Source organism: Bemisia tabaci, chromosome 8 (genome assembly GCF_918797505.1).
Source record: "Bemisia tabaci chromosome 8, PGI_BMITA_v3".
Taxonomy (NCBI): Eukaryota; Metazoa; Arthropoda; class Insecta; order Hemiptera; family Aleyrodidae; genus Bemisia; species Bemisia tabaci.
This window is the reverse complement of record NC_092800.1, coordinates 31,047,783-31,118,534: the sequence shown is the minus strand read 5'-3', so window position 1 is coordinate 31,118,534 and position 70,752 is coordinate 31,047,783. Positions and strand designations below refer to the sequence as shown.

Genomic DNA, 70,752 nt, shown 5'->3' with positions numbered 1-70,752 from the left:
CATCGACCCACAGGAAGGGAAGGGTGTCATTTTCTTGCAGGGCCGGATTTACCTACTTGCCGCCCATGGGCCGCCTGTTTTTTGCCGCCCCCTTCTCATTCGTTTTGAAACATCAATAAAAACCATCAAGTGAACGTGCCAGCGGGGGTGGGGTGTATAAGATGCGTTTACTCGTGTTGTAAACATTTTTTGGGAAAGCCCTGCCAACACAACTAGCAAAAATTCACCGAACTTTGCGTGAACGTTAAGTTTCGTAAACCTATCTCTGCGTGGAGAAGGCCTTCCATTCATAAGAAATGAACGAAAAAATTATGAAAGAACAAACATAAATGTGGTTTAATGATTTTAACTTCCGCCGCCGCGCCGCGCAGACCGCACCGTGTTTGGAGCAATGCGTGAAGTATTCCGACAGTTTTGTAGGCGCCATGAGTTTCACGCCGACGACCGCTGCTGAACGCACTGTGTTTGACGCAATGCGTGAAGTATTCACGCAGTCTTATAGGCGCTATCCGTTTCACACTGACCGCAGTGACCGCACTGGGTTTGATGCAACGCGTGAAGTATTCGTGCAGTCTTGTAGGAATGTATGCGCTAATATGTGTTACATGCCGACCGCCGCGCCGAGGGCTTCTCCTTTTCATCTCAAGTCCTCGTCATCATTTCTCTCTCAATCGCGCCGTTCCTGGCCAAATTGCGTGTTTGGTCTCTCTCTTAACTCGATTAATTAAGGGTGCTGTCTCTTGTATCATCGGAAGACGACAAAATTAGAAATTACTATGCTCTCAGGAAATGAGAGATTTTGTTTGTAATTTTTTTCTAAATCCGATTTTTTTTATACCTACATTTAAAAAAATTTCAAAATTTGCCGCCTTTTAGATTTGCCGCCATGGGCCGCGGCCCATGTGGCCACCCCCTTAATCCGACCCTGCAGCCATTTCATTTTTTTTACAGAGAAATTATTCAACGAAACTATCCGACAATTTTGCTGTATTTTTTTCGTGGTGTCGATAAAATTCAGCGAAATTTTCAAACAGATTCGATCAACAATTTCTCTGTAAAAGAATAGAATGGCGGCAGAAATTTTGAAACGTCGCAGGCGATTGCGATACTTTGGCCGAGGGGTGACGATATAACGCAGAGGGTTCATCGAGGGTCCTGTCTGTGCAAAGACCGATCTTGTCCGCAGGGAATCTGGTTACGGAGTCTCGAAAGCAGTACGTAGATAATGCCATCCGAGGACCAAGTTGTTCGCCACAATTAAGCTCAAAGAGAAGGGAGGTGTTTGCGTAAATGTGTCTACGCGGATCCATTAAAGCTGGCACTAGTTACGTATTTACTGACTGAAAGTTAAGATAAAGTTTTCAGCAAACTTAACAAAAGGGAATGAATGAGAATGGTGGTCGGTTGCCATGGCGACGAAGTGAGGGGGCGGGGCCTCGGCTCTCATACTTGCTCTAATAACACTCGGGTTCCCTCGACGCTAATTAGAGCTCCGGCCCCAGTAATTGGGTTTTATTCCGTTGTTGCCGGATTAGGTTCCCTAAATCCTCAATTTTATAAAAAAAAAACTTCTTACGCTGCATGATACAATTTGTTTTGCGCCCTTTGGAAAAACAAAAAGATTTTATATGGAGTAAGTTTTTTAATGGGTTTTCTGATTGCTTGATGTCATCACCTTCCAAATCACAAGGATCATGCGACGTTTCAAAATTTTCGCCGCCATTTTATTTTTTTTTACCGAGAAATTGATCAACGAGGATTTCCGAAAATTTCACTGAATTCTCTTTGTGCTGCCGATAAAATTCAGTGAAATTTTCGAACAGATTCAACCATTACAATTTCTCTGTAAAAACATAAAATGGCGGCGGAAATTTTGAAACGTCGTATGGCGCTTGTGATACTTGGGCCGGAAGGTGGCGATGTGTCGATTACTTGTGTTTTCCAGTCTTAAACTGCTCGGAAAAATGAAGTTACACGCAGAAATTTGTTTGATTAAAACCGGGTATTGTTGCTATGATGAAATCAATGTTGGTGTAACTACTTATCCGACATCAATTATACCAATGACATCATCAAGTAAAGTGACAGACCATGGTCTTGGGCAGGAGCAAAATTTCAGTCCAATTCAAGTATTATAGAGGGACGTACTTGTTTGGAAGGGTAAACATTTCGGCTGATAGAATTTTGAAGAATCAAAGTTACTACAGAAAAATTGCCTGAAAAAGGTCAAATTTTCAAAGTAGGAAATCGGGCTTCCCTCTGTCCCCCTCTTCCCTCAAATGACGTCCTGATTAGTAGAGTAATTGATGAAAAAAATTACTTTATCATAGAGGTCTATGTTCGCTTTTTTCAGCATCATAAGTTTCGGTCATTTCATTAATGATTTTGTGTTGAAAATGTGTGTTTATCATAAATACAAGCACGATTTAAGACACTTTGAATTCTTCGAGGTCGTATACATTATGACATCCAATGATGCAGTAATTTTTTCCGTTATTCTTTGGAGTAGATTATTGACTGGGTATAATTTTATGATTGAAGATAGTTGATTTTGTATTCTATCTCAAAATAATACGGATCGACCACCAACTTATTTTTTGTCTATCTCAAAATAATATGAATCAACCACCGACAGTCTGATCTGTCGACTTACAGTTCGAACGCAAACTCAACTTGACTTAGCACGATTTTTGATCAATTTTTCAGGATGTTACAACTATAAATGCAAGCCGATGCCCTCTCCGTATTCCTCCAACAATTCAATTCGAAGAGAAGAAAACCCACTGATATCAATTAATTGAAAGCGCCTTCATTTGTACGAAATAGGCAAATTGCACACCAGTAGGGAGAGTAGTTTTTAGTGAGTGGATACTTCACTGGTCATCCTTGGTACATCCTATTTTTCCAGTTGACTATACTTTAGTGGATGAAACCAAATTGAGACAGTATGTTCGTCACTAAGCTTTTTGTTAAAAACGTATAGAGGCTCTATACTGTGGAAAATATTGAATAATGGGATTGTTTAACGGAACAAAAATTATGTTTGCAAATAATTAAGACAATCTTTTCAGGATTCAACGTTGGAAAATAAGTGACTTGATTTAGGCAGAAATACCATTGAATTTTCAGCCGAGAAGATTTCCTTTTCAGTTGACGGGAAAAGACTTACGTCAATAGAGAAATATGCTAAAGATGAAAGTTCCTCATATCAAGCAGAAACCTGCTTGATTTAAGTAGTTTTATTCTTGATTCAAGGGGAAACCTTTTTGACCGCAAATCGGAGAGCATATCGGCTTCAATCGAGGCACTTTTTCTCCAGTAAAGAGTTTTTAATTTCGGGGGATCTGAGTGATTGCAGAGGATTAAGAAGAGCTTAAACTTACTGCGGCTTTGACAATTTATTGAAAAATTGAAATAATCTGACAACAGCGCCCCCTTGACATCTTTTGTTTCCGTGATAAAAACTAATTCCATTTAATTCCAACGCTCATCCTGGGTTAGATTTGTCCTAATGTTTCCTTTGCTCTTGAATTTCTGGAAGATGAAGGATGAAGTGGGTCTCGCTTCTCATCAAAACGGGATTATTGTTCTTTGCCTCCCTTTCCCTCTATTCCTTTTGCATCCCTTTATCGCCCATTTTCGCAGCCCCTCGTCTCTATTCCTCTCCTTTTGCCTTTATTACTTAATTCTGGACGGTAAATTACCCCAATATGTATTTCAATTTCTCTTCGGACTTGAGTTCAGTTGAGGTTGTCATATTTTCATACCGGAAAGACTGCCACGGTAACTTTTAGTGTGCGTTACTTAACTCAAGTGGTGATTGAATTCTGTATGGGCTAGTGGCGTGGCGTGCTTTGCAATAGATTGTTGATCTGCCTTTTAAATCTATGGAAAAGGATCGATGAGTAGGGTGTTTGCAACGAATACCTTTTAATAATCGATTTTTTACCATAGCTTCGAATGGGGAAGATATGGATAATCGATCATTCACGCCTCACCATCGCTGTGAGCGGGCGGAAATTGAATTTATCTGGGTATCGAAAAAAGTTAATCATTATCAATGTCGAGAGTTATGTACTTTTGGTAAATTCGTTTCTTACCTGAAATTTTATGGAAAAATATAAATCATTCTGCTTGAATCCGCACCTCGTCCAGCACTGCCGTGATAGCAAAGAAAGTAGTAAGTGTCAAATTTTTGAAATCGAGTTTCCCTCAAAATTTGTCTAATCTCTTTTAGAAAAAATCACTGAAATAGCTAAAACAACAAAATTCATCTATAAATTGTGTAAAAATGAGGCCTATGTGAAAGCCGTAAGTGCGCAAACAAATCACGTAGTTTCAGGCAAGACAAAAGTAAGTGACATTACTCCTCCAGAGACCAATGAAAACAGTGCTTCCGAGTAAAGTGCCGCCTTCTCCTGCCAATTTCTGGCCTGAAAATGGGTTTGTTGTGCGTGCAAAACACAATCACGAACGCATGCAGAAGATAGCACTTACGGCTGTCTTGCCTAACAATAGCCCAGCATGAATATGAAAAATACCATTTTTATGTGGTCATTAATATTAAATTGGTCGATTAGGTATTAATCATCCAAACGATTTCTAGGAGTCTTTCGGATGTTTAGTGGCAATTTGACAAAGACCGGAGGCTTCTTTTCACAAAATTTTCCGGTCAGACGCAGGGCCGGATTAAGGGAGTGGCCACATGGGCCGCGGCCCATGGCGGCAAATCTAGAGGGTGGCAAATTGCAATTTTTTTAAATGTAGGTATAAAAAAATATCGGATTTAGAAAAAAAAATTACAAACGAGAAAAGGCGACAAAATCTCTCATTTCCTGAGAGTATAGTAATTTTTAATTTTGTCGTCTTTCAGTGATACAAGAGACAGCACCTTTAAGTAGTCGAGTTAAGAGAGAAATCAAACACGCAATTTGGCTTGGAACGGCGCGGCGCAGAGAGCAACGATGACGAGGACTTGAGATGAAAAGGAGAAGCTCTCAGCGCGGCGATCGGCATTTAACACATCTTAGCGCCTACAAGACTGCACGAATACTTCACGCATTGCATCAAACACAAAGCGGTCATCGCGGTCAGCGTGAAACGGATAGTGCCTACAAGAATGCATGAATACTTCACGCATTGCGCCAAACACAGTGCGGTCAGCGTGAAGCACATGGCGCCTACAAGACTGCGTGAATACTTCACGCATTGCGCCAAACACGGGCGGTCTGCGCGGCGCGGCGGCGGAAGTTAGAATCATCAAACCACATTCATGTTTGTTCTTTCATAATTTTTTTGTTCATTTCTTATGAATGAAAGGCCTTGTCCACACAGAGATAGGTTTACGACACCTAACTTTTGGTAGTAGTGTTGACAGGGCATTCCCAAAACATGTGTTCAACACGAGTAAACGCGTCTTATGCACCCCTCCCCTGCTGGCACGTTCACTTGATGGTTTTTATTGATGTTTCAATACGAATGAGAAGGAGGCGGCAAAATACAGGTGGCCCATGGGCGGCAAGTAGGTAACTCCGGCCCTGGTCAGACGCTTTTGAGTCCGTTTTCTCGAAACTTCATTTTTGCACTTACTGCTCTCTTCGCTGTATCACGGTAGAGCAGACCATCACATGCGAGCTTAGAATATCGACAACGTAAGTTCGCAATCACATATCTCGTTTGCAGTGTCTGGAAATCCCCGCCTCTGTGTTATTTTTTTTAAAGGAGAACAAATTGACATCATTCCTTCTATAGAAGTTAATGCAAAATTTCTTCACACAGAGTAGAAAAATCACGGCAGTTTTAAGTAATTGCCGCTGAGCAGTTTTCCGTTTAAAAACAAAGTATGACAGGAAGTCTGCGACGTCCCAAACCGAGTTATGTGATCGCCGACTCACACCGTCGTTATGTTCAGTGAGGATTAATGCAACTAACGATACCCGAAACATTTACCAATGAAGGGATAGGAGCAGATACAACACGCCAAAACTGCAGAGTACCTCCTTCCCCGAAACAGAGAAATAAAAGAAGATGCGCTCGTTGCAGCTTGCGGGTCACAACTTACACCCGAGACATGCTTACCTACTGAAGAATGATATAAAATGGATAAAACGACTACACTTAGACGGGGGGCCGGGGCGAGGGAGGCCATAGAGGAGGAGTCAAAAGCCAGAAGGAGGGGGCGGGGAGAGGGGCTCATTTTAAATTCTAACAATGCGGTTGGTCGTAACTCAGGATTCCACGTCTAAGGGATTGTTTCTTATCGATCTCGGGAGTTTTTGATCGCCCCCTCCCCAAAACCACTTATCCTAAGTGACTAAATCCCCTCAGCCTGCCTCTTAGCGCCCGCCCCCCTCCCCCGCGGAAGCTCCGCTATCGTAGTTTTGCTGATATTACAAGCTCATAAGAATTTCAAATCGCTCTCGCCCTGTTTTACAGCTTAAATCAAGCATCAATTTCTCTGGGGGAGTCCCTGACGCCCCCGGCCCTCCGAGGGTCTCTCCTTTTACGCTCCTCTGCGTTTTTCCCTCTTGGAGCTCCTTCTTACTTTTCTCCTCTTGCTCTTGTCGTCGCTATATCTTAGGGTGGTTTCACGATAACTGGAATGGTTTTGTCGCCGTAACAGATGACACATTTTTCGGTCGTATTACATTTCAACGCCCAAACCTGCGTGGATCCATAGAGAAAAAAAAGGAGGTGTTTGCATTTCGGGCATCATGGATTTTTTGATGATTTGATGACGTAGGTCGGTACAGCGACGTTTTTATCCTGTCGATTTTCTTGGAAATGGTGTAATTTAAGGAAAAAAGTCATTCCATAAAAAGTGCTTGAAATTATATAATGAGTTAATTTAAGTAAAAAAATCGGACATTATGGTCCGTTTTTCATATTTCGAATTCCGGATTTCGCTGGCCAGGTTGTGACGACCCACGTCACAGGGTAAACAAACCTCAAGATGCAAACACCTCCTTTTTTGTCTCTATGGTGTGGATCATAAATGAATCAGTGAGTACGCAAACACACCAACTCGAGAAAATGAAAATAATCAAGACACACGCAAAACTACACGGTAGCTGAAAAAGTTTGCACAAGAAAAAGATCTTTGGTGCCGAAAGACAAGTATTTAAGGACACGTTAAAGGTCCAAGTTGGAATAGATGCGTTAACTTCAATGAAACTGACTCTCATACATGAAAATTGAGTATTTTTGAGATACCGAGTTGATGTGTTTTCGTTCTCACTGATTCACATTTCGAAAAGCCTAGAAATCACTAGATCTAAAGAACTTAAAATCACATAAGTAAAAAAATGCCAAATTAACTAGTCTGATATTATTATTTATACCGTTTTTAAGTGCTGTACTAATAAAACAGCACTAAAATATATTAAATTGATAAATGTAAGGAAAATATTTAACAATCAATAGTAATAGAGAAGAAGAGATAGAATAATATAGGGTCTAGGTCACTCGAATATTTTCGAATTAATATTCAAAGAGTTACGTACGAGGGGCGTTCAATAAGTAAGTATCCCCCCTCTGTAAAATCCATAAGAATGGGCCAATTTTAAAAAACTTGGGCTCAAAATCTTCCTTAGGATATTTTGAGTTCAACAAAACAAACCGCAACAAAATCGGACTATGTGCGGCCGAACGCGAGCCGTTTGAACGCGCCGAGGTGCTCGACGCTCCCGCCGAATCTGCGAGGATTTGAAGTCCGCTACAGGAGAAGAGCTTCTCTGCCAAAGCCTCAGTCGTTCATCACTGACGAAAAATCAAAGAAATTTTTGTAGAATAAGGGGTTTACCTCACTTCTCCACATAACCAGCTCGATCCAAGCAAGTCTGATACTGAGACTAAGACTAAGAGAACAGCTTTTGGATGCCTCGTGCGTGGAAGTCTTTCAGCTGACCGCGGATGAAAGAGTGGACGGCTTGTTTGACCTCTTCCACTGATTCAAAATTAACTCCTCCAAGTTCAGATTTCAGGAACGGGAATAAATGGTGGTCAGGTTTGCCATCTATTATCGTATCTGAAATCTGAACTCGGAGGAGTTAATTTTGAATCAGTGGAAGAGGTCAAACAAGCCGTCCACTCTTTCATCCGCGGTCAGCTGAAAGACTTCCACGCACGAGGCATCCAAAAGCTGTTCTCTTAGTCTTAGTCTCAGTATCAGACTTGCTTGGATCGAGCTGGTTATGTGGAGAAGTGAGGTAAACCCCTTATTCTACAAAAATTTCCTTGATTTTTCGTCAGTGATGAACGACTGAGGCTTTGGCAGAGAAGCTCTTCTCCTGTAGCGGACTTCAAATCCTCGCGGATTCGATGGGAGCGTCGAGCACCTCGGCGCGTTCAAACGGCTCGCGTTCGGCCGCACATAGTCCGATTTTGTTGCGGTTTGTTTTGTTGAACTCAAAATATCCTAAGGAAGATTTTGAGCCCAAGTTTTTTTAAAATTGGCCCACTCTTATGGATTTTAGAGAGGGGGGATACGTACTTATTGAACGCCCCTCGTATTATAACGCTTTCTAATGATTAATTGCTCTACCTCTCAATTAATATTATGTAAATTCCGAAAATGTGCTGTCTGTTATGCGGTTAAAAGTCAGCGTAACAGACAGTTTTCGGCCATTTATTTAAATTGAAAAGTAGAGCGATAAATCTTTGAAAAGCGCTATGACAGACGTAACTCTGTGTAGGATAATGCAAAAAAATTCGAGTGATCATCATTGCTACTAAAAATATGACCGAAAAATGTATTGTCTGTTACGGCGACAAAACTATTCCAGTTATCGTGAAACCACCCCATACACTGAGTGTTGTCGTTCCTTCGGTTTTGGTAACGAAGTCGGGGGAAAATGTCTGTGGACGAGGAGAAAACTGCCGTCCAAAATAAAGATGCCTTATCTCCAGTCGACACTTTTTTCAATTTTTTGCTGAAAAATGCTGTTAGAAAAAAAAAAAAAAAAAAAAAAAAAAAAACCCTAACAAATATTCATCCTTCATCTTTTCGATAAACAGTAAAAACGTATTATCTCCATTCGACTCTTTCAATTTTTTCCTGAAAAAAGCTGTTTAAAAAAAAATTCATTTTGAAACATCAATAAAAACCATCAAGTGAACGTGCCGGAGGGAGAAGGGTGTATAAGACGCGTTCACTCGTGTTGGACACATTTTTTGCGTAAGCCCTGTCAACAATACTAGCAAAAGTTCACGGAACTTCGCGCGAAAGTTCAGTTCCGTAAACCTATCTCTGTGGGGACAAGGTCTTTCATTTGTAAGCATTGAACGAAAAAATTAAGAAAGAACAAACATAAATGTGGTTTAATAATTTTAACTTCCGCCGCTGCGCGCCGTGCCGCGCTGACCACACTGTGTTTGACGCAATGCGTGAAGTATTCATGCAGTCTCGTAGGCGCTAATATGTGTTACATGCCGACCGCCGCGTCGAGGGCTTCTCCTTTTCATCTCAAGTCCTCGTCATCATTTCTCTTTGCGCCGCGCCGCTCCAGGCCAAATTACGTGTTTGGTTTCTCTCTTAACTCGACTACTTAAAGGTGCTGTCTCTTGTATCACTGAAATACGACAAAATTAGAAATTAATGAACTCTCAGGAAATGAGAGATTTTGTCACCTTTTCTTGTTTGTAATTTTTTTCTGAATCCGATTTTTTTGTACCTGCATTTGAAAAAATTGCAAAATTTGCCGCTTTCTAATTTTCCGCCATGGACCGCGGCCCATGTGGCCACCCCCTTAATCCGGCCCTACCTCCAGTTTTGCTACATAGGTAACAAACGTTCCGGCGAGCACGTTTTGTCATCTGTTCGAGAATTGCACTCCATAATCTCGCCCAGACTTTGCTAAACCTATAAACTATACATTTACCTACTGAGAGGCATAGTCCACTTGAGATTCGCCTTCAATTTTACCTCGTCGGCAACGAACAAACCGGAGAGTGCGAATAATTATCTATTCGAATAAAAAACACGTTTCTTTCGCTCCTTAAGCTTCGACTGAACCGATAAATGAAGTTGTTGTAAACCGTATGGTAGGCATATCGGCCGCCTGAAGTTTGACAAGAATAATTATTTATCCGGCGAATTCAAACTCTGCTATAAATTAATAGATGAAAACCTATTGAGAGATGTCATGCTACTTGAGGCTCGCCTTCAATTTCGCCGCATAGGCAAAAAGTATACCGCGGATCCATTCGAGGAGCACACAATGATATCTGCCATGATTTTTGATTGAACCGATGAATAATGTTGTGAATCCATCGGTGTATATCATCCTTGACGCCCTTAATGGTAAAAATGTCCCTTACTATTACTGGGTTTGACTTCAGTTAAATAAGAACTCGTGTGAAATACCATTTACATGGTGATTTTATGTCAGGTATTGTTTTTTCTTATTGCAGCAGCTACTGTCCGATTCATGACGAAACAGTGTTAAAGCCAAATATCTTGTGACATCATTTGCTTGTTCAAACGATGACTTTTCAACCTAAGTTACAACGCATAGCCCAACGTAGTGATGTTAGGTTACAAGCCATAAGTTTCTACCAGCGATTCTGGCCCCCCTCTTTTCAGTTTCAGTGAAAGTTTCATTTCAGCATGAGGCATGACAAGGATGAAGCAAACAGAAGGAGAAAAAATACGTTTTGTGGCATACCCCAAAATTTGAAGGCGAAATATTAATGTGCGTTTCTTCCATATGTCTCCATACCTCTCGTCGATGCTTCCTATTCCTCTCTCTTAGTCATTTAAATCTACTGAACTCTGAAACTTTATTAAATAGTGGGCTCGTTTAGCTCGCTCCAAATTCCACATGTATAGATGTTGGTCTATAGCCTAAGTATCTTTTCCGTCCCAATTTTTAATCGCCATTTTGAAAGAAAATCGGTAATTTTAAAACATGAAATCAGATTTTTTTTCTCATGGTATACCCCCGGATACAAAGTTCAATGCAAAATCGGTAAACGTTCAAAATGCTTATCTCCCGCCATTCTGAAAGAAATTGGCTTTGTGAAAAAACTTCTGCCAGTTAAATATATTTTTTTCGTTTCAACCCCCCCCCCTCCCTCCCTCGACCAAATACTGAGTTTCCAGCAAATCCATCGGCAAATAGACTATGCCAATTTCATGCCTATGAAGAAAATTTAGATGGCAGCCTGCTACTTGCGCAAAAAATGTTGGCTGCTTTTTAAAAAAAAAAAAAAAAAAAAAAAAAAAAAAAAGGCGCCCTCCCCTTCAGGTAGGAGTATCCCTCAAAAATTCAAAAAGTAGTCCTCTGTGACCCAGAAGCATTTCTAGAGTTTCGTCTCAAAAGCTAACTTTATAGACGCGTTTTGCTAGTTGCGGTAAAGTGGTACAGTCCCCGCTTTTTCAAATTTTCCGGCGATAATTCGTATTTCCCGGCTTTTAGTTCCCTCCAATTCAACCGCCAATCCAGGACAAGGCACAGTTACACGAAAAACAGCAAGTAGTTTGCTCTTCCACCGCGAGAGAGCTGCACCTATTACCTTGGTTGTTTAGTTTACATAAGCGGCATTCATTCGGCATTGAAATTTTAAGGTTATCTCGTTTGCATCTTCAAAAACTCTATGCTTCAAAATTACTCAGACGAAGAATATCATTGATGATTCACACTATTATCAGTTTCAATATTGCGGGTGTGAACAGTCTATTTCGCTAATGAAGGAGTTGAACCTGTATCGTTAAGTGGCAAGGCGGATAAAGAATGGTGGTCGCATCTCGTACCCTCTTGACGTCACGATTGTAAACAAACCCAACTGCGGAGGGTTTGAGGTTTACGCTGCAATCTGACGCTACAAGGTATTGGTATTGTATAGTCACTTGTTCATTGTAAGTATTTCTGGCGTTGATAGCCCGAATTTAAAGTGAAATTACTGCGGTGTATTTTATTTTGCTATCTTTATCAGTAAATAATTTAAAAACCGTGAGAGATTTTATTTTATTTTTATTTTATTTTATTTTTTTTTATTTTTTTTTATTTTTTTTTTAATATTTCTTATTTTCTCCATGGATACCTGATTATCAATATAATTTTTCGGGGGATCCCCCGAACCTCCTTATCTGGGGGGAGTCCTCCCCTTGTTTGTCAGAAATCCCCGACCCCCTTTCCGTTTTTCCAATTTTCACACTTGTCTCCCAAATTTCCGAAAGTACAAATTTCTCCTTGAAGCATCAAAAAGAAGAACGATTGGACGTTATTTCCAAATTTTTAAGGAAAAACTACCGCATTACAGCTCTCAAAAATCCGAAATATACTAAGTCCAAAATGATAGGTCCAGTTTCTTCAGAAAGTTGCACATGTGCGTGAAGGAACGAGAACATCGGGTACATTTCTTTAAACACAAATTTCAGCCAGAAATATTAAACATTAGAATGATTGTAACTTCCTTGCAAATTCTCAGTAAAAATTTTAACTCAGACTACGATCTGAAAGCGTTTCATTAGGAAGGAAAACTCATAATTCCGTTTGGAAGTTGTATGAGCCTCGCGCCGCGGCATCGCATCGGGTACACTTCGGGTACATTTCAAATCTCGCGGTAAAAGCCCGTACCCTCTGCACGTCACACATGTTCAAGATGGCAGCCAAAATCGAAATGCGACCACCATTCTTTATCCGCCTTGGTTAAGGTGATTCCAAGTGATCTAGGGACAGCTCGTATCCGCGCAGAGAGCGCCACTAGTCGTTTTTCTGAAGCGACCAGTAAATCGTCTATTACTTCAAATTCCCTGCGAAGATTTCCCAAATCGGATCCATAACTTATAGCTAATTTTTTGTATTATTTTTTGATGTATTTTTCATCGAGATTGATTCAGTTTACGAGGTGAAAGTACGGTAACAGATTTTGAGGTGAGGAAAAGCGGCCGTGAGAAAAGTGACCGCCATGATTGTTGTTGTTTTGTTTACCTAACTTTAGGTTATGTCTTCTGTTTATCTGCACAATATACAATGTTCAAATTGTTTATCTGATAAAGACTCTACCGCCTTTACGTATAAGGAATAGAATTTCCCGTTTTTTTCTTGCTTGTTATTCTAATGCCATCATTGTGGAAAAATCGCGTGTGGAACTTGTGTTTAACAAGATTTTGGGACGGAATCGAGCGCACTGGACCTGCTCACCGCACTGTAACTTAGGTAAGTTCTTACACTCTATTTACTTCTTCAAACGCAACCCCTATTATTCCAGTAGGCGGAAATACTTTAGAGGAACAAGCAAAATATACGGAGACTGGGGTGAACACTATATTTGCGCCAACAATTCTCATTAGTTGGTAAATGAAAGCGCTGTATGTTCCGAGTATGTTTATGCACTCTCAGAGACGAACCAAAGACCTATCTTGAATCATGAATTAAAATCAATGAGCAAAGACAGCTAGATTTCCGACCCCACACCTTAAAAGGCTGAAATCTTTTGACAAGGATACCAGCGAAGGAATAGCGCGACACTGACTATGTTGTAAGGGGATGGTGGCTGACCCAAAAATTCAAAGGGGAAGTTTTATGCATTTTTAAAAAATATATGTGTGTTCAGTGAATTTTTCCTGTTGCTTACCTAACTTTCAGTATCTCTGGAATATTAAGTCAATTGTAATTGGACTGCGTTAAACAGAAAGGAACCAAGCCACATCAGCTATTGCCAAATTTAATCGGGCAATTTAAATTTTTACATGAAAACGGTTGTGCGGATTTTTGTGCAAATTTCAGTGGATTTTCTCTAGAGTATGAAGCTAATTCCTTAAAAATTTCAAAGGAATCCACACAAACGTCCTCTCGTAAAAAACTAAATGGCCCGGTTAACTTTGGCAATAGCTGATGTGGCTTGGTTCCTTTCTGTTTAACGCGGTCCAATTGAAGTATGCTCTGACCGAACTTTGATTTGGTTCATTGAATGAGAGGATGGACACGATAATAGAAATTACTTAAACGGTAAGTAATTTTAGAAAGGAAATGAATGCTTGAACAGGTAAGAGGTACCTTCAATTTCTGGATAATATGAGCTTTGCAGTTGAGGGAGGGACGATCGAGTAGATTATTAAGAGTGCCTACTTAGGTACTTGGCTTATTTTACAGAAATTTTCTATACAATGTTCTGCTCTGAAAAACCATCCTTTGCCATTCATTTCATCAGGAATGCATGTTTCTTTTCCAGGAGGTGTCCAAGTGTCAAGTCAAAGGATCATACTGATGCAGCATTAATTTTAGTGAATCCTGTCACTCTCTACTGGGATTCTCTGTAAGGACATTGCCAGAACCGGACGTTTAACTCAATGAACACCAATTCTTGTGATCTGATCCAACCAGAGTGGGCACCAGTGACCTTTGGACCTTTGGAGATAGAGGGTGCTCTCCAGAAAAGGTAAGGGATTTTGCAAAATATCTACGCGATATTTTTGTATTCTGCAAAATTTTATCAACATTTTTTCTGTGAAATCAAAGAATGTAAAAGATCTCTCCTTGAAGCTGTAGGTGTGCCCCACTACCCCAGGTGGGTGCCTTCCCTTGCTCACTGACCCTCCTTGATGCAAGTGCACTGCGACCCCCTACCTCCCTCAGAAAGAAAATTCATAATTCGCCTCATGCCAACTCTGAAATTGGTGAACTCTCTCCAAGGAGGTAAGGAAAGAAAAAATTAGCTAATTAGTGAATCCACGTTCATTAATCACAGAGACTATGTGAGTAGCTCAGATCTAGAGGGTCGTAACACACTGTTTTGAGAAATTTAGCTAAGTACACGGGTCTATTCAAAATAAGTTCAAGAAGAGTTCTGTACGGTAGAAATTGTTTGTGCACCTCCAAATGCAATGTGCTTATACCTCCGCTCATGCTTTATTAATTTTTTAAGGAATACATGAACCAACAGTTTTCCTTAAAATATTCTGTATAATTTCTAACACAATCGTAAATATTTTCATAACAATTTGAATTATATATTTTTGTCAGTTTATTTTTCAGAAGAACAAAAAATATAATAGAAGGCTTTTGAAACGTTTCAATGGAAGGATATTTTTCGGCCTTAGCCATTGCACTCTGTTCTCTATTGTCCTTTTCTACCAAGAATTCTCATGAGAGGCGAAGAATCAGTGAATTATTGTTGGGAATCCCCTCCCTTCTCCTGGGAGGTTTCTGTGATTTTCATTCCCCTCTTCTCCTGTAACTTCCGGATGTGGCAATCAAATCGGATTGTCTTGTTGGCTACCTTCCATGTCTTTGTGCTCGTCAAATGCTACTTAACAATAATCATTTTCTAAACTGTTTAGTTTTTAATTTTGATGAAATGCCTTATGTTCTTTTGCAGAGAGACCACCCCAGTCATATGAATCAGACAATCCTGTGCTCCCATATTCCAGAACTGGAACTGGACTTAGAGTAAATGCTGGGTCTATCTTGTCGCTATCGGTGAAATTTTCCACATCTCAGTAGGGACTGACTGGCTTCAAATTTTCTTCAGACGCCACAAGGAGCATCGTTTTCCCCCTTAGTCTTACCTATCTTACTTTTTTTAGTTCTAGAAATTACTCTTTAAATTTAATCGCTAAAACTCAAACGTTACATGTAGGTATCCTAAAGGGTTAGAAATCAGAGTATCATAGTATTTGAAGTTAGAATAAATAAGTCATAGTTAGAATGGTCTGGCAGCGTCTCTCTTAATGTGTGTAAATTTTCTCTCATTATCTTAATAAATTTTTTATTTTCTTTCTTAGATAAGTTTTGCTGGTTTTCATTCATTCACACTTTTAAAGATTTTGGTAAGCTTTATTGAAAACAACTATGGACCTCTGCAGTGGCAGGGCGTGCTTTGCGATATATCCATTGATCGACCCTTTAAACCTATGGAAATGGATCAATAAACAGGGTGTTAGCAACGAATACTTTAATAAGCGATTCATTACCATAGCTTCAAATCTGGAGATATCGGTAACCGATCATTCACGCCTCGCCACTGGACCTCTGAGAATAAACAGGATAAAACCATCCAGTTTTGCGCAACTTAAAGAAGTTATATATTTTCTGAGTTCCATTCTTACAGTAACCTGTTTGCTGCGATCATCTAGTTTAACTTGAGGTTTTCTCTAGAAAAATTGTAAACGATTTGACAAACGTTTTTCCTCATGAGAAAAATTAAAAGCAAGAAAAATATGAATCCTAGATGGAATGAAATTTCTTCTGTTTGCAGGGATCATATGAATTTAAAAATAAAAAATGTAAATGATTAAAAATAGTTAAGTACTAATTTTGAAATTAAAACGTCATTACTTTCTCAAGGTTTTTTTTTTTATCAATTTCAACAAAGTAAATGTATGCATAAAATTTTCCTGTCAAGTTCAGAGCAAGGAGGGGGAAGTCTGGAATATGTTGGAACGTTAATATGCATTGTAGGTATGTTTTTCTTCGAGGGTTTCCTTGTATTGTTAAACCAAGTAGCCTGGAACTTATAGGTATAGGAAATTTCTTGCTTTGATCCACAATCTTCCCTGTGAGAGAAGGAAGTGAGGGAAATGCTCCCTTTTGCTTCTAGAATGTGAAGTACATCTCTGCCGTGCCAAGGAAAAACGTCCTATGAACATTCGAGAGTTACCAGATTTCCTCCTACAAAATGTTTATTTTGGAGGAAAGATATGAATATTCTCCCTTGAAATTTTCAGGGGCTTTAGGTTAAGTTGTGAACAAAATTATCTGAAAAATTGGAAGGAAGATATTCATAAGTTTACCAGGAAATTTGTATTTTATCAAAGGAAATTTGGCAACGCCTGAAGGTCCATACAGCATTTTTCCTTAGCACGGCAGACCTCATCTCAAGCTTCTTATCTTCAGAATCTGTCAACTGAAATGTTAAAAGTATGTATGTTGCTTTAATTGAACGTCTGAGAACCCTTATACTTAACTTTCAAAAGAAAATTTAAGAAATTCAAGAACAGAAAGTTTGAAGCATAAAAGAGGATAAAACATTTTATGAGATTTAAAAGCAATCTAATCTGAAGCAGTTTCCAAGGTATAATTTTAATTCAAATTTTCACAGACAGGATTTATTCAGGTCTCTTGAATTGATTTATTGACCTATGATTTTGTAAAAATAGAATTTATGCAAGCCAACATCTGAAAGAAAGAAATTCAAAACTTTATAGCGCTTTTGTTGTTACTATGCTTGTGCAACTGTTCCTCTCATTCAACAGAAATTTGGTAACTTAAACGTAACAGTTCTGTAGGGAAAATTGCCCATTACTAAGTTGACGAAACGAAGGTATTTTGAAATCTTCAAACGGAACCGGCAGGGAGAGATCGATCAAATTTAATTTGAGATTGGACCAATAACAGAACTTGTCTTGAACTAGTGACCTGCGTGATTCAAATAGTTATTGAGACAAAATTTAGTGGAAGTGAATTTACGATTGATAGTGAGGAGTAAGTACACTTAGCGACATGAATTATTTTAAGTTAAGTCAATACTGAAAAAAGTAAAATTAAATACTTACTTCAGTATTTTCAATTCTGATTGAATTTTGATGTCTTGTGATTTCTTACCTCAAGTGGCTGCTTAGCATTAAATGCTTTTAGTTTTGGTTTTGATGAGTGAAAGTAATGCCAGCAGGCCTTTCCAAAATCAAGTTCTTCTCATTGAGAGGACACGAACTGACCTTTGGAAAGACCCCAAAACACTCTTGATCACATGATGTTGAGGACAGAACGGGACGGACCAATATGTGTTTTTCTGAGCTTTATCATACCTAATACTAATTTCACATTGCTAGGTCAGTGGATCAACCCAACTCCACACTCCTATATCTTATGGCAAGAAACATGAATTCTGTCACAGAGCTGTCTCCACTTTTCCTTTCGCGACACCTGTGATCACTAAGTGTCATCACACATACACAAAAAATCCACTCCTGTCATTTCACTCTGCAATTATAAGGTCTTTCAGTTAGAATGGTAGATCAGCAGCCTGATTTTTTACATTTATGTCGGCACGACAAGAATCGGAAATCGATATATTACGCAGCGCAGATGGGGCAATATCTTGTCTTATCTTGCTGACATAGCCAGTTAAAGTTTCAACAATCGGGCTACTTGAGGAAGTTAGTTGTCAGGCATTCAACATGGGAAGGAGGATTTTCCATCCTCGTTCTTACAATTACTTTCAAGGTCTAATGGATGGAATAATTCTTCCGCACTCTATAGGTTGGCCAACTATTTGGACGTTCTACGACCATTATGAGGAAGATCACAGTCGGGATGGAAGTTTGAAGCAGGCACTCTATGAAACATTCAGAGGCTTGTAAAGGCATCTACGAAAGATAGAATTGGGGAGGAGAAAGAGGGTTGAATCAAAGACTGCGTAACTTTCTTTGTTAGGTTTTCAGTGCTGTAACGAAACCATTGGCGAAGTATCATCGATACACCTGAATTCGAAACAACAAGGTAGTGGGAGGCTGTATTACCTGACATCACAATTTTGTAATGGTTCACTGCTTTTGCAGTGTCAAACATCCGATGTAAAAAATATTGTTATGTATCTACATCAAGGAGCAAAGGAACTGTTCATTGCTAACCTCCAAACTTGTATGGAAACAAACATGAAACAAATAATGAATTTACATAATTTATGGTATTAGCACAAATCTGGTTCAAACTTGTCGCGAAAACGATAGTTGACACATTTTACGACACATCTTACACGGATGAATATTTCTCACTATTGCATTTCTAATACGATAGTCAGCAATCTACTTTCGCAGAGTGAGAACTCAGAAAACGAAATCAAAACAATCAGGGGATCCACGGGGCAACCCAAAAGTAGGAATTGGGCAACCGCAACGGCAACCATGCAGCATGCAGCTGACATCGGCATATCGCTATCTCTCTCTTACTCATTACGATACCCTATGTAAAATCCGTTCCCGTACTTTCGGGTATATTTTTGCAATAATTCTTGACAAATTTGGTATCATTGTGCTCAGAATTTATGCGGCTACACGTTATGGATCGATTTCCTTCATAAAAATCAAAGTGGCGACGACAATTCCTTCCTGAAGACTCACTCACGTAGCAGCGCTACGTGGTGGCGGTTGCCTTCCCTAGATCACTTGGAATCACCTTAAGTGGCAAATCTCAAGTGTTGCGCCGATCACGTAATAACCCCACCTGAATCTCTCATTTGATAGCCAATTATTCTACCTCCTTTTTCTTCAAACCCGTTAAATTCAGTACTTTCCCATCCATTGCTGTATGAACGACTGGAGTTTCTTGGATCTCAAATCTTCTATCCCTAACGAATCAAGTGTCACGAAGAATGTTGCTTTCACCCCTTCTCAGATCGGCGTCCAAACATCATGGAGCTATCACTCTTCTCTGCCGTGGAGCTCATTCTAAATACAATGATGAACATGATCAGTACGTAATTTTTTATTATGTATCCTCATATCTGGATTAAATCAGAATTTTTTTTCTTTTTGGCCCATATTTTTTCTGCACTGAATGTCTAGGGTAGAATGCATGTATTTCGAGTCGAATAGATCATGCCTTCGTTGCACTTACCTTCATGTAGAATATATTAACCAATGATCGACTGAATTATTAGCTTGAGAAGACTGTGACATGTAACTAAATTGCGATGGTTAAAATAAGTCGTACGTTGATTTTTATCGGGAGCAATCAACGAAATTGACAAAATTTTTCAATTAGCTTGTACGGAACAATTAAGGAAAGAAGAAATTCTATCAATTTCCAGTTTCCTTATTCTTACCAGAAGAAAGACCAGAATTTTTCCAAAGCCAATTGGACTACATTTTGCAATTAGGAGCTACAATTTTCAACTCAGTCTAGAAGCGACGCATGTACCATTAGTTTCCATGCACATAACGACGACAAAGTTTGCAATCACATATCTCGTTTGCGGAGTCTGAAAATCTCCGCCTCTATGTTGTTTTTTTAAAGGAGAACAAATTGACATCAGTCCTTGAAGTTTATACAAAATTTTCTTTGCACAGAGAAGTAAAATCACGGCAATTTTAATGATTTGCTGTCGAATAGTTTCCATTTAAAAATGAAGTATGGCAGGAAGTCTGCGACGTCGCAAACCAAGTTACTTATGTGATTGCTGACTTTAACGGTGGATAAGTGTTTTTAAGGATGAGCCAGAAATCTTAGTTCTCAATTACAAAATTTAGTCCAATTAAGATGTGCATTTTTCGTCATCTCTCTTTTCATCCATAACATTTTGTTTGATAATGAGGACCCTTGAATACCAGCCCATTAAATCTAATATGTGACCACAGAAAGGAAAGAATAAGAACTGCACAATTCAGTTTTTTTTTTTTTTTATTTATTTATTAGTCTGTTGCAGAGCCTCCAAAACTTTGCCCTTTTAGTTAAGTTTTCATTCCAAAGCAATTTCTGAGATCATATCCTATACCTAAGCCAATTTTTTTCCAAAAATTTTAAATCAACCTCAGCATGATTGAAAGGTTTACAAAATGCTAAAATATTGTTTTACAATATAATAAAATTTTCTTTGCCGCTACAGTTGTCACTTGCTCATCGTTGGAGGCGGCACTGGTGGATGCACAATTGCAGCGAAGGCAATACACCATTTCGAAAACAATGATATTTATATTTTGGAACCACAAGGAGTGAGTAAATAATAATATAATTTTAAGATTTTGTGTCCAAAAGCACCAGATTTTTAGATTTTGAATGATAGCAACTGCCAATACTTATCAGCCTATACCTAGTTGTTTGCCTATTAGTCGCCAACAAGTTTCTGCCTAGCTGGCTATTCTCTTGGCAGCCTGTCAGAGACTCATATAAACACAACTTTGAGCTCGTCATAATTGCCAGTTGTCATCATATTATTCCTCTCAAGTCACCTATTTCTGTTTTATTTAGCTAGCATATGATACAAAAGCTCGATGAAAGACCTTGAAATTTGATAAAAGGGGCAATTGCTTTCTGAACTTTTGGCAAAAAAGCCTCACAGAAGTAGTGTTCGAAACTCACCTTTGAGTTTCAGGAGCCATGTGGCGCAACGAGTTTGATTTTTAGGGGCCAGATTGACTTTTTGCCTATATATCACGGTGCATTTAGTGAAAAGTTAGACGCAAGATGTTTTAGTTACAGAATTAGTAACTGTAAAAAGGGTAAAATTTCGAAAAATCACAAAACAGAAAAATTAGGAATTTTTTTTTTGGGGGGGGGGGGGGGGGCAATTCTTAGGGGCTACGTTGGCGCAGAGCCTCCATTTTTTTGGCGCGTTGGCGGCGAATTATTTTTATGGCCATTTATTAATTCCAGGGTAAAAAAGGGAGGTAACCTCAAGGCTACTTTGTTTACTCTGGACTTAGATATGTAGGTTCTAACTTTTTTCTTTTTCTAAACTTATTTTGTTCATGTGGTTAAAAATGAGGTTGTCAGGACCATGACATATCCTGACATTTTAGACTTCAGAATTTTTACCCTTGGTGACCCATTTTTTCATGTTACTTATCCTCGTGACATTTTGGGCTACTGCATTGTTTTCATTGTTCTCATGATAAATAAATATTGGTACTTTTAAATGCAACATCGCCCAGTTCAGTCAATAAGTTCTTTGTTTTCTCAATTCTCTTTTCTTCGTCAGAGAATTATTTCATTAATTTATTTTATTGTTGTTTCTCAAATAGACTCATTACTATCAGCCCCTGTGGACATTAGTTGGTGGAGGTGTCTATTCGCTTGCAGATTCAAGAAGACCAATGTCTACAGTAATACCGGAAGGTGTAACATGGTACCAAGAGGCTGCGGAAGCTTTTAATCCCAAGGAAAACTTTGTCAAGACATCCAAGGGAAAAAAAATTTACTATGATTACATGGTGATAGCAACTGGAATTGAAACAAGATTTGATCTGGTAAGTTTATTAACTGTATCTTAAATTTTTGTTTTTTCAATTTTTTTAACGAACAAAATCTCATGATAATGAAGTCGCCAGACGAAGGGTGCACCATTCGGCTTCCTATATTTATCCTAGCTGGATGCCTTTCACGCCTGTTTTAATGTCCTCTCCTCACCTCTTCTACCTCTGGGGTGTTAAAATGAATGGTATCGGAATAACTGTCACCCCTGGTTCTATGCGTTTTATGCCACCTGCCTGTATTCCATGAGATTCAATTGATTGTTCAACAAATTTGAACTCCAAGTACGTTGATGACTTAATAAAGTGTAATAATCATAAACGTTTAGCTCAGGCAAGGAAGATGTGTGATTTTGTAGTTAAAAAGTGAACAAACAAAATGCTTTGTGAGAACATCATTCACCATGTTCTCATGGGGATTCAAAGTTTTACATGCTATTCTGTTTCAATTGTGATGCTTACGAGGAATTCTGTCTAATCTCAATTCTTTTTCTACCATCTCTATGTGTTTCTGATCTATAAGAATAGCACTTTCATAAGTATAATTTATAATTTGTTGATTCATTAAAATTATTCTCTCATTGATCCAAGGAGAAGAGAGGGGGAGAAATAAAATGGAGAAAAAAATCAGTCTGTAAAAGAAAGTGCTAATATTTTAGGAATAAAAATTACCGCAATAAAATGACAAACATACCAAAATAGAAGAGAGTTCAAAATGTTTGTCTGAAAAACTAGTGATAGAATAATAAACAAGTGAGTGAGAATAAAAATGTTCTCCTCAAGACAAACATCCCTACAGTTAAAATGCAACTTAAAAAATCTTAGAATCTGGATCAAAATTGTTTTCCAACATTTTTTAACTTATTCTTGATTTGTTGGAAATTAGCGTAGGTTCCCCTATAAAATCAGTGTTCTTTGATGTTTTTAGATCCCTGGACTGGTGCAAGCCTTGGAAGATCCAACTAGTGGTGTTTGCTCGAACTATTCTAGCCAATATGTGACCAAAACATTTGAAACTATACGAAAGTTTGACTCCGGGAATGCTGTTTTTACTTTCCCAAGCACTCCTGTCAAATGTGCTGGTGCGCCACAGAAAATTTGTTACCTATCGGAATCTTACTTTTCAAAGGTAAAGGTTTAGGAACATTCCTATTTTAAGGTCATCCAATGATGAGATTATCAAATTTGTCTGCAGCATCTGAAAATATTGTCCCAGAGCAATGTGCATTCACTCTAAGACAATGCTCTTCCCAGATTTTTGTAGCCAAATTTCATGAAATCTAATGACACTGTTATTTTTGGAATATTTATATTTACACATTAGTTAAAACTTGGATCAGACTTGCCAATGTTCGAAAAATGAAAGCGCCCACTTCCAGTAGAATTTGTTTTCTCAAGTGCTTTTTCGGTTCTCTGATTTGCTCCTTTCTATTCTCTCATACTTACCTCATAGTTAAAATCAAAGTGTCAGATTTTGTGACAATTGGAAAGTAAGTTGAGGACCTTAAATAGATTAAATGTATCAACCAAAAGCCACTTCAGCCTTCCTTTATTCTACCGACAGAGAGAACATCTTAACTTCTTAAGTGCCTCTTGAACTCTTTATCTCCATTATCCTTTGAATTCTTTAGCTGAAAAAAATAATGTTCAACTCTTAGTTTTGCTTGTTTCAGTTTAAAGTTTCTACAGTTTTTCAGCATGTGTAAAAGTGTCAGTTTTAAATAATATTTCACTTCTGATAACCTAAAACCCTTTTTTTCTTCCTTTTCAGCATGGAAAACGAGACAAGGCTAATGTGAAGTACTTTGCTGCGACTCCTGTCATTTTTTCTTGTAAAAAATATGCAGATGAACTGCATAAAATTTGTGCCCGGAGAAATATTGAAGTTAATCTTAGACATAATCTGAAAGAGATTTTACCAAATTCCAAAGAAGCTGTATTTGATGTTTTAGATAAGCCTGGTGAAGTTGTAAAAGTGCCAGTAAGTTGTAATCACATAATTTTTTTGCCTTCTGATTTTGCACCAAAAACTATCAGAATATGAATTTTTTTTGGCAAGGGGGGAGGGGGGTCGGAGTAGTAGCAATGGAATCACAATATCTCTTCTTAAAAGTTTCAGTATAATTTCTGAAAATCGAAGGTCAATTTCAAAAAAATGCTTCTTCAATTACAAAGTTTAAAAATCTCTGGCTATGTTTTATTTTCCCAAGGGAAACTAATAAAAATGCCCCCGTGCAATTTTCGTGTAATTTTTTAATGTCCCTGCAAAAATTCATAAAAAAATTAAATAAAAAGTGTTGGTTTATTTCTTCCTAAGCAAGGGAAAGGAAAAACACTACAAATTTGGCCCAAACTGTAAGCAACAGATGGTAGAACAGTGCCAGGTCCAATGTTCTGCAGGGAAGTTACAGCCAAAAATTTTCATTAAATTAAAAAAAAAATTAACTCTAATGAGTATCAATGTAAGACTGAGAGAGGAAACTGTTCAGTTCAGGCAGATGCATTAAAAAATAAAACATGAGCAGAGATTTACAACCTCGCAATCTGAGATGCATTTTTCGACTTCAGTCATCGAAATATTGATTTTATATGTATCCATTCATCCATACATCTATCTTTTCGAAGGAATGAAATATGTTTGTTTTGTGCAAATTTTTTCAGAAAATGTTTAGATCATGTCCTTTGCAGACAATATATCTTCAGGTTTAATATAAACAAAAATAATGTCTCATTTATAAATTGCAGCTCAGTCTTGAACCAAGCTGCATTTCATCCTGTAAAAACTGTACAGGAAATTTATTTTTGTAAAGGTTGATTTAATCATGGATAAGAAGCTGTTGGGAATGGCTGTGTGGGAAAAACTTTCTCTGCACTGCAATCAGTTCTAATTTTTTTGAAGATTAGATCATTATTTTTGCACAATTTTTGAGAAATCATTCTCCAAAATACAGATCATTAAAGTGCCATGTTTGATAACGTTTTTCAGTTTTCTATGCTTCATGTGACTCCTCCAATGACACCTCCTGCTGTTCTAAAAACTGGACCTTTGCTGACCGATGATAGTGGGTTTGTGAATGTGGACAAGGAAACATTACAGCATAAGCATTATAAAAATATTTTTGCGCTTGGTGATAGTTCAAATTTACCTACTTCCAAAACTGCTGCAGCTGTAGGTAAGTGATTCCACCAAGATTCCAAGGAGTCAAGACTTTTTCAGTTGAAAAGTATTGAACCACCCCTCCTCCCTCCCCTCCCCCCAGAAAATTATGCTTTCAGTCGAATTTTACTTCAGTGTATGAATGTTGTGTAGGTAATTTGGAAGTTTTCTTATTTTTTATCTACGTGACTGCAGCTGAAGAAAGTGTCCAGTTAGAAGTGGAGCTGGCCTTTTTTTTTTTTTTTTTTTTCTTTTTTTTTTCTTTTTTTTTCTGCAGGTTGCTAAAATCTCATTCACACTCATCACAATCTCAGGAAAAAAATCTCATCAATGGCTCTCACTAATTTTGTTCCAGAAAATAAGTTGGTTGAAGATGATTCATTAAAAACTACATAACTTCTTTGTGAAAAAATTTGTGATGATTTTTTTTCAGTGGGTGTTAAGAGGGTACAGACCTGTTTTTTAATGGGAGGTATTAGGTCCCAGAAAAGCAGCCACTTTTCCAAAAATTACCTCATGAAAACTTAGCACAGTATTGAGAAATCAAACTCATATTTTAGATGCATTTTCCAAGCTCTCATCAACAAACTTGCTTCTGGTAGTAACTTGAAATAACTGGAAAGAAGAGGCTTTTTTGGGCCCTATCTTAGTACGAGAGGCATTGGTCAAGGCCTGACAGATTTTTGGACTTTCACTTGTGTCCATACTCTCCTAATAAAAGCACTCTAATTTTGATTTACTCTACACAGTACTCATCTTTTATTTCAGTCTATAAATTTGAAAAAATTTTGTACAACACAGCTCTTTACAGCCACATATTGTTTCAAAATTTTTAATTTTGTTGTATTATAAATGTACCGCGTTAAGCATCAAAGAAGCAAGCCACATCAGCTATTGTCAAATTTAACTTTTTACATGTAAATTGTGCAGATTTTTATGCAAATGTCAGTGAATTTTCTGCATAGTATGGAGCAAATTCCTTAAAAATTTAAAAAAAAATCTGCATGAACATTCTCTTGTTAGAGATGAAATTGCTTAGTTGAATTCGGCAATAGCTGATGTGGCTTGGTTCCTTTCTGCTAAAGGCGGTCCAAATCGACAGAATATAAGAACTTAAGTACAGAGTAAGAATTTGGGGTGCCGGGGAGATAAGATGCTTAGAAAATAATAAATTCACCAAGTTGCATTTTGAAAAAAAATAACTTTGGTGTGGTTTCGATTACAACTTGTTGTGAATCGTATCTCCTGTAAAAAATTGAAAGTAGAGATCAATATCTTGAACTCGAAAATTGTCGTAAAACTTTGCCCTTATCATTGAGTCCTATGGAGGTGTAAAACTTTGAACCTCTTTTTCTTCATTCAAACTTGATGCGACTTGTTGAGCTTCTATCTGACTTGGTCCAAGTACGCGTTATTAGTCTTCAATCACAGATGTAACTAAATGATACGTAGTGCTTACGGCTTACTAATGTTTTTACGGATTTTTCTTCCTGTTACAGCTGCTCAAAGTAAAATTCTGTGGAATAATCTGTATGCTTGTCTCGATGGAAAACCAGTCGAATCATCATACAATGGCTACACATCTTGTCCCCTTGTGACTAGTTATGATTCATTGATTATGGCGGAGTTTGATTATAAGCTGCAGCCTATGGAAACGTTCCCTTTTAATCAAGCAAAAGAAAGAAAATCAATGTACTTGCTTAAGAAGAATGTATTGCCATTCATGTATTGGAATGGCATGTTAAAGTAAGTTAAATTCTTAGTTTGACCAGGCGCATAAGGTACATTTTCAGATCTTAGAAAATATTTTTTGTGTATTACCAGCAAATCAAACAAAGCAAACTGTATGATCAGTAAAAGCGGTTGCTAAGTTCTCTAGTGGGTAATTTTTAGACCAGCCAAAAATGCCGTTTATTTTTCTGGCACTTGATTCTCGTACGTGATCTCATTTAGCTTGTATGTATTTCATTTTTATCTTTGTTTCATCTCATTTTTGGGTGAGAAGTTTGGAAATAAAAGTCTTATTTTTTCCCTACAGAAAAATAGAGGTAACAGGAAGGAAACTTGACTCAACCCTATGTATGGAATAAGGAACCAATTTTGGGAAGTTTCTGATGGAAATGAAAATTCTGATGGAATAAATGGACCGATTTCAACAGAAACTCATCGAGTCAAATTTTGAAAACAAATTGTCTCGAGTAGTTTTGAATTTTAATAGTCGTAAATTTTCTCCTATCAAAAATTCTTGGTGGAAAAAAAATATTATGAACATGAAAATTGTTTTTAAACTTTGCCTATATCGTTGGGTCCTATGAAGGTGTAAAACTTCAAACCTATTTCCCTCAGTTAATATTGCTGCAACTTTGGTGAGTTCTCTTCTGTGAAACTCGTTCCAAATTAACAACAGGCCAAAAGAAAAAGGGCCTTTAATATCAATCTTTCTCCTACTCTCCTCTCATCCTACTCTTTTTTTTGTTTCAGGGGAATTTGGAATGGCCCTGGTGCTTTCAGAAAATTGTTTCATCCTTTTGCAGACTTAATGAAAAATGATACTGCCAAATGAAAGAACGCATCAATACATCAAAAATTTTCCCAAAAGTAATCCTGTTTTCATGGATTCCTTGGATGTATCGGTACGTATTTGTTATTGACTGTTTACTTTTGTAGATCGCTCAAAAGCAATTATGACCTCCAGATACTTTTGAATCAAAGCTCTTCAGCAAATTTTTTTTTCAGTTTATTTTTAGTCAACGATCATGATAATCAACCTCATGCATGAGTGACCTCACTGTAACTCTTATTTACCATCAGTATTCAGCACAATTTTAAAGTGTGAGAATATTTTTTAGTATAGTTTAACTCCATACATGATATAAACCTCCAAAAATTCTCTCTCCCTGGATATAGGGCGATAAAATTGGTAAAAATAAATTGTCGTCAATAAAATTTGGATGGCTGAAATTGAAAAATGCGTATCTCAGATTGCAACTTCGTAAGACTCCACTCATGTTCTATTTTTTCAAAGAAAAACTAACCAACCGTTCCTTATGACATTTTCTGTTAATTTTCTTCTCTTGTTTTAAAAAAATCATCCAAAATAACAAGGAAACATTTGGATTAGTTGTTTTTGAAGAAATTAAAACTTAATCAGATATTTTTAAAAGCTACAATTGAGGGACTTATTTTTGACATTTAGCCGTTTATTCGTTACCTTGATCATAGGTCTTGTCATTTCAGTTGAAGGTATCAGTCAAATTCGTTTGTGATTGTGAAAAAAAATATCCAGCAAACATCATCGAAAATGTAAGAATTGCTCTAATTACTTTGTAAGATACATTTTGGGTCCTTTTGCCTAAACTCCGGATCAGTTTGAAATAACTAAGTTGATTGTGAAGATAACTCTGAGTCGTGAACAAGATTTTGAGCATGTATAATTTTTTCGTGAATCTTCATTTCATGAGTATAAAAAATCAGGGACCTTACAGACTACTTAATCTGTGCAAACACAACCTTACACAACCTCTTTCCACTTGATTGATTTCACTAGATATGAATCCATTTGTTCTCTTGAAATCCACAAGTTTTCTCTCAGAATTTGAAATAAAAGTGGGTAAATCAAGTTGGTTCAATAAGGTTCACATTCTTGTATGACTTAAATAACGTCTCACATGTATACCTACTTTCAAACTGTCTATCCCTCGGAATATTTTGATCTTTTTACAAATTTGCTTCAAGCTTGACCTGTGATTTTTGTTAGGTATCAATTTTATTAATTAGTTTCAACTGCAATAAGTAATGAAATAAAAATCTATATCTTTGTTAGTCAAAGACTATTTTATTTTCATCACTCTGCTTGACTCATTTCAGCTTTTTGTAGCACTGATAATGCAGGTATGGGATTATCAATAAGTTTCTTGGATGCTAGGTCATAGCAAAGAAGGTTTGACTTTATCGCTGCTGTTATTACTATTTCTCTTGGTTCTTTCAAGAGGAATTTTCGTCTTTTGAGAGGAATCTTTGTCTTTCGAGAGGAATTTTTGTCTTTCGAGAGGAGGGAATTCATGGTTTATGGAAAGTTTGAAAGTTTTTCCCTTGAAATCTATACTGCCGTGCTAAGCAAGAAGCATGGCACTCGAAGACGGCAGATTTTGCAAAGCAACTCTCGCGTCCTCACGTTTTTTGGTGTCTTGAATTATCATTAAAACGAAAATAGAGTAATTTCCATCATAAAAGTTTAGGTCACCCAAGTATGTTTGCTTTTTCCTAGTATTCCAAGATCTTTATTGTGGAGGAAGAATGATGTAATCAAGACTGACTTTTATATTTAGTTTTTGTATTTATTACACTAAATACATAAACAGTCATGGCTTCAATGGTACATGGACAGAAGAATCTTACGACATCCATCAAACGGAGAAATATCGAGACTATCATTAAAGTCGACATCAAAAGTTCAAAAGAAGGATCATTGGAGCCTTAATGTCAAAACTTGCAAAATCAACGGAGATGCATCAGTCCTTTCTTTTTTGAAAATTATTCAACGGAAAACTAATGGAAGTAATTAGTTGAAATTTTCTCAAATTTTCCGATTGTTGATAAAAAAACCCTGATAAATTTTGAAATACATAAGTTTGCTGATCTTAGTTCTTTAAAAGATTAGACAGTATGGTAGGCATCACCATTCTCCATTCATTGCTTTTGTAAGTTTTGATACAAGATGCTCAAGTCACAGCGCATAAATCATTGTAATATGAAATTGCCATTAAATAGGTGTTTATCACAGAAATTAAATGTTTTACAATTGAAATTTGCATACTGAGTCGTCTGCATGTACTTACACTGTTTTGAACATTTTTTTCGCATCTTCAGTTATCTCAAGACAGTTTTGTGATTCCCGATAATAACTATGGTGTTAGCTGCTCCTGATTTACAAAGTTGGTGAAATAAAATATGCACAAATAGCCAGAGTTTCGATATAGTTCTTTCTCTTATTTGCAGAACAGAGTATAAGAATACTGAACAGACGTTCAGGAAAAAATTCTCCATTTTAAAATTGAGGAGTTTTAGTATTTTCCGTTACCTATTCAAAGCACTTATGATTAGATGAGTTTTTGTTGCAAAATGCAGCAATATGTCGCCTCTAACATATGGGCGTAAGTACACTTCATGGTGAACCCTAAACCTGTTGTTCATACAACTCAGGCTTATCTCAATGTGCTGTCATGCCCTTTTGTCAGCCGAGCAACAAATTTAGGTGCAGCTTATTGACTATTGTTAAATTACAAATTTCCTCCATCAGTTTAAGAAAAATTTAATATTTTTGTTCTCAGTGTTTGATGTCTCCTTGTTTTGTCAGCAAAAAAAAAGAAGTAGATTGAAGTTCTGCATCCACTTCATCATACTTATTATCATCATAATTTTAGCTAAATACGAACATTTTTCCTATTGATATATTATTGCACTTTTTTAATTGCACACTCTTAATAGTTGAGTAATGTATGTACACATGTGATCTAAAGAAAAAAAAATAACAAAAGAAATTTTACATCGGTTTGCTTCGTGCGCAGCCATTTTACGAAAATTATCCTCGAAATTTCTGCAATTTCCAAAACTTCTGCTACCCTGATAATTTTATCTTTAAAAATTTCCTTTCATTTTTACTGTCTTTTTTATGAGTTCTTCTATTATAAAGAGATCTGTCGTCGGTCTGGTGTCAGAAAAACTAAAATTTTTGACTTCATGGTCTTAATAGATGATTCCTTAGTTTTATCAACACCAGATCGAACAGTTAAAATTCAAAATTCGCACAGCCTTTCTTATTTTTAGAGGAATAAATATTCTGGAAATTTTATCAGTTCATCAAAAATTAAATACTGGCGTCATCTGCCGCTTAATGGTCTCAGAGGAAATCCTTTGATGTTCGTGGCTCTGTTTTGCTTATTGATTCTTTCTATCATCAATAATTTTGATAAACAACGATGAATATACACATACATGTGTTTTTCATTTCTCTTTCTATGTAGTTTCATTAGTAGACCTAGTTGAGAATTATTGTTGTTTCATAACGGAAGAAAAATTCATTTTTTACATTTTTGACTAGTCTCATTGAAGAATCTTTTAGAGTAAAAGCAGCTGACAAGTTAGTCCTCAAATTGAACAAAAAAATTGAACAGGTAAAATGACCTCAGAATGAAACAAATAAGTAATTTTATTAATATTTCTCTCAGTTATTTATCATTCTCCAAAATTACGGGAAACTCTGTTGAAATGCTATTTTTTGACAATCTTTAAACATAATTTTATCTCTTACGTATCTCAAGGTGATTGTCAAATTTAATAGTCGCCTGGTTCATGTTACTTTAATAACTCTAGAAATAGGTAATGAACCGCTCTCTGTCTTTTTCCTATTAAGGCTGGAGGAGTTGTCTCAAATATTTTATGAATGGTTTTATTTTTCACGATTCTCATACCAAATTTATCATTTTATTTGCACACTCAGCATATTTCACTGTGCTTTAGTATTGAGATAATTTCACTTGCAGTTTTTGATGGAAGAAATGAAATTCTTTCATTTAAATAGAAAGTTTCTCAATATAGGATACTCCTTATTTCGTTTCATTTAAGATCACTTGCAAAGATACTCAATAAAATTCATCATATTGTATCACAGGAGCAGTTTGCTTGTTAACAACTCGCCGGGGTGCTTGCTGGATCACCCAAACACCTGGTGCTGTTTCTCCATCACTTGCTGTCGGACGAGAGTGTGTTTCTTCCGCTTGTAGCACCACTCGAGAATTGTCTGGTTGCTTCGGTTTCCTTCGGCTGACCAATCGTTCCGATTCCATGTGCGCTTGCTCTTGGAAATTTTGCCGCTGTTTGGCTTCAGCTTGTGGCACAATGCTCCCTCTGTACCCAAGATTTCTCTGCACGTTTAGAAATTGCTGTGTTGCATCAGAAATCACATAAGCCTCTTGGTTTATCGTCTTCCTCGGCGGGCTAATCGTTCTTCGACCTTTGATTGACGGGCTCAAAAGTGGATCTTGAGCAAAACTACCCGAAAGTGCCAAGCTTCTCGTGGGGTGCAGTGTCGACGGTTGCAGTGCATCATTCAGAGTCACATCGTATTCTTCATAATCCAATTGATCGCTCTCTTGGATGCCATTATTCCTAATTGTTGAAGTTTGAGCGGGCTGCCGTCCTAAACCAGAAGGTCCCGGTGCCGTAACATCCAGCTGTTTTATGATTGACGGTGAAATGATGCTCCCCTGGTAACTAGATAACTTACTCCTTTGGCCAGGTCCAGTTGGACTGTAACTGGGCTTACTATTTCTAATCGACTCAGGTCGCTGGTAACTTAAACCTAAGCCTGTGGTTAATGGCAGTTTAGGATACTTAATTTTCGGCTCCGGACCCGTATTCTCCAAGTATGTAGATCCAGGTCCCGTAAGCATAAGCGTTCGTGTCGAGTCCTCTTGTGGAGCTCCTGTTGGTTGTTGACTTTTCTTGCTATTAAGAGAGCTCTGATCTGGTCCTGACGCCCCTGATGGTCCCGAAGGACCGGACGCACCGCTAGAACTCGGTACACCTGCTCCTGTTGTGTATTTCGGTCTGTACGGCTGCCGCGCGTTACTCTTCTCCGGCTGCGAGTATCCAGAATCTCTACTGGACGAATGACTGAACGGTTGTGGTTGACCCAAATTCTTCAGACCTCCCAAGGAAGTCTGATCCTGGTTCTGAGGTCTGTCTTGGTCAGCCGTCATTCCTGCAGGCTTGTTCCTGAGGCTGAACCCTTCAGGAGCTGATGGACGAATCAAAACAGGAGTGCCCCTCGCCTTATATTCCAAACTGCTCTCCAAAAAGGGAGCTTGGTAGTCTGCCGGTTCTTGGGGTGGCAAGAATTTGTTTTGTTTGCGGATACCTAGTGGGTCGATGGGTTGAGCGGTCGGCTTCCGATGGAGTAGCTCGGAGTTCGTAGGAGGCAGTGTGGCTTCTCTGCCTCCGGCAGGCTTCTGTGGTTTCTCTTTCGGCTGCAGTGGCTCCCTGTTATCAATGTCCGTCTTCGGAGATGGTTGATAGTAGGACCTAACGTTGCTGCTGATGTACTGTGGCTTGTAGAATGGACTCGCTTGGGGAGGGTCAGAATCCGATTCGTATTGCCGATAGTTTGTGGTGGTCGATGAGGTTTCGGACGGTGCCGTTTTCTCTTGGAAGCTGCTCTTCCTAGTGCTCGTTGGCACGCTTTTAGCGTAACTCGGTGGGGAAGGCCGCGCATTCTCAACCGGTCGTGGCTTCTCCCTCACCTCGGGTTCTACTTCGTAATCTACGTATTCGTCGGCCTGAGCACTGGTGGTGGATTTCATAGGCTCATCTTGTCGCTCGCTTTTCGGTCTCGATGGCTTGAACTTACTTGCAGACACTGCCTCAGGGACGACCTTTACCTCATCGTAGTTCGACTCTCTGAACCGGTTTCCTCTTTCTCCTTGCGAACCCTGGCTTGGTGAACCTGTTCTCTCGTTCCCTGATTTGGGTTCATTCTTGGGGGAGCCATAGTCCGGTTCTTGGTAATCGGGTTCTCTCGTTGGTTTAAACCTCGGCTCTTGCTTTTGACCCCTCCGGTCGTATCTTTCTTCCTCCTCTTGTTGGCGCGAGTCATAATCCGGTTTTTGTTCCGGCTCTCTCCGGTCCTGTTCCCGTCTTTCCTGTTCCCTTCTGTCTTGCTCTCTCCGGTCCTGCTGGTCTCTTCTGTCTTGCTCCCTCCGGTCCTGCTGATCTCTTCGGTCCTGTTCTCTTCGGTCTTGATCTCTTCGTTCCTGCTCTCTTCGGTCCGGCTCCCTTCGGTCTTGATCTCTTCGACCCTGGTCTCTGGTTTCGCTGTACTCATCCTGACCTCTTCCTTGCTTCCCACCGGAGTTCCGCGTCCTGTCGATCGGTTTCTCCGTTCGCTCTACCGGTTTCTCCGCCGGTCTAAACCGCGGCTCGTCTTTCTTCCCCGTCTCGGACCGGTTTTTCTGTTCGGGTTTGTCTTTCTTGGCGGGCGGCTCATATTCATACTCCTCATCATCGTAGTATTCGTATTCCTCCTCGTCTTCGTACGCCGGTTTCTGTTCAGGTTTTCGAGTAGGCTCCTCCTTGATCGGTCTCCGCTGGTTGTTTCGTTGACTTTGGGGTCTTTCAGTGGGCTCGTTCCGCGGCTTCGAGCCTCCCCTTCCGCGCGCCTCCTCAACCGGTTCTTTCTTCTTGGGTTTCGGCGCCGGTTCCTCTTCGTACTCGTCGTAAACCGGTTCGGGCCTCTTCTTGGGCCTGTGTCGTGGACGGTGGCGATCTCTGTCGTGGTGCTTCGGCTTCGGTTTCACGTCATCGTAGTACTCGTCGTCGTAGTATTCGGGTTCCTTCTTCTTCGTTTCCTTGCCGCTAGATGGCGCTGCCGTGGAAGTTTCGGACTGTTTCTTGTAGTCGTATTTGGCACGTTCGTTCTTGGGAACCGGGCGCGGAATCTTGGGCGGGATGCGCGGTCGCTCGTACACCGATGGGGAGTCCGAGGTCCGCACCGACGGTTTCACTACCTCGGTTCCGGCGGGGTCTTTGTCGTGTTCGGTTTCATAGTCGTCGTCGTTATTTCGGTCTTTCGGCCTTTTGTGTCCACCTGAAATAGCGAAAGAAACTTGAGGTGAATTTGAGTTAATTGAGTCACAAAGCTCATACTCAAATTTAAGCTTTTAAACGAAAGAGAATATATAAACGAAATAATTTAAAAAGGAAATTTTTACTAAAGATTCATGGAAATAAAGGATCAAATTGAATGAAATTTGCAACAAAGGAACTGCAATATCTGGCCCATCCGTAAAAACACATAATGTTTATGGGTAAACGAATGGTACATACGTGTTTTTAAACTGAGCCCGAAAATTGTAGTTCCCTGTTGCGAAATATGGTCCAAAGTAGACTATCCACGTCCTGCAAATTTCTGCACTGATAGAATCAGTGAGTCTAATTAGCACGTCTCTGTATAGGATGTTTCTAGGTGAATGGACCATCGTTTCTATGGCTTCATTCTTCGGAATAAAATATGAGTTTTTGTAGTTTGGATTTTTTTCTGAAAATGCTTTTGAGAAAATGACGAAACAGAGTGGCTTGATTGTTTTGTCATGCCGGAAAATTATATTTGAAAATTAGACGTATCAAAATCAAGAGGCAATATCTCCACTGTGACATAGGCCTTGCCATGCATGTTTCCTCATGGATTTCAGGGCCCAGGTGCCAATGGAGGTAGTTCCTTTTGATTGAATACGTCCAATTTATCACTCTGAAAAGGTCGTAAAGAGGTTCGTTTAAAGGAGGGGTATCGATAAGGGTCTTTTTTGGCCCCATAGAGTACAGAATCTAACTACAACCAAACCAGAGTTAAAATGTGTCCTAAAGCCTCCTTGATAACATATCAAAAGCTCATTTTAGTCAGGCGATGTGCTCAGTATAAAAAATACCTCGGAGTGACATGCCTGTGTCACACTATCAAAGCGTTCCATCAAAACCTCAAGGTCAGCGCTCTGCGCTTGTCCGTTTCTGTGACGAAGAAATAGAGGAACCAATCATAGTTCACTAACCCTTCAAAAGCGTGCGGGATTCACTTTTTTGAAGAAGAAGCTGTAGCGCGCGCATCCGGACCTCGACATTTCGATAGAAGTGTTTTGATAATGTGACACAGGCAATAGAAAAACACGCATTTTCTAAAATGCGCCTGCAGACCTATGTTCAGGCAATCGTTCAACACTTTAACACGTATCCAGTGGCGTATGGACCAAATCATGATTATTTCCGTGAACTACATTAAGTCAACTCGGAAAACCCGCATTTTCCAAATTATAGGGGGAGGGGGGCCAACTATGGCCCTTAAGAAACTATATATACTATAATGCGAGGTGGTATTTACCGTTTCCATGTCCGCGCGAAGAGGTGGCAGGCTCCTCTTCGTAATACTCCGAGTCGGCTGGTTCTTCTTCGTCCTCGTAGTAGTACTCGTAGACGGGGCGGCGTCTCTTGTAGGGCCGAGGCCGCCTGTTGGGTCGCTGCCGTCGCGGCTTCTTCGTCTTCGGGGCTTCCGTCGTCGTTGTTGTGGTCGTCGTTGTCGGCGGCGGTCGCGGAGTCGTAGTCGTGTCTTGTTTGTACAAAGCTTCGTTTCTGCAACACATCAAATCACCAGTTTAGCACTTTTCAAACGGGAAATATTTAAAAAAATCAGCAGAATATGCCTTACGGTGAGAGATTACTATATCGCGGCTTAGAGAGAATATTTGTGCATCATTTGCGCACACTGGAAAAAAAAACACATTGGATCTAGAGTCCAGACTCTTAAAAACATCGACAAGAAAAAATACTCTTGATTCAATCAGATCTAAGCTTAAATCAAAAGGGAATCCGGTCAAATTATGAGGCTTGGTTCTTGATTTAAGCTTTAAATCTGATTGAATCAAGAGTCCTTTTTCTTGTCAATGTTTTCAAGAGTCTGGACTCTAGATCTAATGTGTTTTTTTTTTCCAGTGCATCATTAACGCAGAAAACATTAAAAAATTGAGACATTTTTCGGTAAAAGGACGTATGAGACTTCCAATGCCGGGAAGATTGTGCAATCTACGAGGGCTGTCCCAAAAGAAACCGGACTTTTGTCATAGAGGGCGAACCGAGCGTCGTAATGAAGTTTTCTTGAGCTTGTTTGAAAGCTGATGAGCTACTGAAGATGTTTGTTTTTACAGAATGCAAAAATTCGTCTTGGTAAGGAAACTACACGCTTTGGAATAAAGGAAAGTCAAACTCGAGTTGCGATTTTTGTCTTCATCTCAAGACAAATTTAGATACAACTTTAAAAAAACCCAGGTTTTAAGTTAAAAACTTCGTTGCTCTCTTATTCAAATGCTTAAAAACAAGGAAATTAACATTTTAAGCAGCTTACCAAGTCATCACCTATCCCCTTCAAAATACTTGCCAGCTTTGTCGATGCATTTTTGCCACCGTTTCTTCAATTGGGAGAAACACTGTTGGAAATCCTCAGATTTGATTGATCGCAATTCCTACAGGGTGTTCTCTTGGATTTCCGGAATGGTTTGAAAACGTCGACCTTTCAAGGTAAATTTAAGTCGTGGAAATAAGAAAAAATCACACGGAGCCAGGTCAGGTCACCTTGAAGGAATTGCGATCATTCAAACCTGAGGATTTCCAACAGTGTTTCTCCCAGTTGAAGAAACGGTGGAAAAAAATGCATCGATAAAGCTGGCAAGTATTTTGAAGGGGATAGGTTATGACTTGGTAAGCTTTTAAGCATTTGAATCAGAGCAACAAATTTTTAACTTAAATCCTGGGTTTTTCTTAAGTTGTATCTAAATTTGTCTTGAAATAAAGACAAAAATCGCAACTCGAGTTTGACTTTCCTTCATTCCAAAGCGTGTAGTTTCCTTACCAATACGAATTTTTGCATTCTGTAAAAACAAGCATCTTCAGTAGCTTATTAGCTTTGAAACAAGCCCAAGAAAACTTCATTACGACGCTTGGTTCGTCTTCTATGACAAAAGTCCGGTTTCTTTTGGGACAGCCCTCGTAGTTCTCTAGTTGCAAGTAACCACAGGGTGTCTACAAGTCCGGAAGTTCCGGAAAGTCCGGAAATGGTACAGATGTTTTAAGTGCGGAAAATCCGCAAGAAGGTCCGGATTTTTTTTTATTTTTTGTAATTTTTGTCGCAATTTGAGCGAGAAATTCAAAATTTTAAAATTTGTCGAATTTCATCAAATGGAGGGACTGAAAAAGTACCGAATTTTTCTGTTGAGGAAGTACTGAATTTCGTAGAAATGTACTGGAAAAGTACCGATTTTTGGCCAGCTTGTTTTACTAGACACCCTGGTAACTTATCAAACAGTTCTGCAAATGAATTTTTCCCTGTATCTGCTACGAGTTTTTCTTCAGAATTGTAAGGAAGTAAGTCGACTGTAATGCATTTCATCTGCCACAAACGCTGTAAAAAATTGCCCAATCTTAGCAGCATCGCAAGCCTCATACACCCTTTTACCGAAAGAGTCCTCAATTCATTAAATCAAGCCTTTGTTGGCAATCCAAAGTTAAACGCCGAGAAACAAGGAGTTCGAAGTAACCTCAGTGGAAGTTAGCCGGTGCTGTTACCAGCAGGGCCGGATTTAGGGGGTGGCCACATGGGCCGCGGCCCATGGCGGCAAATTTAGGGAGCGACAAATTTTGCAATTTTGTTTAATGTAGCTGTGAAGAAAAATCGGATTCAGAAAAAAAAATACCAACGAGAAAAGATGACAAAATCTCTCATTTTCTGAGAGCATATCTCTAATTTTGTCATTTCTCTATGATACAATAGACAGCACCTTTAATTAGTCGAATTAAGACTAAGAGAGAAACCGAACACGGAATTTGGCCTGGAACGGCGCGGCGCAGAGAGCAATGATGACGAGAACTTGAGATAAAAAGGAGAAACCCTCGGCGCGGCGCGGCGGTCGGCATGTAACAAATATTAGCGCCTTCAAGACTGCATGAATACCTCACGCATTGCGTCAAAGACAGTGCGATCGCTGCCGGCGGTCAGCAGTGGGCGGCGTGAAACGCATAGCGCCTGTAAGATTGCATGAATACTTCACGCATTGCGTCAAAGACAGTGCGTGCAGCAACGATCGGTGTGAAACGCATACCGCACACAAGAACAAGACTGAAGGAATACTTCACGCATTGTGCCAAACACAGTGCGGTCAGCGCGGCGCGGTGGCGGAAGTTAAACTTATTAAACCACATTTATGTTTGTTCTTTCATAATTTTTTCGTTCATTTTATATAAATGGAAGGCCTTGTCCACACAGAGATAGGTTAACGGAACTTAACTTTCGCGCCGAGTTCCGTGAACTTTTGCTAGTAGTGTTGACAGGGCTTTCGCAAAAAAAGTGTCCAACGCATCTTATGCAACCCACCCCCTCCGGCTCGTTCACTTGATGGTTTTTATTGATGTTTCAAAACGAATGAGAAGGGGGCGGTAAAATACAGGCGGCCTATGGGCGGCAAGTAAGTAAATCCGGCCCTGGTAACCAGTCGTAGGAACGATTCGCTTCAAAAGCTGACAGTATACTTAAAAATGCTAATGATGGGCCGGAACTTTGACCAAATCACACGGTATTTGAAAGACAAATTATTTGGAATTCTTGAGAGTTGTAGAAAGTGTTAATCGGAAACTGAAAATCGATATTTTTAAACCCAAAACCGGGTTTTCTGCCGTATTGAATAATATGGGTCTCCACCTCGAGGCATATTCTGCCTGAGTCCGTCACGAATATAGAAACAGTTCAATTATTATTATCTGGACCGAGTTTAGTAGAAAGGCACCCAGTCACCTAAAAATTCAACCGAGACAAGAGAGGGCTGGGTTTCATTCTTCCACCAGACACGCCAAAGACCGGTATGGAAGGAAATGCCGCGCGCCGCATAGAAAAGTCAAAACGCCTTCAGTTTTTCGTATATGCAACCTAGACATCCGGAGAGCATGTATAGTTGCATCAAGGCGCCATCCTATCAATGGACAGTCATATCGCGTTCCTGAACAGACGACGAGGCCTAAGCAAACTGCTGGCACCTGTTCTATTTTTCTCTTTTGCAACTGAGAAAGAGAAAACGCCCTTTTTCTTATTGTATATGCGAGGAATACCTCTATCGTGATTTAGGAACGTTCAGCCAGTGCAAAAATAAATATGATTCCAGCAACAACCTATCTCCGATGACCGGCAAGGCCAAACACTTTGAACAAAATTAATGGTGGAACTTGAGACGCAAGTATCTTGATCGAAGTGCATCTAATTGCACTGTCTATTTTATTTCTTAATAGATCGCATTATTTGGTGTGAAATTTTTTTAAAAATTATATCAAAGGAGGCAAAGAAAAGAAGACAGAGTAGTATCAAGATGGCACTCTAGAACAAATTGTGGGACCTAAAATGTGACTAAAAATAGCGTGAGGAACATGCAACGTCGCAATTCGAGGTACGGGTTTTGAAACTCCAATCATGGAAATTTGTTACTCCCCATGAAATCAAGGAAATACTTTACGATTATAGGGACATCTCTCGTTTGCACGCGACTCACTTCTCCTCAAGAAGACGAGCCTTAAAGTTCATTTTTATTAGTGTTTCCCCAATGAAATCTCGATTTTTAAGGACAAAGACCACAATCCTCTGTCTAGCTTACATTATACATTCTGTATCAGCAGAAAAATCAGCTTACCTCTTAAAATACTTTGGAGAATTATCACAGTCAACTTCTGATACAAAGTGGCAGATGAACGTTTTTTGATCAAATGCCGTGTAGTTTGCGCACAAAAAGTCGTACCTCGTGCCGAACAGGCAGTGGTGGTAAACCTATAACATAAAGAAACAATCAAATGAATCAATACAATTATAATAATTCAACTTTAAAACCTCTTACACGCGTAGGTGTTCCAAGCAACATTTTTGGTATCGCAAGCGGATTTAGCAATATTTCCAGTCGATTGACTCTGCATTTGCTTGCAAAATCTGCAATTCCCTGAGAACTTAAAGCCCTTAACGGTGGCTAGAGGGCATCCGTCAATGCATGGAGAGATGCCAGCTTCCAGAGGATCTCTACCATGGCAGATTCTTGTGGCGGGTAGGCGTCGCAGAGCGCCCTAGCGCGCCGTAATAGCGACTTGTTCATGTACATACATACTTAAAGCCCTACGAAGAAAATCCAAATACCTGCACTAATCTTGGCGGATTTTCAGATGATCTTACTAGGGGCAAACAGAGACCTTCCGTCAAATTTCTAGGGACAGGCTTGAGCTTTAATTTTCGGGGCTCCATCATTCAGCTGTTGAAATCATACCACTCGGTCTGTTGTTGAGCAATTTCTTTGACAAATATAAGTCTCACTGTTCCGCTTACCTACTAGCCAAAAAAGAATTGAAGTGAGGGTTGCTCCTCATTGATAAAAGTCGAATCTCTGAAAGTAAAAGTCCTCACCATTGCTGAGATCCGAACAGAGGGTCTTTATTTGTTCCTGGCTCTACCGTAGATTTCACTATAACTTATCAAGTGCCCCGATGAAACTGCCGTGTTAGTGAAGAGAGCAGTAAGTGCATGCTGGGATGATTCTCGAGACGCATAAAAGGATGTGCTGACCATGGCTCATACAGAAATGCACTTACTGCTCTCTTCCCTATCACGGCAGAAAAGTTAGCTCCAAAACGCGGTAACTATACATGGGTATATGTAACGCAACACTGCAAGATCTTTCTCAGCCATCCGTGCCGTGCCGCACTGTTGAAAAAGCTTTTATGCGTTGCCAGATTTTAAACTTAGATTTCTATCACCGAATTTTTCTTAGTATGTGGTTCCTGCAGCTAATTCAAAATTTAGAGAGAAACTAAATGGCGATATAGGTTCGTCTAAAAGAAACTTAGGAATGAGAAAAAAAAAAAAAAAAAAATGTCAAGCTTTAAGGCGATTATTAAGTCTATTGGTCCATTATGGATTGTTTTGTAAGCCTCCTAGGTAGCACAGATTGCAATAAGTAGCAAATGCATGGTAAAAGAAGATTGCAATTCCACTGAGTGTTGTGTATGTTGCCTATGGCTCCTATTGGAAGGGGCCCCATTGATTGAAACTTATTGCAGTAAAATTGAAATAAGTCGCAATTTTCCATTGCATTGCATATTGCTTACCTATCTGACACGTGAAGCTCATTTTGTTGATTGCTTAAAATTGGCCTAAATCGACTAAATGATACAAAAATATTGCAATTTAATGGTAAAAAATTACAATTTTATTGAAATCAAATTGCAATCTAATTTCAATATTTTCGTTGCGCTGTGCTACTTGGGAGAGATGATTTTAGACAAAACCTTCGCAATTCTAACGAATTCTCCCGAAGTAACAAAGTGCAACGAAAATATTGAAATTAAATTGCAATTTGATTTTTAAATTGAAATATTTTTACATCATTTAGTCGATTTATGCAGATTTTAAACAATCAACAAATTGAGCTTCATGGGTCAAAAAGATAGGCAATATGCAATGCATTGAAAAATTGCAACTTATTTCATTTTTATTGCAATAAGTTTCAATAAACGGGACCCCTTCAATTAGGAGCTAGGCAACATACACAACACTTAGTGGAATTCGCAATATTGTTACAATGTAATTGCTATTTATTGCAATCTGTGCTACTTGGGTTACTGAGGAATGGTTCGTTAAATCGGAAACTCCCGACTCTACCGGGCATTTTATATCCAAGTGGCAACAGGTAACGGTGCACATGACAGATGGAATCGCATCCGCTGGGCGAGTAATTAGTGTGCCTAACTGCCGCGGCGTAGACACGACGCGACGCGACGCCGCTGGAGATGGCTCAACTTTTAGTCGAGTCTCGCACGCGCTCACTCTCTGCAAGTCTCAGTTGTCCTCCTTGTTGCCAGCTCATGACACACCACCAACGATCCAAGTTCATCCGAAAAAGCTCTTCTTTGACCAACGGCTCAAAAGCTGCCCGTTAATGGATGATTCCCATTTAAAAAAAATGGTATTGCAGTAACTGAGAGTGCATAGCGAGCTGCGTTCTGATATGGGAAATTGTAGAAAAACATATAAAGTCAGAAAATCTGCCTAATCAAGGGGGGTCTGAGCAGCACCGAAATACACCTCATCAAGTTGGGCTTGGGAAAATTCCCCCAGCTCCTAAGGGGGGCCTGGAAGCCTCCTCAGGAAGATTCTTGAAATTTTGACGTTTCAGGATCATATTTGAGCTGCTCTCGCCGAAAAATTGATTTGAATACACTTTCAGAGATGATAGGAGTATTAGGTACGCTCTTCTTTAGCGAAATCTCATCTATTTTCCGGAAGGGGCCCGGGCCCCTAGTAGTCCACGGTCTCCCATGAAATTATGAGGAGAAAATATGTCTTGTGGTACTGTAACCGTGACCCTGCCCCGAGGTCCGAGGTCCAGTATGTTATTCGAGTACAATTCAAATCAAACGGTTCGAAGCAATATAAGCTGCAGTGAATTAAGTTTTTAATCCAATGAGCCTGTTGCAAGGTACAGGGATTTGCGAATTGACAAGGTTTCAATGGCAAATTTTACGAAAGGAACGATGGCGTTATTAAAAAATCTTGGAATCACCTCCCAAACTGAAAAAAAGCTGTTTCAGGAACCGACCCATTTGAAATGGCCACTTTTACGCGGAACGGATCCGGCACACTCGTGACGTCACAGTACATGACAAACCTGGTCTCTTCATCAAGCGGCTGTAAATTCCTTATGGAGACGGACAGGTACATTGTAAATGATTAGTGTGTCTGCAGGTCCGGGAATAGTACTGATTTCTTAAGGGCGATCCGGAAGTACCGAAAAAGTGCGGAAATTCCGCAAGGAGGTCCGGAATTTTTTTCATTTCTGAACGAGAAATTCAAATGCTTGAAATTTTTCGAATTTCGTCAAATGGAGGTACTGAAAAAGTACTGAATTTTTCTGTCGAGGATGAGACACTAAATTTCTTGGGAAGGTACTAAAAAAGCCCTGTAAAAGTACTGGTTTTGACGAGCCTGTTTTAGTAGGCATCCTGACGATGAAGAGACCAGGTTTGTCATGTACTGTAATGTCACGAGTGTACCGGATCCGTAAAAGTGACCGTTCTGAAAATTCGAATTTTGGGGCGTCTTTCGTTGATTTGTTGAAGGTACCTGGTGGTCAAAAAACTCCGGGAAAATTCCTGCGACATCAAGATCTTTAGTTCTTCCGATACAAGCAATAAAAAAATATGTGCAACAGGCCCAGATAGTTTACGAATGAATCATTGATTCATGCTGAGACATGATTTTCGAATGTCGAACGATCCCGCGAAACGTTAAGTTATTCCGCAAATCCTAAGGTCATTATTCGACATATACTAAGTCTATTCCCGTTCGACAGAAAAATCCCCATGAGTACTGCAATTTTCCCTGAGAAAGTTGTGAGGAGTAATCGCATTAGTGTGCACGATTTTATTGGTCAAGGTTTTCAAGCCTGCGAAGCTTCTGAACGGCACCGCGCGCGCCGGCCGTGCCGGAGGCTGCCTTGGCATTCCTGCTCGCTCTGGCGGCAGAGATTATATCAGATTAAAAAATAGTCTAAAAATAATGTGCGCTAATGAATTATTTTCTTCGGTTTACGAAATCATCGAACCTCAGGATCGACCGCAGGGCTATTCGTCACTTTCAAAGTCGCTTGTATAAACTGACGGCTCGTTTATCGTTATTTGAGCGCGTTTGGAAACTTAATCACCGTTTCAAAATAAAACATCTCGTTCGATCGGTCACTTATAATGGTCTAGTTTCTGAAATTTTTTTTCTCGTATACTTTTTGGGTGTAAGGTAATTTGGCTGTAATTTTTTCGTGATTACGTACGTTTGAAAACGCAAAAAATTGAGTTCAGTAATATAGCATGTATATAAAATGTTTTGAATTTGAGGACTTATATGTAACAATGGCGGATGTGAAAAATTACCTTTTCGAAACACGCTCAAAAAACTGTTTCGGTATATCTAGAAAATCTTGAGAAAATACTTTTGATGTGATCTTCGAGATCTGTACATTACGCCAGAGGCAAACATATTAAATTTTCTGACCAAAACAGTTTTTTAAGCGTGTTTCGAAGAGATACACTTTATACATCCGCCATTGTTACAGATAAGGCCTCGTTTATGAATCAGGATCGAGCAGAAGTCACGTGAAGCATCGCTACCCCTGCAGTCCCTGCCAAACATTTTGCATTTTGTCCTACTCGTTTTAAGCTTACTTATATTTTAAGGATTCTACTCTGACTCACATCACCAATGTATTCTTGTGATATCAGTAGTAAATTTCTACTCACATCAGCATACTTAAATTTGCTTTCACTCGCGAGAAGTGCTGCTTCTAATCAAGAGGGGTTTTCATATTTTGTAAAATTGAAAATGAATCAATTTTCATATCCTAAAATTTTTGACGCAAAGATTTCTATAAGATGTTAGGCATTGCAGATTCGACGTCTATCAGGACATCGATTGGATTTCTACTCATACACATCTCCCGAAAAAGAGTAGAGAGGTTATATTGGCACCACTAGACTTTTTACTCATTTTAGTTGGAATGGAGCTCTCGCGTGTGTGGAAGATTTGCAGTTGAAGTACGGACTGAAATGTAAAATTTCGTGAGAAACGATGGCGCCGCTGATTTTTCTCTAAAACGAACTTCAAAGCTTAAAGAAAGTTCTCAAAATTAAGGCCGTAAAGGAGGGGATTTCCTACGCTACCCTAAGATTCCACCTTCATATCCGATCAAACTCTCCATGCGAAGATAGGAAGCTAATAAGTTAGCAGCGCTGTCGCATTTTCAGTTTTGGAGTCCTCAAACAAAGTTGCAACGCTGTTAATGTATTTGTTCCCTATCTTCACATGGAGAGTTTGATCGAATGTAAAGGTCAGAGCCGGATTTAGGGGGTGGCCACATGGGCCGAGGCCCATGGCGGCAAATTTTGAATTTTTTTCAAATGTAAGTATAAAAAAACATCGGGTTCAGAAAAAAAATTACAAACGAGAAAAGGCGACGAATTCTTTAATTTCCTGAGAGTATATTTCTTTCTAATTTTGTCGTATTTCGGTGTCACAAGAGACAGTACCTTTAATTAGTCGATTTAAGAGAGAAACCAAACACGCAATTTGACATGAAGTGGCGCAGCACAGAGAGTAATGATGACGAGGACTTGAGATGAAAAAGAGAAGCCATCAGCGCGGCGGTTGGCATGTAAGACATATTAGCACCTACAACACTGCATGAATACATCACGCGTTGCGTCAAACACACTGCGGTCAGCAGCGGTCGACGTGAAACGATTAGCGCCTACAAGACTGGATGAATACTTCACGCATTGCGTCAAACACAGTGCGTTCAGCAGCGGTCGGCGTGAAACGCATAGCGCCTACAAGACTGTAAGAATACTTCACGCATCGCGCCAAACAGTGCGGTCAGCGCGGCGCGGCGGCGGAAGTTAAAATTATTAAAGCACATTTATGTTCGTTCTTTCATAATATTTTCGTTCATTTCATATAAATGGGAGGCCTTGTCCACACAGAGGTAGGTTTACGGAACTCAACTTTCGCGCAAAGTTCTGTGAAAGAGGGTTATTCATATAGGCGAAAAATGTACCCAGCCCGGAATGTACGAAACTTTGTGGGCTGATAGTACTAGTTGAGAGAGGCTTATCCCTAGCTCCGTTTTTGCAGGAACCCCAGGGAAACAGCGTTGCCATTTTTTAAAGTCGTAACCTTCAAACATCCATAACTTTCGGAGAAATGCAGTTACAGAGCTCGTATTTATACCAAAAGATGCAAAAAATTACGTTCTATCGACCTATGCCAAAGAAATTTTAATTTGACTCCGTTGTTGCCACGTTTTGGCCATTTTATTAATTTTCGTAATTATTTAAAATCACGTTACCGCCTAAAAAAGTGTTTGCGGTTGGTGAGGATTGAATAAAAACATGTCAGAATTATTGTTCGTTTGATTCCGCATCCATCGATATATTATACTTTTCTGAGAGACTTAGGGAACACGAGTTATAGCGATTTGAAAATTCGGCAACACGCCCGATACCCCGATATTGACGCTCGTTTAGGTACGTTTCGCAACTCCGTGTTAAAGCAAAACGCCTAGACCAAACAAAATTCGAAAAGTCAGTTCATGTTTTGCGCTTTTTTGAAACTTTCACATGATTTTTAGGAATTTAAGTAGCGGCGGTGTTGCCGGTTTTCAATGAAAACCACCGCTGCGATCACAATTTAAAGCAGTACTCATTTAATCTTATCCAGCTACATTTGTTAACCTAAACTGACCATTTGCGACATGGTGTTGACAACATTGCCTAATTTCCGTCGGAATTCGCGTAGAGGCGGGGTTGCCAGTTTTCATAGAAACCGCCACCGCAATCAAAAAAAAAAAAGGTATTACTTCTTTAATCACGTTCAGCCTTATTCTGTAGTTGGAATTGTTTATTTATCGAATCGATGGTTTCCTCTATCTCTCAGCAACGGCAGTGGTGCCTGACAGTGCCGAGATATCGATATTGTATAGAGATCAAGAGCAATGGATCTAGGCCCCTCGCCAAAACTACTCATCGGACCGCTTGAGTGATTCGGTAGCTTTAAATTTCGATATCTCGTTACTGTCGGCCACCACTGCCGTTGCGGAGAGATAGAGGAAACCATCGATTCGATAAATAAACAATTCCAACCACAGAATAAGGCTGAACGTGATTAAAGAAGTAATACCTTTTTTTTTTTTTTGATTGCGGTGGCGGTTTCTATGAAAACTGGCAACCCCGCCTCTACGCGAATTCCGACGGAAATTAGGCAATGTTGTCAACACCATGTCGCAAATGGTCAGTTTAGGTTAACAAATGTAGCTGGATAAGATTAAATGAGTACTGCTTTAAATTGTGATCGCAGCGGTGGTTTTCATTGAAAACCGGCAACACCGCCGCTACTTAAATTCCTAAAAATCATGTGAAAGTTTCAAAAAAGCGCAAAACATGAACTGACTTTTCGAATTTTGTTTGGTCTAGGCGTTTTGCTTTAACACGGAGTTGCGAAACGTACCTAAACGAGCGTCAATATCGGGGTATCGGGCGTGTTGCCGAATTTTCAAATCGCTATAACTCGTGTTCCCTAAGTCTCTCAGAAAAGTATAATATATCGATGGATGCGGAATCAAACGAACAATAATTCTGACATGTTTTTATTCAATCCTCACCAACCGCAAACACTTTTTTAGGCGGTAACGTGATTTTAAATAATTACGAAAATTAATAAAATGGCCAAAACGTGGCAACAACGGAGTCAAATTAAAATTTCTTTGGCATAGGTCGATAGAACGTAATTTTTTGCATCTTTTGGTATAAATACGAGCTCTGTAACTGCATTTCTCCGAAAGTTATGGATGTTTGAAGGTTACGACTTTAAAAAATGGCAACGCTGTTTCCCTGGGGTTCCTGCAAAAACGGAGCTAGGGATAAGCCTCTCTCAACTAGTACTATCAGCCCACAAAGTTTCGTACATTCCGGGCTGGGTACATTTTTCGCCTATATGAATAACCCTCTTTTGCTAGTAGTGTTGATAGGGCTTTCGCAAAAAATGTGTCCAACACGAGTAAACGCGTCTTATGCACCCCACCCCCTCCGGCACGTCCACTTGATGATTTGTATCGATGTTTCAAAACGAATGAGTGGGGGCGGCAAAATACAGGCGGCCCATGGGCGGCAAGTAGGTAAATCCGGCCCTGGTAAAGGTAGCATCTCAGGATAGCGCAGGATATCCCACCCTTTAACCTTAATACTTTAGGCCTCAATTTTGAGAACTTTCTTTGAGTTTTGAAGTTTGTTTTAGAGAAAATCAGTGCACCATCGTGTTTCCCGCGAAATTTTACACAGGAATCAGTACTCATATTGCAAATTCCTGACACATGCAAGAACTCCATCATGAAATGAGGAGGATATTTCGGCGAGCGTCACGTAATACTAAGGTGCTTACGTGACGTCAGGTACTTTCCAGACCTACTTTTGGTACTTTTGGTAGATTATTTGGATTGCATTTTGCAAAACGGAACCAGAAGCATTACAATGGTGCTAAGATTGTGCAACTTCACCCTTTGCAATAAAATTACTGAAACCATGAAAAATATGAAATTTACGTAATAATTTTTGTCTTACATTTCGACGGTGCAAGTCGGCAATCACATAACTCGTTTGCGGTGTCTGAAAATCTCCGCCTCTATGTTCTTTTTTTAAAAGAGAACAAATTGACATCATTCCTTCAAGTTTTTGCAGAATTTTCTTCGCACAGAGAAGAAAAATCACCGCAGTTTTAAAGAATTGCCGTTGAGTAGTTTTCCGTTTAAAAAATAAATTATGACAGGAAGTCTGCGACGTCGCAAACCGAGTTATGTGATTGCCGACTTTCACCGTCGATTTATAGTTTTTAGCGAGGAAAATAGGAACGGTTAATGGATAATCAGGCTTTTCTCCCAAAGAAAAAAAAAGGTGCACAATCTTGGCAACATCGCAATGCTCCTGGTTCCTTTTTGAAAATGCAATCCATTTTGAACATAGGTACTTACTTGACATTTGTGCGGGACGCTGGCGTAGAAGCCATCGTGGAGCCCGTCGCATTTGAAGTCAATGTCCTCGGGGACTCCGTTGTAGAAGGGGTAGTCGGTGAGGTTGTAGCCGTTCAGCTCCCTCGGGAGGTTCGGGTCGTAGACGTAGTCGATCTGCGGGTTCCCGGTCAGCTTGGACTTGACCGCCGTCACGTTCACCGGGATCACCGTCCCGTCCGGGAGCGTGATGTTTTCCCCCGTTCCCAGACCTTCCACTTGCAGCTGGAAAACATCAAAAATTCGCATTAGGCCTTGTCTCCACGGGACGTCTTCATGGGATTTGTCCCAAGTTCGAATCGCAGGAATGAAACTTCTGGGATTTTTCCCGTTTACCGTCTCCACGGGACGGGGCTCATACAGTCCCGCGACTAGTTTGCGCGGGAAGATAAATTAGTTAAAGTCGAGTATTTGACCGGGATTAAAATAATAATTGTGCTCAATTGACAATTGGACACATTATTTTAACTAAATAAACATGAACAATGTAGTAATGAATAAAATATCGCACAATTCTCCTTCACTTCCTCTTCTTCTCTTAGTAGATCCTGGGGATACAAGTACTATACTTGGTACTGGGAAAAATATTGATTAACTCAATATTTTTCCCAACTTCGTAAGTGGGATTTTTCCCTGGGACAAATCTCGTGAAACGGCTCGTGGAGACAAGGTCTTACACAGAGAACGGACATTGTGTGTATCGCAGGCAATGAGCGGTCGTTGGTGATGAGCCAGTAGACAAGGTTCGAATTTAAGCATTCTGATACGTATATCGTCACCCTCCGGCCAAAGTATCGCACGTGCCATGCGACGTTTCAAAATTTATTCTACCTAGAGAGTGACTTACACTATTACGGCACTGGAAAAAAAAAACACATTGGATCTAGAGTCCAGACTCTTGAAAACATCGACAAGAAAAAATACTCTTGATTCAATCAGATTTAAGCTTAAATCAAGAACCCAGCCTCTTAATTTGAGCGGATTTCGTTTTGATTCAAGCAAAAATCCGATTGAATCAAGAGTATTTTTTCTTGTCAATGTTTTCAAGAGTCTGGACTCTAGATCCAGTGTGTTTTTTTCCAGTGTACACAATTACGGGGTGGAATCTACTCTTTTTGTGGAGTGTAATACGCTTTTATGGTGCTAAGTTCACTTCGCATTTATATCACCCGGGGTTTTCGGGCGCTGCATAGACAATACATTAGAACAAGGTGTACTATTTAGTGGGCTGATTGCTGAAATAGGTAGACAAAGCTGACAAAAAGGATATGGAGATACCATTGGTTGAAGCAGGTGGTTGCGATGGACGAAGAAGGTAGGCACGAGACTAACCAACGGCAACGCACGAGGGACACTTTAGTTAGTCCATCATTTTCTCCCTTAGTCTATAAGAACCACCCATTTCAACCAATAGGATCGCTCTTTACTCCTTATATCTTCCATGTCTATCGCTTTTGTCTATCACTTTCAACAGTTGGCCCGCAGTACGCTTCCTCTCCTATGACCTCGTTGAATCTGATCAAAACAGAGAGATGGACATTTTTGGTGGGTCGAATAAAACCACGGCGATCGCACTCACTGGAAAAAAACACATTGGATCTAGAGTCCAGACTCTTGAAAACATCGACAAGAAAAAATACTCTTGATTCAATCGGATTTTTGCTTGAATCAAAACGAAATCCGCTTAAATTGAGAGGCTTGGTTCTTGATTTAAGCTCGATTCTGATTGAATCAAGGGTACTTTGTCTTGTCAATGTTTTCAAGAGTCTGGACTCTAGATCCAATGTGTTTTTTTTCCAGTGCTCCCATTCTTTGAAATTCGTCCAACCAGGCTTTGTTTCGAATCATTGAGCACTGTTGGCGAGCCTCGGGGGTATTTTGTCTGCATCTGGAGCCGGCCCGGTTCACTTGGAGCTTTCAACCGGGGCGACCGGGGGAACGGCCCCCGTCAAGTTCAAGAAAGGGCATCGCACCGACACCGGCAGCGGCGCACTTTCAGCTCTGGTTTCTTTTCATCCTCGTGGCTCTTCACTTCAACCGCCGCACACTGGGCCGAGTCAATAGGGAGGTCGGACAAAATTTCGGAAACTTTAAACGCTTATAACTCCGTTTATACAAAATTTCAAGATTTTAAAAATGGTTCCATCGGTTTCCTCGTGAAATTTTCTTCTAAAGTACCCCTTGAACTTTAAAATGTGACGAAATTAAACATCAAAATTTGCAGTTTTAGTCTAAAAAATTCATGTCCGACCTTTCTAATCGACTCGACCCATTGTGCGCCGCACGCTCCAGATCCACTCAATGCGACTCTTTTAACCGGACAAAACGGAGGCGGACCCGGATGACCCGCCCGGGATGAGCTCATTGAGTGGGTAATTGAATTTTCGCAAAGGGAAAAGGGGTCATGAAGGGGAAAGGGGGGAGGGGTTGGGGAGAAGAATGACCAAGAAGAAGTCTTACCTCATCCTTGGCTTGCTCGGCTTTGTTCTTCGCTTGCAGGACGACCGCTGACCCCTTGAGCGCCTCCAGAAGGTTTACTTGAATCAAGCACAACAGGACACCTGAAACATCGCAAGTTCCCGTTGAGCAATCGTCTTCTCCGGTAAAATCATTTCCATGCACCGAGAAAAAAAGTTCGGTCACACGAACCGAATATACGCGGAGAAAGAAACCTCGTGCGTGGGACCCGAAGTTTAGGTCTTATGGATCTCTGAAGTTTCCGAATTGAGCATCTGAACACTTTAGATCTAGCTGTCGAGGTTCGGATCACACATCTAAAACTCCAGTTCTTACTTCTGAATAAGAACTTCAGATGTGAGAACCGAAGTTTTCCGAATGTGAGAACCGAAGTTTTTCGGATGTGAAAACCGAAGTACTTCAGATGTATGAACTGAAGTTTCAGATGTGTGATCCGAACCTCAGCAGCTGGACCTAAAGTGTTCAGATGCTCAATCCGAAAACTTCAGAGATCCATATGACCTAAACTTCAGGTCCCACGCACGAAGTTTTTTTCTCCGAGTACGGTGTTCACTATCGGCCGTATTTTTCGGTTCATGCGATCGCTCTCTCGGCTCTGGGAATCGTATCTTCGGTTCATGGAACCGAGATTTTTCCTTAGTTCTGTTCGGTTTGAATGCTCGGTTACACGAGCCGAGGATACAGTTCCCAGCACCGGTCACATGAACCGAACGATGCGGCCGATATTGAGCACCGCACATTCGGTTCATATGACCGAAATTTTTCTCCGTGTCACCAAAATGCGAAACTACGTGTCTCCGTTTGCGACTTTCCGTGTAGACTTCCTGTCACACTTTGGTTTTTTCTCAAGAAAATTAGACAATTCAATCTCTTGAAAACTTCCTTGATTTTTCCTCTCTATAAGTAGAATATCCTGTATAAATTTCAAGATCTATAGTTGACTTGGTTCTCTTCGAAAAAATGAAATAGGAGCGGAAATTTTAAAACTTTACAGGTACCCAGGTTCTGCATTTTATGCAATTTTTCTTACCTTAAAATTGCTGTATTTTTACAGCAGTTGGGCGAAAAATTCCGATCTCAAATGATCAGATAGACAATGAGCAATGCGCTAATGAAGAAAAAAAAATTGTAATTTGCTACAATTCTATTGCAATTTCTAATTGGAAGAGCCCCTTCAATTAATAGATAGACAACAAGCACAACACTCCGATGCATTAGGATTGCACCACGTAATCGCGCATTTATTATAATAGGTAGGTACTTGGGTTGTGAAAATTATGCACGTAAAATTTGAATTGAAACGCACAAAGCAGGAACGAACCATATCAGACATTGCCAAATTTCACCGGACAAATTATTCTTTACAGGAGAATAGTATAGAGAAGATTCTTTTGAAAAACTTTTCCTCTGTAAAATGAAGAAAATTCATTGAGATTTTCAAAAGATTCCGTACAGCCGCTTTCCAACAAAAGAAAAAAAACAATTGTTCAATGAAATTTGGCAATGATTGATTTTACTTAGTTCTTTTTTACTGATCAATCCTGTGGACTGATTTATTAGCAACGTCATTCGATTCACCGATTTGCGATAATTGCGATGTATCGCATAATTCGTTACATTTCTGTCTAGGATCGTACCAACCATGGTGTAGCCACTAAATCAGTTTATTAGTCATTTTATACCTTTTATCCATAAAAACTCTTCAAATGCCCCAATTCGTGACGAGATCCCTCTCAAAAGCAGGACACTTTTAGATGAGCCGGCCAGCGGCATCCCTAGCGTTGCGAGAGCCGGGACAATAACCTTTGTCTGCTCGACGCGGTGGATCGAAGTAGGAAGTCTCGATTGTGCGGCATGGCAGATGATGGGGATCGGATAAGCGGGATGCAGAACGCATAATGCGATCCGCAAATAGAGATCAGCGATTTGGAGATTGCGGCACGTACACTCACCGCTGCCGTGCTAAGGAAGAACGCCGTATGAACATTCGAGAGTTGTCGAATTTCCCATTATAAAACATGTATTTTTGACAAAAGGTATGCACACTGGTAAAAAAACACATTGGATCTAGAGTCCAGACTCTTGAAAACATTGACAAGAAAAAGAACTCTTGATTCGATCAGATTTAAGCTTAAATCAAAAGGTAACCCGCTCAAATTAAGAGGCTTGGTTCTTGATTCAAGCTTAAATCTGATTGAATAAAGAGTATTTTTTCTTGTCGATGTTTTTAAGAGTCTGAACTCTAGATCCAATGTGTTTTTTTCCAGTGCATATTTTTCCTTGAAACATACAGATATTTTAGATTAAGTTGCGTTATGTGGAAAAGGGTGTCTGCAAGTCCGGAATTTCCGGAAAAATTACTAATTTTTTCAGGGCGGGGCGGTATTCTGCAAGAAGGTCCGGAATTTTTTCATAGTTTTTGTCCTCTTTGTCGCAATTTAAGCAGGAAACTCAAATTTTTGAACTTTGCCGACTTTCAGCAATTAGAGTTACTAGAAAAGTCATAAAAAGCGAAAATTCCGCAAGAAAGTCTAGAATTTTTCCCTTCACAACGAGCGTGTTCTTTGATGAAGCCTGGAAAGTATGCAGTCACTGCGCGATGATTCTCAGAGTCGTATTTGCCTGCATGATCGAGATTGTGCAGTCAGTTAATCTTCAAGCCACCGATGACATTTTTTCCAAGACATTTTTGTCGCAATTCGAGCGAGAATTACAAATTTTTGAAATGTGTCAAATTTTTTCAGATGAAGGTACTGAAAAAGTACTGAATCTTTCTGTTAAGGAGCTCGAATGAAAGGAGGAATGAGAAACTATACCTTTTTACGTAAAATAGTATAAATCAATATTTAAGTGAAAAACCTTAACTCTTCTTAATTCTTGGGAAAGCACTGAAAAAGATCTGTAAAAGCACTGATTTTTGGCCAGCCTGTTTTAGTTGACACCCTGGTACAAAATTGCGTGAAAATTTTGGAAACGAATATCCACAATTTTCTCAGTAAAGTCAGTTTTTATTGAAGGCAATTTGGCAACGTCCGAAGGCTCATACGGCGTTTTTACTTTGCATGGCAGAACGTAGGATGCGTTATGAGCGATCTGGGGCTCGCGCGTGACGTAAGCGGAGGGACAGCCTACGTAGTCGTGTACAGCACTCGTGGGTGCAGACATGCGACGTCCTCATTACCGTACGTTCGATAGAACTGATAAGCCTGCAAAAGTGCCCTACTGACTCACACAGGCCTTTCAGTGGAATTTTTCTAACGGAAAAGATGCTATTTTAAGTGCTGGATTATTGCGGTGCATCGCCAGGATCATCAAATCTTAAACAACTTCAACCAATTTTATTGTGGAAAATTTGCAATTTTTGTTCCTTCTGATATAATCGTCATTTAGACTAAGTTGATCAGAGACGCACCAATTTTTTTTTGAATGTTTTGTTTTAAAGGAGGGATCGTTCCTCGTTAACTTGTAGGCAAAACCCGCCATGAGAGCGATGGGCCCAAAGTAGAATAGATTGCAAAAAGTTGCGATAACATGGTAAAATTGAGGCATTTTTCGGTGAAAGGGCGTATGAGACTTTCAATGCTGCTAAAACGATGCCTCTTAGTTCCCTAGTAACTCATCCGAAACTCTAAAAATGAGCAACGCATAGCCTATGAGCGCAAATCCCTAAATGAAAGAAAACTTACGAAGAAACAAATACATGATTTTTATCAACATTTCAATTAGGATATTTTGGGAGGAATTTTGGGCCAACTTCGATGGTCGATTTTTAAAATGTTCGCACTTAAACGGCAAAAGTATTTTCCAGAAAAGGGAAAAATCCAAACTATGCTAATAAAAGAAAGCTCTACAAATCTTGCTCTGATACCTAATTTTTGCGATTTCGAGGATCGGCAAAATTGTAATACTTTTTAACAATCAATGGATTTTTCAGGAAACTAACAACGTTCTGATAAAATTCAGTAATTGTTCACTTCATTGGTGGAATGGTGGAATGAACAACCCTAGAATTATGTTGAGGCGTGAAAGAAACAAGCAAAGTACCCCTCGTTAGTATCGCGTGGAACGAACACTAGGAGAAATCTATCGCGACGCTTTGATGCAACTATTCGAACTCAGCGGATGTCCATATTGCATACGCACGAGATTGAAGGCGTTTTGGCTCTCCAGGCACTCACCGTTTCACCCTCAGCGCGGCGCGGACGGTCAGTATTGCGAGGATCTAAAATGACAAAGCGCCTTCAATTCTTCGTTCATACTACGGAGACATCTCTTTTATAGGCATGAATACAATTGTTCCCTCTTCCTGTCATCATTTTTCTTTAGTGAAAAAATACTCAGTCATTTTTTGAAAATTCCTCCATGTCTCTTCTTTTGAGTGAGGAATATTTCGTAATAATTTCAAACCACAGCGTCTTTTCGTTTTTCTTTGATGAATTAAAATGAGATTAAATTAAAGGGGAAGATTTTGAAACAGCGCGAACTAAATAAACGTGTGCAGAATGCAGATTTGCAAAATTCAGACTGAATGTGCAGAATATGTAGAGAAATTGCACAATTTGTGTGCAGATATTTCTCGCGAACCAAATCAGCTACATCAAAATTCTACCTTCAGAATAGTGGCACCGAACACATAGGACTAGATTGGAACGCCCGCGACAAGAATGAGTGAGTGAGCAAAGAATGATTTCGAGAATGGCGGTTAATTTACTTCCGCCTCGAAGTCAATTGAGTCGCACTTTTAAGCATCGTAATGAGAGTGGGTATTTCTGTCGATGAGATAGTGAAAGGTGATCTACATTGCATCGTTTCACGAAATACTCTCATGGATGCGAGAGCGACCGAAAACTATTGTGGCCAGCTGAGCGAGAGAAGAACTGATAACCATTAAAGTTTAATGAGTGCTGTTACCTAATTTTTCAGGGTAATTTGAATTAGTCAATTTGCATTAAAAAAATCACCTGCTAAGAAGAATCGCCATGATATGTGAAAGCTGCTTCTTGGCATTTCGATCTGTAAAAAAAAAGTAGAATAAGTCAATTAGTTGAGTTACACTAGTAAAAAAGTAATTTCCTAGGCAGTTTAAGTGCAATTATATCGACCTCTTGGAGCATGGAGAGGTCATAGGGTTTAAATTTTTTTTTATTCGTTTTTCAGTTCCAGAAACCTTAATCTATTTAACCTTTATCTAATTTTAAGATTTTAACTAAGATGGGAAAGTAAATAAAATTAAGTCTACTTATTTGAGTAAATAAAATAATCAGCACCAAAATTCAAATAAAACTTAGATACAATTTTTAAGTTCCAGTAACCTATCCGATATTAATTACACCATATATATAAGCTAAAAGAACTGCAACACCCCTCATAACTTGCAGTGTGAGTGTGTGACAAATCACGACTTTGTCCGCCTTTACTGTGAATTTTGCTAAAAAGCTCGGCAAGTCGTCAGCCAAAATCACGCGGGGAACACAAACTTTTAACAGGTTTTATCGTTTTACATGCTTTTTTTCTCACGGGTTAAAACTGTAATACCAAAAAAAGAAGACATTTTTAGTTTGTTAAGTAAAAAGTATTTTTATGAGCGTTTCGGGTTCTCTCTTTAAATAGTCTACGGTACACCACCATAAATCTAAACCTAATTTTAGGAAAATGCACTATCATAGCACATGCTCAATCATAGAATCAAGAAACCAAGGGTGTCACTGCCGCGGTGGATGTCGTCATAAACCGACTTTTCAAAGGGCGATATCTCGGTTATTATTGAACGTAGAAAGTTGCGGTTTAGACAGATCTTATTATTTTTAGCTTATCTACAAAGATCAATCATCGAAACATACGATTCTGTGATCAGGGCAACTGACCCATTACTGTGATAAAGTTGTTGAAAATGAAAAGTACCTACCATAAGTGGGGCTGAGCCAAATGATTGTACTCAGCACGCATTGAATTAGCACGTGGTGCTACGTGTGTCTTTAATCTTCGATGTTTCCTGGAGCCACTCGTCTTTGGGCGTCTTCCCATTGATTTAGCGATCTCAAACTCATCGAAGACTCAACGGCTCCAGCGCGCTGCCCCCCTGCCCTGGATGACGTCAGCGGATTTCAAGATGTCTTCCTCACTCTCGTTGTCGCTGACATTTGTCCTCAAGCACAAATGCTCCGACCCACGCAGGAAGCTCCAAAAATGCTGTTTTTTAGAATATCTCTCCGCTTTGTTCTGAGCTCTGTTGAATCTGAAACAAAAGCAAAAATTTCAAGATAATAAGACCGTGATAAGAGCTGCGAGGTTTGAAAGAATGGAAACATTTTGTTAGTGAAAATGCATGAACGCACGAACCTTCAGATTTTACCAGATTTTTTTCCATAAATAACAAACTTACTGGGGAAAATTTTGAATATTTTCTTCGAATTTTTCAGACAATTTTGTTCGCACTTTGATCTCAAATATTTGAAAATATCAAGGAGAAATATGAATATAACTTTCTTAAATAAATAAGGATGGAATAAAAACACGAGTAAGCAAGGCTAAAACATTAAAAAGACTAAAAGGCAGGACGCTTAGTAGGGTTAGTGTGTCTTTTAGTGTTTTTGATGTTTTAGCCTTCACCCATATTTTAATTCCATCCTTATTTATTCGTATATTCGGGCTACGTATTTGGGCTTTATCTTTCTTAATATAGATATTTCATCAGGAGAAGTTTGGCAACTCTCAAATTTTCATGCAGCATTTTTCCTCAGTACGACAGAATTGCGGTCTGGTCTAATGTTTCTATGCATTTTTAAATTTTAGATGCGTATTCCCTGAAATCATCAAAATGTCTCATTCGAATACTATGAAACAATTCTCGTATAACTGTTTCAGCTGCGATACTCATTAGTTAATTTCTAAAAAAGCGCGCTCATTCGCATAACAGTACTGCATTTTAAACGGGGTGCTGAGGCTATTTGTTTTTAAAGTCAAGCTCGGTTTCATGATCTGAAATAAAATCTGATCAAACTTGATTAGACGCCGAAGTAGTTTATGGAAGTTCGGCCCTAATAATTTGACAACCCTGTGTTACGGGAGTGAAGATTCCGTATGATGCCTGCCTCGTTTCCGGGTCCAAACGGAAATGCAAAGCACGGAGTATATTATCAACTGCTTATTAAATCTATGCTCACTCAAGGATGGCTGCGCATCTGATTTTGAGCGAACCGTTAAGGTTTTCGTGTTTTTATGGTCAGGTCAAAGCTCAGTGCGACAGGCACGTAAATTGCGCGGGTGACTAGAATGTGTGTCAACGGGTGACAGCCAAACCGAAATGGCCTGGAAGCAGCTCTAAGCTCCTTAAAAATCTTTCGAGCACCACCCTGGTAAAAATTGGCGATAAGAGCTGCGTTTCAAAATACCATAGGAATTCTTATAGCCGACTAAAGAAGGATACAGAAAATCATATAGCTGGCTGTAGAATGCGGAGAAAATCATACGGACGGGCTATACAAAGCGATAAAAAATTATGCAGCCGGGCTATAGTTCCTATCGCCGGGCTTTACACTTTATCGCCGGGCTTTACACTTTATCGCCATTGGCTATAAAAGGCTATAAGAAATTGTGTAGAAATTCGTGTGCTTTGGAAATCATTAAGTTTGATACGGAACTACCTTAATATTCACAAAACACATATTATATTTTCCTTTAAAACATATTTGTTTTTCATCAATTAAAACGAGAATAATCCATACAGAGTGTGTAAACATTTCAAAATCATGAGTTGAAAAACGCTGACTCCGTTAGATTAAATATTAGAGCCTAACACAAAGCGGAGCGGCGACGCACTGGCGCCCACAAACCTAACAGGGATACTTCACGCATTGCGCATCGCGTGAAGTATCCCTGTTAGGTTTGTAGGCGCCAATGCGCGTTTCGCGTTGGCTGCCCGCCTGCCACGCCGCAGCGTGCCACGGCGCTTGAAGCAACTATTTCACACCAGAGGTATTGCACAGTATCATACGAAACTGAAGGCGCTCCAACATATTAAGAATGACAGGCATCCTTCAAAAGTACGGAGCTTTCCTCGCAAAATAAATCAAGATACTACGGCACACAAAGAGAGCGGTGGTTCAAAAACCAACCAAGTCCTAGTATCCGTATTTAGTAACGTTTAGCATCAACTTCATCGTCTGACTGTTGCTTAGTCGCCATCGGCTATAGAAGGCTATGAGAAACTGTGTAGCCGGCTACGGAAGCTATTGGAAATCGCACAGCCGGCTGTAGGTCTATGGTATTTTGGAACACAGATTCTACTGCCAATTTTTACCAGGGTATATTTGAAGACCGGGTTCTGTGACGCGATAAATGATTTTTAAGTTCCGTCATTGATGATCAAACAATTAGAAACGAAACAGAACCATATTTACAGGCGATAAATTAAAGAAACTCATTTTGTTTGGTAAAATGAGTAGATTCGTCTTATGCAGGAACAGTGGTTGATTGGGTCACCTTTTCTTGAGAGGAAAAAAAACTGAATAAAAATCAGGGGATAAGCTGAAAGCTCGAACATCTGTTTCAGCTGCAGGGACTTAATGGAGTCCCTACACCAAGATTAGAGACTTAGATTGCACCAAACCTTTATTTTATGGACCCTTAGTCTGAAAATTTGAACCTAGAGTATCCTAATATTTCTGAATTCAATGAAAAATTATTTATAATGTACTATAATGACTTAAAAATTGTGTAAACTGGTTCCGAACAAATATCGTAGAAAGTTGTGGTTATGAAAACTGGAATAGAATGGTGTCTATAAATGAAAAGCAGGACCTTATGGGAAGTCGTGGACTTTTTGAAATTTAAAAAAGTTCAAATAATAAATAAAAATTTGGAGCGGTGATCTCATTCTAGTCTCATCAAAAAAACCTTCCCATCGACCCTAGGATTTTAACGTACTCGTTTGTGTGTATTTTTTGTACCATGACGCTCTTTAACCCGTTTGTCAGTCTATTGCCCATTCCGACACGAATGATGGAATTGTGAGAAACGAGCATTATTTTTGTGCGACGGCAATAGTCCAAGATTCAACGAGATGCTTTCAGTCAGTACCCCCACCATTGAGCACAGCACAACGTCAATTGTAACGCCCGCATGCAACTATTAATGCTTGATGGATGCCCGTGTTGCATACGCAAAAAACTGAAGGCGTTTTAGCTTTCATACACGCACCTTAATAATTGTTCTAAACGAGTCAGTCAGTTATTCCCAGGACAAAGTTCAAGTGTTGCATATATGAGAAGCTGAAGGCGTTTTAACTTTTCCTTATTCTCACGTCGCCGAAGTACACAAAGGGCTGAGTAAGTAATTGGCACCGAACGCAACACTACGCGTATACTAGCGCCTGGATGCAACTATTAATGATCGATGGATGTCCGTGTTGCATATCCGCAAAGTTGAAGGAGTTTTGATTCTTCTTGTGATGTTTCATGTGATATTGTTTTTTCTCTGTGCAGTGGCACATTCAGGATCTTGATGACGTTACTGAAGGAATTTTACACGGATCATATCGAGTTAGAAGACAAAAAATAGTCAGATTATTAAGCATTAATTTTTATCTCGATTTCATTACTTTTTATTTCGATTTGCGATAGACAATGCACTGCTACAAACCAAATAATATGTACCATCGTTTCTCAAGGGAGAATCTGTAGACAGTAAAGTGCATATACACCTGAGGAGCGGCAGAAAAGTAATCGACTCCATTCATACCGCCACAAAATACGCCTGTCAGTCTATAATTCGGATCAGGTGAGAAAGAACGCGAAGGACACAGATTTGCCTTCGATAAATTTCCCAATCAGATCTGGCACCTTCGTCGGTCAACCACGAATCAATCTGAACATGTGCATGTGCTCACATGTTATTTAGCTCACCATCCACACACAAGTGGGATTGAATAAATGATCGCTACGAAGTCCAAGTCGCCACTTTTTTCCCCACCCGCGGGCACCTAAAGTTGACCAAAATCAATTCGAATGCCAACCCTGTGCCTGTTTTCACGGAGGAGGTATACAATATAAGGTCACTCCTCTTAAAACGCCTGACGACCTTAAGTTACACGTGGCCTCTTTTTTACCGCTCCTTCGCTCAGTTCAAAATATGTATTTAACTTCATTTTAAGTCAAGCTTTTGCGCCGATGCGAAGTATCTAGGCTGATAGGCGATGTTCTATCTACTTTGAACCATAACCTCATAAACTAGTTGTAAGCCAAATTATTCTAAATGCTGATGAAATTTAAGTGCTACGAGTTTTGTCCAGCTATCCTCCAAACGAATGAGAACTTACATAGTTGAGGCCGGAATATCAGGGCTATACGTGGTAAAGGGAGAGTCCACCACTGTACCACCGTATTTAGCCGAATTCTCTAAGTAGAGAGTTAGAGTTAGTTACTTGAGCTAGGTAATATGAAACATGAAAAAATAGAACACAATGCATCGACGGAGAATTTGCAGGTGTCAGAAACTTTCTGAATTTTGTGTTTTAGAAAAAAAACCCATTGAGTAAACTGAGCAAGAGCATGGGTGAGCATGAACAAGGTTTCTAAAATGAGCAATTATTAGGGGAGACATGACCAAATGGCCTAATATGCTAATTCATGGGTTTAAATGGAAAATACCGCCTTATGACGGCACAAGGTGGCATATTTTCTCCCTTTAGAATCTATTTTCCTGCAATTTTTCACATCAGAGAAGGATTATGAAAAAACTGCGACAGGAGCTCATTAAACACTCTCAGCTGCAGCAATAATATTTTTTCGTGCAAATTCTCCATTGATGTAATTAGGCCGATTCAAGCCGTCACATTCTGCCGTGCTCAGGAAAAACGCTGTATGAACATCCTAATGTTGCCAAATTCCTGTTAATAAAACATTCATTTTTTAGGAAATTAATGCATATTTTTCATAGAAATTCCGTGAAACTGTAGATTTAATTGAAATATTAATTTTCTGAAAAATTGGGAGAAAAACATCCCCAAGTTTCCTTAGAAATCCGTACATCATCAGAAGTTTGGCAACATCTAAAGGCTCATAAGGCGTTTTTCCTTAGCACGGCAGCATTCGCCTTCCGGTATCACACGTATTCCTAGCCCTCCCTGTGGCGTGGCGTGCTTTGCGATATATCGATTGTTATGCTATTTAAACCTATGGAAAAGGATCGATAAACAGGGTGTTCGCAGCGAACACCTTAATAATCGATTCTTTACCGTAGATTTAAATGGCTTAACAATCCATACATCGCAACTCACGCTACACCACTGAGCCCTCCACGCCTCACGTCAAAACTCCTTAGCTAGCATTTCCTTCTTATCAATATCCTCTCGCCCTTAGCTTAATTCCTCGAATGTAAACACCGTTCGAATCCTGGAACATCGGAGATCATCGATGGATAAGACACCGGCACCGGTGATTCTCTCCGTTCCCTCAGCCCTCAGCTTAATTCCTCGATTGCGAACATAATTTACATCTCCGAACCTTGTAGATCTTGGACGGATAAGACACCAGGAAGGAAGTCTGACAACGACGGTGAGAATAGGAGATCAGCGCTCCGGTACGTCACTGTTACAGGAAGACCCGGGGAGGGTGCGAGGGGGAGGAGGAGGGGGAGGGGGAGGGGGTTTGTGCGGTGCGCCGCGACCAGTGAAAGTGTAAACTCCCACATATCAGCCATGGCACGGCGTAAGTTCGGCGGTGCATGACGTAATAATCCATGCAATATGCTCTGCAGTGGAGTACATCGCACACCGCCGAGGTCCTCTGTTCTGGATCGTCCGACACGACAAGGTGGACCCCGGCCGCGCCGGTCGGTGATGGGCAGTGTCATGTGGGGTCAAAGCGGGTCAGCCCGTGGCGTGGCGCGCTAAGGGTCCAGTCAAGGGAATAAGGTCAATCAGCATCGTTAACTTTCCAGCTAAGCGAAGGTGAATCTTCAGCGCACCCGAGGAAGACACAATAGTCTCTTCATCAAAATTTATGGCCCACAGGCGAATCCAAAAACTACGAACAGGGCTGCCACAGTCAGGAAATGCCGGAAAACCCGGGAAATTTCAGGGAAAATTGTCAAGTCACCTTTATTTCCTTCCTAGAATGGGTTTGACGTTTCGAACAACAAATGGTGCCCGAAAACTATTTCAAATCATGTATTTTTAAGTGTCTGGCATATCCTAAAATGTCAGGGAATTTTACCAAAATTCTCTAAATTCTGTGGCAACTCTGTTTGAACGGGAGAGGCTTATGGGAAGCTTCCCTCAGTAAATTTTCGAATTGTCAAAGCACATCTAATATACAGGGTTATCCAAAGGGGGGACCAAAAAGTTGCTACTTCAGACCGAGGAACGTTGCCAAAGTTTCAAACTTCTATCTCAATTTGGAAAAAAGTTACAGGGGTGGTCAGTGACTTTTGGATAATCCTGTATAGCTTGAGTCAATTTCTTCATGGATAATTACCAAATTCAAGCGTCCTTCCTCCTTCTTTTCCCCGTCCCTACCTTCCTGCTTTCTTCCATTTTCCTTCCTTTTTTTTGGTGGGGCCTATGAAAGGGCCCTCCCCCTCCCAAAAAAATGAGAAAAAGTCTCCGAAATTTTGATAGCGAAAGTGTGAGACCCAAACCATGTATCTTGCGTTAACAACGCTGCAGACTTCCCGTCATACTTTATTTTTTCTTTTGAAAACTCTAGTCAACGTAATTTGTAACGTGCTTTGCGAAGTATCGATTGATCTGCAATTTAAACCTACGGAAAAGGATCGATAAAGAGGGTGTTCGCAACAAACACCTTAAGAATTGATTCTTCACCATAGCTTCAAAAGGGGACATATCGATTATCGATCACTCACACCTCGCCACGATACACGATACAGCCAAAAAGCTTTAAAATCCGGCAGTACGGACATACAGCTACGTTACTACCCTTGAAGTTATTAAAAAAAAAAAAAAAAAATCCAGTGGGTTGACGTCGGTCCTGTACGGCGAAGATTTTTTGATGACAGATCAATTGCTTTCCGGTCGGAAAGATAACCACAAGAATCTGCACTGTGACGTGGAAAAAGTTTTCTTCCGAAACTAGTCAACGTGAAAAAATGACTATGCAGGAATCAAAATAACCGCGGTAGTGCCACGCAAGTGTTGGCCCCCTCTTTCATTCATTTTGCAGGTTTTTCTCCATCCAGTGTGAATCCCAGAGACCACTGATGTGTGACCGTCACTCATCAATTGACTTTGTTTTTCAGTGTCTTGTTTCCACGCCCTCTAACACTGAGGAGCATTGCTCTGTCAATGGCAAATCTCTCGAGGATGTAGGTAAGAATCACGGCTACTTTTATTTTCTTACATCAAGTTTTTTCCAACAGTGATTCGGTTAGATTCTGACGTAAATTTGCTTGAATATTCAGTTTTTAAAGGTCTCCTTTAAACTTCTTTAATCTTATTTTAATATAAATCGACGGTGTAAGTTGGCAATCACATAACCTGGTATGCGACGTCGCAGACTTCCCGTCATACTTTATTTTTTAAACGGAAATCTACTCAACAGCAATTCTTTAAAACTGCCGTGATTTTTCTACTCTGTGCGAAGAACATTCTGCATAAACTTCAAGGAATGATGTCGACTTGTTCTCCTTTAAAAAAATAACTTAGACGCGGAGATTCTCAGACACCGCAAACGAAATAGGTGATTGCGGACTTACGCCGTCGAAATAAGAGTTTCCAAAAGACTAGAGCTGATGAAGGGCCAAAAATGAATATTTCGCCTTGTAAAAATAAAATTGATAAACAAAAATTGCCAACAGCCGGGCTTATTATTGAAACAAGGATAGAAAACAGGGAAAAACCTTAACAATGCCTTCAATATTGATTATTCTTATCCCCTTGAAACGAACGTGATGTAGGGTGTCTTTTCCTTCTCTTTACCACAAGTTACAGGTTGCAATTTTTGCGGTTGATAATCGTTCGATCACGGTGTTACCTATGTTTCGATAATCATGAGAATCGGAAATCACTCCGATCTCATCGTTCGGAACACCACAAAAGAGGGGGGAGGGACGTCGATTTCATTGAATGAGCTTTGCAAAACTCCTCGAAGTGTGAAAAAGAAAAACGAGGTTTGAAAGGAGCTGCGGCAATATGAGAGAGATAGAGTTCCGATTCGATTATCATGAGCGTGAAAATTGATGGTGGGTGACGATGAAAGAAATCACAGGTTTCCACAGAGATCGCTGAGATACAATGAACAAGCTCACATACATGCAATCTTGGGCGTTCAATAATTCAACTCGTAAATAAAAGTCTACTGAAGCTTTGGGATGTTTTGAACTAGTTCCGAGTTGTAAAATTTAGTCCCTAGAGGACAGGTACATTAATGCAGTTTTTGAAAAAAAGTGAGATATTAATGATTTCATATAAAACTAGTCTTAAGGCATATTCTGTGAGAAATGTACTCCCAATTTCCAATCTTTAATAATCTATAAGTCAGTCTGAACGTTCCTTCCGAATTAAGGATCCGTGTAATTTCAAAGCTTCAAACACGCATGTCTCAAAATTGCATAAACCGCACTCATGCACCTTGTCCTCCAAGCCCCTAAATTGTAATTGATGTCAAATAATCACTGAAAGGAACGGTTGCCTCGTGTTTTGGTCACAAGTTTTTGAAATTAGATGCAATTTACATTTTACAGTAAGTAAGATCAGAGCTTCGTAAATATTTCCCGAAATCTTGCACAATAATGGACGATCCTCAAGATTTGACTACCTGTGCAATCTTTTCTCACAGCGCTTAATTTTATTAATGGGTAGCAAACACACTTCGAGATTAACAATTGCGTCATCTTCCTTGTTTATCGAACATTGAATTGACTCAAAAGACACTTCCACTTTCTAAAGAAAGTGGACAGCTACGTCTTAATCCTGAAAAAATATTCGTGTCATCATTTCCTCTTGAGATACTCACTCATACGCGTGTTAATAAACATGTGTATACACCTGCATTCACTATTTGAGGTCATTGAACGTTGGACATTTAGTCAAAATAACGAAGGGACCGATCAGTCAATCGCTTGGCTGACATAATGGCGTAACCACACATAGAGATGAGCTCGGAAAAGCATTGAGTTATATAGGCGACAGGGTTCATTGCAGAGTGTAGTTACGCCCTTATATTTGAGGGGCGAAGAATTCCTAGGCTCTGGGAGGATAGCTCCAGTGCTTTCAAAGCAACTGTTGAACGAAAAGAAGATGTTGCGTGGGTGTGATGAGCAAAGGAGGGCGGGGGAGACACAGGTAGTTTTGTTTACAGTACGCACGCTTGCATAATCAGCCGCTGCGCGAAGAGGAAGAGGGAAGACCCATATCATACCTGGATCTTTGTATATAATAACCAGAGGTTTATGTAAATCAGGTTACTCTTACATTGAGCTTTAGGACTTGGAGATAAGATACGGGCTCGTTTATGAAGTCTTTTGGATAAAAATCGATCGGTTTACGTCGCTCTTTCTGAGGTCAGTGAGAGCGATTCGTATGCTCATCTGACGTGTTCTCTTAGCACGGCAGGTTACACTGTCAGAATACTGCCGTGAAAAGGAGAAACGCCGTATAAACCTCAGGCGCAGCTAAATTTTCTTTGATAAAATACAAATTCATCATGAAAGTTTTCAGTCTTTTTCAGCGCCGGATTTAGGGGGTGGCTACATGGCGGCCCATGGCGGCAAATTTTGCAATTTCTTAAATGTAGGTATAAAGAAAAATCAGATTTAGAAAAAAAAATTACAAACGAGAAAAGGTGACAAAATCTCTCATTTTCTGAGAGTATATCTCTAATTTTGTCGTCTCTCTGTGATGCAACAGACAGCACCTTTAATTAGTCGAGTCAAGACTAAGAGAGAAACCGAACACGGAATAGGGCTTGGAACGGCGCGGCGCAGATATATGCCGATGATGACGAGAACTTGAGATGAAAAGGAGAAACCCTAGGCACGGCGCGGCGGTCGGCATGTAGCACATATTAGCGCCTACAAGACTACATGAATACTTCACGCATTGCGTCAAAGACAGTGCGGTCAGCAGCGGGCGGCATGAAACACATAGCGCCTACAAGACTGCATGAATACTTCACGCATTGCGCAAACGTGCCCTTAGACTGGTTACCGAAGTTCAGTTGTAGGAACTTGTCATGCAGTTAAGTTGTTTTGTTCCTTAGCCTCCGATATGGGACCTTCCTAAGGGGTAGAGCTGTTAAACGGACGGCATGACCATGCGACCCTCAGATGTGCGTTCTGCGGTCTGATTATTGAAATTAACAGACATAGCGATAGACAAAGAAGACACAGGGAGTGTGGAGCGATCCTATTGGTTTATTATTATTATTTATTATAATTATTTATTATTCCCTCATTTGGGTGGCTCCTATGGACGAAGGGAGAAGTTAATGGATTAACTACAGGAACTCTCGTGGGTCGCCGTTCGTTAGTCTATTACCTACCTTCTTCGTCCATTGCAACCACCCGCTTCCACTGATAGGATTCCTCCACATCCCTTTTGTCTTTTTTGCACGGAGAAAAAAACCTCGTGCGTTGGACCCGAAGTTTAGTCATATGGATCTCCGAAGTTTTCGGATTTTGCATCTGAGCACTTTAGGTCTAGCTGTTGAGGTTCGGATTACACATATCTGAAACTCCAGTTCTTACATCTGAAATACCTCAGATGTGAGAGCCGAAGTTTTTCGGATGTGAGAACCGAAGTTGTTCGGATGTGAAAGCCAAAGTACCTTAGATGTAAGAACTGAAGTTTCAGATGTGTGAGCCTCAGCAGCTGGACCTAAAGTGTTCAGATGCTCAATCTGAAAACTTCAGTGTTCCATATGACCTAAACTTCGGGTCCTACGCAGGAAGTTTTTTTCTCCGTGTGTCTATAGCTTTGTCTATCAATTTCAATAATCGGCCCGCTGATTCTATTCGAATCTTACTGTCGTCTGTCGATCAGCATCCATATTTTTTCTTCTTTTTTCCACACGAAGAAACTTGTGAAAGTGCTGTCGAAAGACCGGAGGCAGCCACCATGCAACGCCAGTATCGGGCGGGTCGGTAGAAAACATCTTTGCTCCAGCTCGGTGAATAATGAGCTGTCGTTAATTAACCGATCCGAGTATGCTTAATGTACGGTTAACGCAAATGCCACCACCACTACCGCGACACAAAGGAGAAAAATATGAAGCTGCTCTCATTAAAAACCGCGGGTTAGATTGGTGCGGTGAATGTGTTCCTACGTTTGGTCGGATTCCTGAAAATTATGTAATGGATAAGCTTGGATGGATTGGCTAAATTTAAGGGCAAGTCATTTGCGTGAATCCATAAATAATCTGAAAGTAAGGGAACTTTGGTCTTAGTGACTTAACTATCGCATTTAGATAATAAATGGAACAATATGCTCAATTTTAAGGTATTTGTTTTGAGCCCATTTAATTTTCACATGCGTTTTCTGGATGCTCATTAACCTGCACTGAAAATAAAATCTACGGGCTATATACATTGAAATACCGTCCGTTCCGGGCTCAGTGCTCAAAAGAACCAAGTGCTGGAGCCGTAGTTTCGATTGCTGCGGGTGCTACGCCCGGAACTGTTAGCTTCTGAGCCCAGAAAACGGACGGTATGTCTATATAGCCCGTAAGTACGGCTCCTTTGGCCGGATTTTTTTTCAGTGTGCCGCAAAACATGGAGAGTTCAATCAAGTTTTGCATGAAAAATACAAATCAATTAATAACTCATGTAACAGATAACGTAAGAGTGTTACGCGGATGTTATCAAGAAATTACCCCTCTTTATGGAATTAGCGATTCCTGACAAAGGGCATATTCAGAAACAGTGAGTGACCTTAGAGGTAAAATAGTTGCAGCATTTAAAACCCCAATCAACAATGTAGCAGTGTTGAGGAGTGAGAAATGCAGTTGTCCTGGATAATTACTTGATGAAGTGTGATGACGCCTATGAAACGCCTTCATTGTGAAAGGATACTTCCTAGCGTGGCTGCGGAGGCCGAATAGTTGCATCACTTAAAAAACCCAATCAACACTATAGCAGCGTAGATTAGTGAGTAATGCGGTCACTTGAGAGTGAAGTTTGGAAGTTCTTAAATGTGTAGTAACCGTTTCGAAGGTCGGTATGAACCGAGATGTACAGTTTCATGAACCGAAAAGTACAGTTTCATTAACCGAAAAGTATGCCGGTATGTAAATTCGTCTCACGGTTCATAACACAGAACTTCTTCTTTTGTATATTAAGGTGACGGTTCATAAAAGCACTGAAAAAAAATTTACGGGCAATATAGACATACCGTCCATTCCGGGCTGAGAGGAAAAAAGTTCTGGTGCTGGAGCCGTAGCTTCGATTGCTCCGGGTGCTTCGCTCGGAACTTTCGGTCTCTGAGCCGGGAACACGGACGGACGGTCCATATAGCCCGCAAGTACGGCTTCCGCGGCCGAAGTTTTTTTTTTTCAGTCTGGGGCAATTAAAATCTCTAATATATGAAGCTACAGACGGTGACCTTTTTTAAGCCTCTTCACTCTCCCAACTGACAGCAGCTGAGATTTTTGACTGACTTTTTTGCGACTGAGACGTTAGCGATGAATCTCAAAGAAGCTTTTGTCCAAAAAGCGAGACCGAAAGTAAGAGGATGATGAGCAGCCTAGCAATGGACCTTGATGCGGTCACAACAATCGCAGCCATGGGGATTGAGCGTTTCTCAAACACACGCGGGCTATTGCACCTTACTCGGGTTGAATGGACGCCTCGGCCGCACCGTTGTCTCTTCGAGAGGAAAATCCATGGTCACGAGAACTCGGCTTGGCTCAAAACGTCGTTTATCAGACGCCCTCTATTTCGTCACCTTCCGGTTAAAGTATCACAAGCGCCATGCGACGTTTCGAAATTGCCGCCGCCATTTTATTTTTTTACAGAGAAATTGTCCAACGAAGCTGTCC

At 39.9% G+C, this 70,752-nt stretch overlaps 2 protein-coding genes and 1 long non-coding RNA gene across 4 annotated transcripts; 2 read left to right on the top strand and 1 right to left on the bottom strand.

The window, feature by feature from the left end:
* The first annotated feature begins 12,718 nt into the window (after nt 1–12,718).
* LOC140225218 (uncharacterized) lies at nt 12,719–15,731 on the top strand. Its single transcript, XR_011900357.1, has 3 exons — nt 12,719–13,160; nt 14,176–14,382; nt 15,322–15,731. It is a non-coding gene; the product is annotated as an uncharacterized lncRNA (long non-coding RNA).
* Nucleotides 15,732–19,124: 3,393 nt separating this feature from the next.
* Sqor (Sulfide quinone oxidoreductase) lies at nt 19,125–28,889 on the top strand. Of its 2 annotated transcripts, XR_011900441.1 has the most exons (9): nt 19,125–19,415; nt 20,548–20,653; nt 21,683–21,907; nt 22,839–23,039; nt 23,682–23,891; nt 24,897–25,083; nt 26,567–26,813; nt 27,549–27,700; nt 28,305–28,889. XR_011900441.1 is itself a non-coding variant. In XM_072303773.1 (8 exons), the coding sequence occupies exons 1-8, from the start codon at nt 19,315–19,317 to the stop codon at nt 27,628–27,630; spliced, it is 1,359 nt and encodes a 452-aa protein (XP_072159874.1). In that variant the 5' UTR covers nt 19,125–19,314; the 3' UTR covers nt 27,631–28,889. The 2 variants fall into 2 exon arrangements, 1 of the variants encoding a protein (XP_072159874.1); XM_072303773.1 differs by having other exon boundaries at nt 27,549–28,889.
* Nucleotides 28,890–29,379: 490 nt separating this feature from the next.
* Nucleotides 29,380–57,995, bottom strand: LOC109034948 (uncharacterized). Its single transcript, XM_072303772.1, has 7 exons — nt 57,669–57,995; nt 56,725–56,776; nt 51,746–51,846; nt 49,250–49,510; nt 40,334–40,467; nt 35,995–36,242; nt 29,380–34,710 (listed from the first exon to the last, which is right to left on the bottom strand). Exons 1-7 carry the CDS (start codon nt 57,669–57,671, stop codon nt 31,709–31,711), a joined length of 3,801 nt encoding a protein of 1,266 aa, XP_072159873.1. The 5' UTR covers nt 57,672–57,995; the 3' UTR covers nt 29,380–31,708.
* Nucleotides 57,996–70,752: the final 12,757 nt, after the last annotated feature.

Excerpts from the sequence above, each read along its gene's own strand:
- Sqor (XM_072303773.1), top strand. The coding sequence starts at position 19,315 with ATGTTGCTTTCACCCCTTCTCAGATCGGCGTCCAAACATCATGGAGCT. Across the intron at positions 23,892-24,896 it reads GTGAAGTTGTAAAAGTGCCA|TTTTCTATGCTTCATGTGAC; the intron begins GTAAGTTGTAAT and ends AACGTTTTTCAG. Across the intron at positions 26,814-27,548 it reads TATTGGAATGGCATGTTAAA|GGGAATTTGGAATGGCCCTG; the intron begins GTAAGTTAAATT and ends TTTTTGTTTCAG.
- LOC109034948 (XM_072303772.1), bottom strand. Across the intron at positions 40,468-49,249 it reads GCGTCCCGCACAAATGTCAA|GTTTACCACCACTGCCTGTT; the intron begins GTAAGTACCTAT and ends TTTATGTTATAG. Across the intron at positions 34,711-35,994 it reads TTCGCGCGGACATGGAAACG|GTGGACACAAAAGGCCGAAA; the intron begins GTAAATACCACC and ends TCGCTATTTCAG.